The sequence below is a fragment of the Rutidosis leptorrhynchoides genome, chromosome 5 (assembly GCF_046630445.1).
Source record: "Rutidosis leptorrhynchoides isolate AG116_Rl617_1_P2 chromosome 5, CSIRO_AGI_Rlap_v1, whole genome shotgun sequence".
Taxonomy (NCBI): domain Eukaryota; kingdom Viridiplantae; phylum Streptophyta; class Magnoliopsida; order Asterales; family Asteraceae; genus Rutidosis; species Rutidosis leptorrhynchoides.
The window spans coordinates 72431066-72503154 of NC_092337.1; the positions used below are offsets into that span (position 1 = coordinate 72431066).

Below are 72089 nucleotides of genomic sequence, written 5' to 3' on the forward strand. Positions count from 1 at the left end.
TCTTGTGTAAAAATGTATCGTATTTAATAGTATTTTCCTGCTAAATTTAATAGTATTTCGTATACCCCGCTGCAAACATCAAAACATGATTCACAAGTATGACTTTTACAACCATGAACTTACAAACTTTAAAACAATAAAGGTAGAATCATAAACTAGTAAGTTTATGTTCTTGAGTGTTCTTGTAAATACAAGATAAAAGAAGAATGAAACTAGTAAGTTTAATCCTTGGAATCATGTAAGTAAGTAACAACAACAATTAACAACTACTAGTAAGTGAACCAACAAGAACAAGTATCAAAATAACAAGCAAAGAATGATGATGAGGGGTGTTCTTGGTCACGGTTTGGATGAAGAACAAAGAGAGAAAAAAAAGTCTCATAATACTTACAAGTATGTAGAGGAAGGAGAGAAAAGTTTAGAGGAAATTGTAAGTAAGTCTGTGTGTGTAATTGAAAGAGTTTAAGTGAGTATGTAAGCAAATTTGAAACAAAAGAAAACACCTTCCAAGGCCAAGTAGGCCACGGCCTGCAGCAAGAAGAAGAGGGAGGGCAAAGTTCAATGGTTACAAGCATGTTAAAGTTTAAAAGATTGGTTATTAGGTGGCCATGCATGAGAATTATATGGTAACTAGATTCCTTATGAAAATAACTAACTAGTTAGACCATAAATGATACTTACAAGTGTATAAAATGGGCTAGTTAATCCAACAAGGTGTAGGGTGGGCTCTTTAAGTCCATGTACAAATATAAAGCCCAAGTTCCAATAATTAATAAATAAGTCCAATTAAAGTCTAAGTAATTAACTAGTCACCATAGTTAATTAAAATGATTAATAAAATCAATCATGAATGTAAATAATACTTGAAAATATTATTCGTGTAAGTTTCGCGTGTCACAAAGACGTTTCGGGCATTTAAAAGTCAAGTACGGGCAATCATGGTAACAAGTAAATGTAATAACATACATTTGTTTAATCACAAGTATTAATAATAATAATTATTAATAAATAAACGTTGGAAAAATCCAGGGTCGTTACAGTAATCAAGGCAGATCTCTGCATTTAATTAGAGAGATCCTGATTTCCTTATTCGTCGAAGAATCAGATCTTATAGATTTCCAAAGATTTTCTTTTAAATTTCTTAAATTCCTACGTCAAAAGTTTAATCTCTATCTCAAACTTTTGGTAACAGCTTCACTCGTACGCTTCACATAATTGAATTGCTTTATCTATATTAGTCAATAATGATAAAACTCTATTTATCAACTCATATGCGTCATGAAAACATTTTTATTATTAGCCATGACCACCTCACTCAAATTTCGGGACGAAATTTCTTTAACGGGTAGGTACTGTGACGACCCGAAAATTTCTGACCAAATTTAAACTTGATCTTTATAAGTTCTGACACGATAAGCAAAGTCTGTAATGTTGAGTCTCGAATATTTTGGAACAGATTACATGAATGCATTTACCTTTGACTGTTCCCGATGATTCACGAACCATTGCTTGTAAATATGTGGATATATATAAATATGTGTATATATAAATATATATATAATATATATAATAACATGAACATTAATAAACTATTATATATATTTATTGTTATAAATAAATACGTAAAATAAAATACATTGTATTAAAAACTATTAATTTATATATAATATATGTATATTTCTTGTATATACATATATTGTTATATTTAATTTAATTATTTAGTATATATTTATTTGCGTAGTAAATATTGTTATTTAAAACTGTTTAAATATATACATAGTGTATATTAAATATAATTAATTTTGAGCTTAAATGGTAAATGTCTGTAACTTTCGGTTGACGTTCAATTATATTTAAAATAGGTCTAATATATATATATATATATATATATATATATATATATATATATATATATATATATATATATATATATATATATATATATATATATATATATATATATATATATATATATATGAAGTTTTAAAATAAAAGTTGGCCCAACATTTGATTAAAAAGATAATAGTTTTAATAGGAAATCTTTTAATACTAATTTCTCCTAAAATGTAATTTTAATCTTCCCCAAAAAAAAAATTTAAAGGCATTTATTATTACTAATAATTATAATTATCATTATTATTAAAAATATAAATACTCAACTTTAAGCGAACTTTATTATATTATTTACTTTTAATATAATAATTATAATTCTAATTATTATATTATTAATATTCAAATATGGATTCTTTTTACGAAATTAATTACGTTACATATGTATGCGAAATACATGTCTCTATATATTTGTAAAAACAACGACAAGTTTCTTAGTCAAACGAGTCATTAAAATAAATGACTTTAGCATTTACATTCACTTAATACCTAAAACATGTCATTAAATTGTTTCGTTTAAATAAACTCATTTTCACGGATCATTTCACTAGTATATATATATATATATATATATATATATATATATATATATATATATATATATATATATATATATATATATATATATATATATATTCTTGTACTGTTTAGTTGGAAACGATACCTATTATGAAATAGGCCCAATAAAATTAATAGCTGGTCCATTATCCACAATCCATATCTAAGGACACTCTAAATACACAGCGCAATGAATATAAAGTTATGAACAAAAAATATAAAATTTTGTTGTTACGCACTATAAAAGCTTCGACTCGTTACTTTTAACTTTTCACTGAACTAACAATGTTAAGTAGAGTAAGTCAATAACTTAATTTGTGACTAATGAATCATTCTAACAATCTAACAATGCATAGGTTTTCACGGGTGTTCATTTTTAACTACCCGAATTGGTTCACACTAAAACGACTTGTGAAAGCTATATTAAAGTATCAAATACTTATTTAAGTTTATATATACTAGTTTGGATCCGTGATTAATTGAGTTTCAAATAAGCAGTTAAATTATTAAATAAACATATACGGATACTTATTTAAGTTTATATATATTAGTTTGGTGTAATTGTGCAAATACATCGACATTGGGCCCGGCAAATACATCGACATTGGGCCCGAGCACATCCAGTTCAATTCAATGTGTGTAAAAACAGTTATCCAATTCAATGGGCTCAAATGTGAGACAAATATGGGATTATCACCAAAATTCCCAAATATTTTTTACCTCTTGCACCAGAGCTCAAAAAAAAAAAATTTGACAAAACGCCCTCGCAAGGCGCAAGGTACCTTGCGTAAACCATGGCGCAAGGACGCAAGCCTTCTTGCGTCCTTGCGTCCTTGCGCCTTTATCTTATCATGATAGGATTTTCAGGATAAGATTTCATTAGATTTTCTAGATTTTCATGGATAGAATTTCGATCCTATATAAAGAATGTCCCTGGAACTTGTAATTTATCATTTCCTAACAACTCATTCCAAAAGAATTTCAGTGATTATTGGCTACACAAGGTACTTTTTCAAGCATTTTTTTCACTAAATAAGTATTTATGAATTGTGTTAATGAAGATAAATTTGTTGTTCATATATGTTGTGGGGCTTCTTTTGAGTACATTAACAACATTCCCATGTATTTACCCCTAGATTGTTTTAGAATTCGGCTAAAACTACCTGTTGCACCTGTAAAACCAATGAATCAGAGAATATTATTAAAAAATGTTCTTAAAAAAATACAAATGCCACCCAATTCACCTGCTTCAATGAGATACATTTATAATAACCATGTTTTTGATATTACGGATGATTATGAAGACTTTCAAGAGTTCTTACAATATGCAATTGTAAATGCTCCGATTGATATTTATGTTGTTGAGAAAGTACGAATGAATCTACCACAACGAAACCCAGAAACACACGTACCACAACGAAACTACGAAACACACCAACCACAACGAAACCCAGAAACACTCCAACCACAACCAAACCCAGAAACACACTCAACACAAGTCACTGAACCAAACCTTCATAATTTAGAAGCGGGAGAGCCTGAAATGCCACCTCCAAACACTGAAGAGTTTGATATGTTTAACTATGGTGTTGAAAACGTATGTAAAATTAAAGAAGGAGACCACCCGTTTGAGATATCTGTTGTCGCATCTAGTGATTCGGATGGAGAAAAAGACGGAGACGAAGACGAAGAAGATCAATATGAAGAAGAAAAGCAAGATTTATTCTGGAATATGCCACCTCTATTGAGTCAGCAAGAGCAAGAGCCTGAATTTACGACACAAACACCAACCACGTATAGGGTATCAGATTTAATTAAAGTTCGTCAAACTTTTTTGAACAAGGTCGAGTTCATAAACACTCTATTTACAAAATGTCTTGAAGAAAACTTCCAAATTAAGCCTGTAAAGACGGACAAATCTCGATACACCGCTAATTGTGTGTTGCCAAATTGTGAATGGAAAATTAGTGCTTACAAAATACGGAACACTGAAAACTTTATGGTAAAGAAATTGCATGACGTACACACATGCTCACGCACACTAATTATGGGAAACAATAAACATGCTACCAAAAAGGTGTTGGGTAGTATGCTTGTGGATTCTTTCAAGTCTGCAAACCGGGAATACAAAGCAAATGATATACGTGCGGATATAGGACAACGGTTCGGTGTCAGCATATCTTACAATCAAGCATGGAGGGCCAAATGTCATACACTATAGATGCTTCGTGACAGTGCTGAGGACTCGTTCCTCTTGCTTCCCCTTTACCTATATAACATTAGGATCCACAACCCGGGAAGCGTAAGTAATTTGGTCACCGACAAAGAAGATAGATTTTTGATGTGTTACTATTCCCTTGGCGTAGTTGTAAGTATCGATAATCTCTCTCATTTTTAACTTATAATTAACCTTATTATAATTGAACACTTTTGACCTGCTAAAATCTATGTAGGTTCGATCATTTGTTCAACATTGTCGTCCAGTAATCATCGTCGATGGTGCGCATTTGAAGGTAGGGTACTTGGGGACAAATTTAGTTGCCGTTGCGATGGATGGCAATAATGGAATTCTGCCATTGGCCTATGGAATTGGTGGCGGCGAGACAAACGAGGTTTGGTCATGGTTCTTAGGCAACCTAAGAGATCATTTAATGAGTTGTGGTATGAGTGATCGTATTTCAGAGCTTACTTTTATTTCTGATCGTGCTGCTTCAATTGCACATGGTGTTTCAACTGTGTTTCCTGAAGCCTTTCACTGTTTTTGCGCACGTCATTTTTTTGGAAGCATCAAGACTAAATCTAACAAATTCAAATATTTTGAATGGCATTATTGGAAAATGGTGAAAGCTTACCGTGGGTCGGATTTTGAGGATCATCTTAGTGTATTTCGAAGAAGATTGAGAGAGTCTTACAATTATTTAGAACAAGTTGGTTTCCACAAATGGTCCAGAAGTAGAGCTGAACATGTTAGGTATTCATACCTTACTAGCAACAGTGTAGAGTCTGTTAACGCACTATCCAAACATGATCGAAAACTACCTGTTTGCATGTTTTTTGAGTTTTTTCGCGCTTCAGTACAAGATTGGTATTTCAAACATCGCAACCAGTCGGTTAGTCTTACTTCAACGGTTACCACATATGCTGAACGTAAACTAGGCAAGAGGACGAGAAAATCTAGAAGATGGCAAGCAATTTCATCGACAAACAATCTAATAGAAGTGCGAGATGGCAGAAAAAATGGAATGGTTAATCTCGACGATAAAGTATGTTCATGTGGGCAGTGGCAGTTATCGAGGATACCTTGCGGTCATATTATTGCAGCAGCACGACTTTTCGGCGTGGAGGATGTTACTCAATTTGTATCACACTGGTTCACAACTCAAACTTATATAAATACGTATTTGGAACACATCCTTCCTTTGCCCCATCGGTCAGAATGGTCGTATCCGTCGCCCGGCGTTTTACAAATTGTAAACCCTCCCATTAAGGAGAAAAGAGCCCCTGGATGCCCTAAAAGTACAAAACGTATTCCGTCGAAGGGTGAAGATACTGAAAAAACCGTAAGAACTTGCACTCGTTGCAAAGAACCAAGTCATGGTAGGGATACGTGCACAGCTTCTTATGACCGAACAGGTGAATCAAATTCTAAAAGGGTAGTAAAAACATCGGACTCAAAATCGAAGAAGGGTAAGGAGAAGGCCACAGATGCTGAAGCTTTTAAGGCATATCAGTCACAGTTTTATGCAACGTGCAATTTAGGGAGCGATAATTAGTAACACTATCGCATTTGTTGTAATGTCAGTTTTATTTTTAACTTATTGTTGGATTTCGTTATTGTAATGTATTGTTGTATTTCCCTTGTATTCTAGGTACCTACTGTGTTATTTTATGTAATAAATGTAATTTGTTTTACAACACACGCAAGGAAGCAAATCACTTGCTTGCGTACTCAAGGCTTTGCTTGCGTACGCAAGGCTTTGCTTGCGTACGCAAGGCTTTGCTTGCGTACGCAAGGCTTTGCTTGCGTACGCAAGATAGACGAAAGTATACACACGCAAGGACACAAGGTCATGCTTGCGTACAAAAAACAGCCAAAAATATGTACACGCAAGGAAGCAAATCTAAGCTTGCATACGCAAGCATAAGCTTGCGTCCTTGCGTGTATGTCAAATACAACTGTTGCAAAACTGAATTTACCAGCAACCTATTTACACCATATTTGCATACAAGACCTGCTACCTATTAGCTACAATGTATCAATCAACCTGAATCTCTACTGGTGGAGTTGGTGGCGGCGGTTCTTGTGTATCAAAACGTGCACGAAAAAACGTCCTTGCCATTCTGTTTCTATACTGCTCTGCAGCCTTTTTAGCATCTCAAATGTTGTCAACCTCCTCCCTTCCATAAATAATCCTCTCCATATGTATGCACACCCAAACCCCACAATCACCATGACCACCAGTCTGAATTGGCACAACGGGACCAGGTTCAATCATCAACTCCACACTCTCTTTATTTTCATAGTATCCGACAATTTGGGAGTCTTGTGAAATGTCCCGTTCTTATTGATTAAAAACGTTCCATATTAATTGATTTCGTTGCGAGGTTTTGACCTCTATATGAGACGTTTTTCAAAGACTGCATTCATTTTAAAACAAACCATAACCTTTATTTCATCAATAAAGGTTTAAAAAGCTTTACGTAGATTATCAAATAATGATAATCTAAAATATCCTGTTTACACACGACCATTACATAATGGTTTACAATACAAATATGTTACAACAAAATAAGTTTCTTGAATGCAGTTTTTACACAATATCATACAAGCATGGACTCCAAATCTCGTCCTTATTTAAGTATGCGACAGCGGAAGCTCTTAATAATCACCTGAGAATAAACATGCTTAAAACGTCAACAAAAATGTTGGTGAGTTATAGGTTTAACCTATATATATCAAATCATAATAATAGACCACAAGGTTTCATATTTCAATACACATCCCATACATAGAGATAAAAATCATTCATATGGTGAACACCTGGTAACCGACATTAACAAGATGCATATATATAAGAATATCCCCATCATTCCGGGACACCCTTCGGATATGATATAAATTTCGAAGTACTAAAGCATCCGGTACTTTGGATGGGGTTTGTTAGGCCCAATAGATCTATCTTTAGGATTCGCGTCAATTAGGGTGTCTGTTCCCTAATTCTTAGATTACCAGACTTAATAAAAAGGGGCATATTCGATTTCGATAATTCAACCATAGAATGTAGTTTCACGTACTTGTGTCTATTTTGTAAATCATTTATAAAACCTGCATGTATTCTCATCCCAAAAATATTAGATTTTAAAAGTGGGACTATAACTCACTTTCACAGATTTTTACTTCGTCGGGAAGTAAGACTTGGCCACTGGTTGATTCACGAACCTATAACAATATATACATATATATCAAAGTATGTTCAAAATATATTTACAACACTTTTAATATATTTTGATGTTTTAAGTTTATTAAGTCAGCTGTCCTCGTTAGTAACCTACAACTAGTTGTCCACAGTTAGATGTACAGAAATAAATCGATAAATATTATCTTGAATCAATCCACGACCCAGTGTATACGTATCTCAGTATTGATCACAACTCAAACTATATATATTTTGGAATCAACCTCAACCCTGTATAGCTAACTCCAACATTCACATATAGAGTGTCTATGGTTGTTCCGAAATATATATAGATGTGTCGACATGATAGGTCGAAACATTGTATACGTGTCTATGGTATCTCAAGATTACATAATATACAATACAAGTTGATTAAGTTATGGTTGGAATAGATTTGTTACCAATTTTCACGTAGCTAAAATGAGAAAAATTATTCAATCTTGTTTTACCCATAACTTCTTCATTTTAAATCCGTTTTGAGTGAATCAAATTGCTATGGTTTCATATTGAACTATATTTTATGAATCTAAACAGAAAAAGTATAGGTTTATAGTCGGAAAAATAAGTTACAAGTCATTTTTTAAAGGTAGTCATTTCAGTCGAAAGAACGACGTCTAGATGACCATTTTAGAAAACATACTTCCACTTTGAGTTTAACCATAATTTTTGGATATAGTTTCATGTTCATAATAAAAATCATTTTCTCAGAATAACAACTTTTAAATCAAAGTTTATCATAGTTTTTAATTAACTAACCCAAAACAGCCCGCGGTGTTACTACGACGGCGTAAATTCGGTTTTACTGTGTTTTTCGTGTTTCCAGGTTTTAAATCATTAAGTTAGCATATCATATAGATATAGAACATGTGTTTAGTTGATTTTAAAAGTCAAGTTAGAAGGATTAACTTTTGTTTGCGAACAAGTTTAGAATTAACTAAACTATGTTCTAGTGATTACAAGTTTAAACCTTCGAATAAGATAGCTTTATATGTATGAATCGAATGATGTTATGAACATCATTACTACCTTAAGTTCCTTGGATAAACCTACTGGAAAAGAGAAAAATGGATCTAGCTTCAATGGATCCTTGGATGGCTCGAAGTTCTTGAAGCAGAATCATGACACGAAAACAAGTTCAAGTAAGATCATCACTTGAAATAAGATTGTTATAGTTATAGAAATTGAACCAAAGTTTGAATATAATTATTACCTTGTATTAGAATGATAACCTACTATAAGAAATAAAGATTTCTTGAGGTTGGATGATCACCTTACAAGATTGGAAGTGAGCTAGCAAACTTGAAAGTATTCTTGATTTTATGTAACTAGAACTTGTAGAATATATGAAGAACACTTAGAACTTGAAGATAGAACTTGAGAGAGATCAATTAGATGAAGAAAATTGAAGAATGAAAGTGTTTGTAGGTGTTTTTGGTCGTTGGTGTATGGATTAGATATAAAGGATATGTAATTTTGTTTTCATGTAAATAAGTCATGAATGATTACTCATATTTTTGTAATTTTATGAGATATTTCATGCTAGTTGCCAAATGATGGTTCCCACATATGTTAGGTGACTCACATGGGCTTCTAAGAGCTGATCATTGGAGTGTATATACCAATAGTACATACATCTAAAAGCTGTGTATTGTACGAGTACGAATACGGGTGCATACGAGTAGAATTGTTGATGAAACTGAACGAGGATGTAATTGTAAGAATTTTTGTTAAGTAGAAGTATTTTGATAAGTGTATTGAAGTCTTTCAAAAGTGTATAAATACATATTAAAACACTACATGTATATACATTTTAACTGAGTCGTTAAGTCATCGTTAGTCGTTACATGTAAGTGTTGTTTTGAAACCTTTAGGTTAACGTTCTTGTTAAATGTTGTTAACCCAATGTTTATAATATCAAATGAGATTTTAAATTATTATATTATCATGATATTATCATGTATGAATATCTCTTAATATGATATATATACATTAAATGTCTTTACAACGATATTCGTTACATATATGTCTCGTTTAAAAATCATTAAGTTAGTAGTCTTGTTTTTTTTTACATATATAGTTCATTGTTAATATACTTAATGATATGTTTACTTATCATAGTATCATGTTAACTATATATATATCCATATATATGTCATCATATAGTTTTTACAAGTTTTAACGTTCGTGAATCACCGGTCAACTTGGGTGGTCAATTGTCTATATGAAACATATTTCAATTAATCAAGTCTTAACAAATTTGATTGCTTAACATGTTGGAAACATTTAATCATGTAAATATCAATCTCAATTAATATATATAAACATGGAAAAGTTCGGGTCACTACAGTACCTACCCGTTAAATAAATTTCGTCCCGAAATTTTAAGCTGTTGAAGGTGTTGACGAATCTTCTGGAAATAGATGCGGGTATTTCTTCTTCATCTGATCTTCACGCTCCCAGGTGAACTCGGGTCCTCTACGAGCATTCTATCGAACCTTAACAATTGGTATCTTGTTTTGCTTAAGTCTTTTAACCTCACGATCCATTATTTCGACGGGTTCTTAGATGAATTGAAGTTTTTCGTTGATTTGGATTTCATCTAACGGAATAGTGAGATCTTCTTTAGCAAAACATTTCTTCAAATTCGAGACGTGGAAAGTGTTATGTACAGCCACGAGTTGTTGAGGTAACTCAAGTCGGTAAGCTACTGGTCCGACACGATCAATAATCTTGAATGGTCCAATATACCTTGGATTTAATTTCCCTCGTTTACCAAATCGAACAACGCCTTTCCAAGGTGCAACTTTAAGCATGACCATCTCTCCAATTTCAAATTCTATATCTTTTCTGTTAATGTCAGCGTAGCTCTTTTGTCGACTTTGGGCGGTTTTCAACCGTTGTTGAATTTGAATGATCTTCTCGGTAGTTTCTTGTATAATCTCCGGACCCGTAATCTGTCTATCCCCCACTTCACTCCAACAAATCGGAGACCTGCACTTTCTACCATAAAGTTCTTCAAACGGCACCATCTCAATGCTTGAATGGTAGCTGTTGTTGTAGGAAAATTCTGCTAACGGTAGATGTCGATCCCAACTGTTTCCGAAATCAATAACACATGCTCGTAGCATGTCTTCAAGCGTTTGTATCGTCCTTTCGCTCTGCCCATCAGTTTGTGGATGATAGGCAGTACTCATGTCTAGACGAGTTCCTAATGCATGCTGTAATGTCTGCCAGAATCTTGAAATGAATCTGCCATCCCTATCAGAGATAATAGAGATTGGTATTCCATGTCTGGAGACGACTTCCTTCAAATACAGTCGTGCTAACTTCTCCATCTTGTCATCTTCTCTTATTGGCAGGAAATGTGCTGATTTGGTGAGACGATCAACTATTACCCAAATAGTATCAAAACCACTTACAGTCCTTGGCAATTTAGTAATGAAATCCATGGTAATGTTTTCCCATTTCCATTCCGGGATTTCGGGTTGTTGAAGTAGACCTGATGGTTTCTGATGCTCAGCTTTGACCTTAGAACACGTCAAACATTCTCCTACGTATTTAGCAACATCGGCTTTCATACCCGGCCACCAAAAATATTTCTTGAGATCCTTGTACATCTTCCCCGTTCCAGGATGTATTGAGTATCTGGTTTTATGAGCTTCTCTAAGTACCATTTCTCTCATATCTCCAAATTTTGGTACCCAAATCCTTTCAGCCCTATACCGGGTTCCGTCTTCCCGAATATTAAGATGCTTCTCCGATCCTTTGGGTATTTCATCCTTTAAATTTCCCTCTTTTAAAACTCCTTGTTGCGCCTCCTTTATTTGAGTAGTAAGGTTATTATGAATCATTATATTTATAGATTTTACTCGAATGGGTTCTCTGTCCTTCCTGCTCAAGGCATCGGCTACCACATTTGCCTTCCCCGGGTGGTAACGAATCTCAAAGTCGTAATCATTCAATAATTCAATCCACCTACGCTGCCTCATATTCAGTTGTTTCTGATTAAATATGTGTTGAAGACTTTTGTGGTCGGTATATATAATACTTTTGACCCCATATAAGTAGTGCCTCCAAGTCTTTAATGCAAAAACAACCGCGCCTAATTCCAAATCATGCGTTGTATAATTTTGTTCGTGAATCTTCAATTGTCTAGACGCATAAGCAATCACCTTCGTTCGTTTCATTAATACACAACCGAGACCTTGCTTTGATGCGTCACAATAAATCACAAAATCATCATTCCCTTCAGGCAATGACAATATAGGTGCCGTAGTTAGCTTTTTCTTCAATAACTGAAACGCTTTCTCTTGTTCATCATTCCATTCAAATTTCTTCCCTTTATGCGTTAATGCAGTCAAGGGTTTTGCTATTCTGGAAAAGTCTTGGATGAACCTTCTGTAGTAACCAGCTAGTCCTAAAAACTGGCGTATGTGTTTCGGAGTTTTCGGGGTTTCCCACTTTTCAACAGTTTCTATCTTTGCCGGATCCACCTTAATACCTTCTTTGTTCACTATGTGACCGAGGAATTGAACTTCTTCCAACCAAAATGCACACTTTGAAAACTTAGCGTACAATTCTTCCTTCCTCAATACTTCTAACACCTTTCTCAAATGTTCACCGTGTTCTTGGTCATTCTTTGAGTAAATAAGTATGTCATCAATGAAAACAATGACAAACTTGTCAAGGTATGGTCCACACACTTGATTCATAAGGTCCATGAACACAGCTGGTGCATTAGTTAAACCAAACGGCATGACCATAAACTCGTAATGACCGTAACGTGTTCTGAAAGCAGTCTTTGGAATATCATCTTCTTTCACCCGCATTTGATGATACCCGGAATGTAAGTCAATCTTTGAATAAACAGACGAGCCTTGTAGTTGATCAAATAAGTCGTCGATTCTCGGTAGTGGGTAGCGGTTCTTGATGGTAAGTTTGTTCAACTCTCGGTAGTCGATACACAACCTGAATGTACCATCTTTCTTCTTGACAAACAAAACAGGAGCTCCCCACGGTGAAGTGCTTGGTCGAATGAAACCACGCTCTAAAAGTTCTTGTAATTGGCTTTGCAGTTCTTTCATCTCACTGGGTGCGAGTCTGTCAGGAGCACGAGCTATTGGTGCAGCTCCTGGTACAAGATCTATTTGAAATTCAACGGATCGATGTGGGGGTAATCCCGGTAATTCTTTCAGAAATACATCGGGAAATTCTTTTGCAATGGGAACATCATTGATGCTCTTTTCTTCAGTTTGTACTTTCTCGACGTGTGCTAGAACAGCATAGCAACCTTTTCTTATTAGTTTTTGTGCCTTCAAATTACTAATAAGATGTAGCTTCGTGTTGCCCTTTTCTCCGTACACCATTAAGGGTTTTCCTTTTTCTCGTATAATGCGAATTGCATTTTTGTAACAAACGATCTCTGCTTTCACTTCTTTCAACCAGTTCATACCGATTATCACATCAAAACTCCCTAACTCTACTGGTATCAAATCAATCTTAAATGTTTCACTAACCAGTTTAATTTCTCGATTCCGACATATATTATCTGCTGAAATTAATTTACCATTTGCTAATTCGAGTAAAAATTTACTATCCAAAGGCGTCAATGGACAACTTAATTTAGCACAAAAATCTCTACTCATATAGCTTCTATCCGCACCCGAATCAAATAAAACATAAGCAGATTTATTGTCAATAAGAAACGTACCCGTAACAAGCTCCGGGTCTTCCTGTGCCTCTGCCGCATTAATATTGAAAACTCTTCCGCGGCCTTGTCCATTCGTGTTCTCCTGGTTCGGGCAATTTCTAATAATGTGGCCCGGTTTTCCACATTTATAACAAACTACATTGGCATAACTTGCTCCGACACTACTTGCTCCGCCATTACTCGTTCTGACACCATTTGTTCCTTTCGTTCTATTAACCCCTGGTCCGTAGACCTCACACTTCGCTGCGCTATGACCATTTCTTTTACACTTGTTGCAAAATTTGGTGCAGAACCCCGAGTGATACTTTTCACACCTTTGGCATAGCTGCTTCTGATTGTTGTTGTTGTTGCGGTTATTATTGTTGTTGGGATGATTGTTGTAGTTGCTGTTGTTGTTGTTGTTGTTGTTGTTGTTGTTGGACCGTTTGTTGTAGTTGCGATTGATGTTGTGATTGTTGGGATAATTGTTGCGATTATTGTTGTAATTGCTGTTGTTGTTGTATTGGTGATTCTTATCACCGTTTTCCTCCCACTTTCTTTTGACTTGCTTCACATTGGCCTCTTCAGTAGTCTATTCTTTAATTCTTTCTTCAATCTGGTTCACTAGTTTGTGAGCCATTCTACATGCCTGTTGTATGGAGGCGGGCTCGTGTGAACTTATATCTTCTTGGATTCTTTCCGGTAATCCTTTCACAAACGCGTCGATCTTCTCTTCCTCATCTTCGAATGCTCCCGGACACAATAGGCACAATTCTGTGAATCGTCTTTCATACGTGGTAATATCAAATCCTTGGGTTCGTAACCCTCTAAGTTCTGTCTTGAGCTTATTGACCTCGGTTCTGGGACGGTACTTCTCGTTCATTAAGTGCTTGAATGCTGACCACGGTAGTGCGTACACATCGTCTTGTCCCACTTGCTCTAGATAGGTATTCCACCATGTTAACGCAGAACCTGTGAAGGTATGCGTAGCGTACTTCACTTTGTCCTCTTCAGTACACTTACTTATGGCAAACACCGATTCGACCTTCTCGGTCCACCGTTTCAATCCGATCGGTCCTTTGGTTCAATCAAATTCCAAAGGTTTGCAGGCAGTAAATTCTTTGTAGGTGCATCCTACACGATTTCCTGTACTGCTAGATCCAAGGTTATTGTTGGTATGTAGCGCAGCCTGTACTGCGGCTATGTTTGAAGCTAGAAAAGTACGGAATTCCTCTTCATTCATATTCACGGTGTGTCGAGTAGTCGGTGCCATTTCCTTCAAAATAGTCAAATGGAACAAGTTAATCATACAGAATATTAAGAGTAGTTAATAGTATTTCGTAGCATAATATGAACTCATTTATAAAAGCTTTTTCTTCATATTAGCGTTTTATAAGTTTAAATTCGGGTAGTACCTACCCATTAAGTTCATACTTAGTAGCTAATATACAATTCAACTACTACAATTCTATATGAAAAACTGATTATAATAATATTTCGCGTTCAAACTTTTACACAATATTTTACAAACTTACAATACCGCTTATTTTACATATAGCATGAAATATAGCACACAATAAATTTGATACAAGATGGTTGTGAAGATAATTCTAGCTAGTACACAAGTCGTTCAGCAAAGGCAATAAAGACACGTAATTCATACGTCCAGAAACAAGTCATGCATTCTGGTTTTACTAGGATTACTTCCCATCCTTGGTCTTGTGGAACATAACCGTTATGGCCGTTGATAAGACAGCGTGTTGTAACGTCGTCAAAGGGACGAGGGTTACGTAATGTCCAACAGTCCCGTAACAAAGTAAAAACCTCATTTCTTACCCCAATTACCGACTCCGTCACTTGTGGGAACGTTTTGTTTAATAGTTGTAGCCCGATGTTCTTGTTCTCACTTTGGTGAGAAGCGAACATTACTAATCCGTAAGCATAACATGCTTCTTTATGTTGCATGTTAGCCGCTTTTTCTAAATCACGAAGTCCAATATTCGGATATATTGAGTCAAAATAATTTCTTAACCCATTGCGTAAAATAGCATTTGGGTTCCCCGCAATATATGCGTCAAAGTAAACACATCGTAACTTATGGATTTCCCAATGTGATATCCCCCATCTTTCGAAAGAAAGCCTTTTATAAACCAAGGCATTCTTGGAACGTTCTTCGAATGTCTTACAAACTGATCTCGCCTTAAATAGTTGTGCCGAAGAATTCTGACCGACTCTAGACAAGATTTCATCAATCATGTCTCCGGGTAAGTCTCTTAAAATATTGGGTTGTCTATCCATTTTGTGTTTTTATACTGTAAAATAGACAAGAGTTAGATTCATAAAAAAAATACTTATTAATACAAGCAATTTTTACATATATCATAAAGCATAAGCACACTATATTACATATATTACACCACACGAATACAACTATCTTATTCCGACTCGCTTGTTTCTTCTTCTTCGGTTTTGGTTCGTTTTGCCAAGTTTCTAGGGATATATGATGTTCCCCTAATACGAGCCATCGTTTTCCACATTGGTTTAGAAAAACCTGGTGGTTTAGAGGTTCCCGGGTCATTGTTACAACTTAAGGACTTCGGGGGTTGACGATACATATAAAGTTCATCGGAGTTGGAATTAGATTTCTCTATTTTTATGCCCTTTCCCTTATTATTTTCTTTTGCCTTTTTAAATTCAGTTGGGGTAATTTCTATAACATCATCGGAATTCTCGTCGGAATCCGATTCATCGGAGAATTGGTAATCCTCCCAATATTTTGCTTCCTTGGCGGAAACACCATTGACCATAATTAACCTTGGTCGGTTGGTTGAGGATTTTCTTTTACTTAACCGTTTTATTATTTCCCCCACCGGTTCTATTTCTTCATCCGGTTCTGATTCTTCTTCCGGTTCCGATTCTTCTTCCGGTTCCGACTCTTCTTCCGGTTCCTCTTCGGGAACTTGTGAATCAGTTCACGAATCATTCCAATTTACATTTGACTCTTCATTATTATTAGGTGAGTCAATGGGACTTGTTCTAGAGGTAGACATCTATCACATAATATCAAATGCGTTAAGAGATTAATATATCACATAATATTTACATGTTAAAAATATATAGTTTCCAACAAAATTTGTTAAGCAATCATTTTTCAAGTAAACACGGTCGAAGTCCAGACTCACTAATGCATCCTAACAAACTCGATAAGACACACTAATGCAAAATTCTGGTTCTCTAAGACCAACGCTCGGATACCAACTGAAATGTCCCGTTCTTATTGATTAAAAACGTTCCATATTAATTGATTTCGTTGCGAGGTTTTGACCTCTATATGAGACGTTTTTCAAAGACTGCATTCATTTTAAAACAAACCATAACCTTTATTTCATCAATAAAGGTTTAAAAAGCTTTACGTAGATTATCAAATAATGATAATCTAAAATATCCTGTTTACACACGACCATTACATAATGGTTTACAATACAAATATGTTACAACAAAATAAGTTTCTTGAATGCAGTTTTTACACAATATCATACAAGCATGGACTCCAAATCTCGTCCTTATTTAAGTATACGACAGCGAAAGCTCTTAATAATCACCTGAGAATAAACATGCTTAAAACGTCAACAAAAATGTTGGTGAGTTATAGGTTTAACCTATATATATCAAATCATAATAATAGACCACAAGGTTTCATATTTCAATACACATCCCATACATAGAGATAAAAATCATTCATATGGTGAACACCTGGTAACCGACATTAACAAGATGCATATATATAAGAATATCCCCATTATTCCGGGACACCCTTCGGATATGATATAAATTTCGAAGTACTAAAGCATCCGGTACTTTGGATGGGGTTTGTTAGGCCCAATAGATCAATCTTTAGGATTCGCGTCAATTAGGGTGTCTGTTCCCTAATTCTTAGATTACCAGACTTAATAAAAAGGGGCATATTCGATTTCGATAATTCAACCATAGAATGTAGTTTCACGTACTTGTGTCTATTTTGTAAATCATTTATAAAACCTGCATGTATTCTCATCCCAAAAATATTAGATTTTAAAAGTGAGACTATAACTCACTTTCACAAATTTTTACTTCGTCGGGAAGTAAGACTTGGCCACTTGTTGATTCACGAACCTATAACAATATATACATATATATCAAAGTATGTTCAAAATATATTTACAACACTTTTAATATATTTTGATGTTTTAAGTTTATTAAGTCAGCTGTCCTCGTTAGTAACCTACAACTAGTTGTCCACAGTTAGATGTACAGAAATAAATCGATAAATATTATCTTGAATCAATCCACGACCCAGTGTATACGTATCTCAGTATTGATCACAACTCAAACTATATATATTTTGGAATCAACCTCAACCCTGTATAGCTAACTCCAACATTCACATATAGAGTGTCTATGGTTGTTCCGAAATATATATAGATGTGTCGACATGATAGGTCGAAACATTGTATACGTGTCTATGGTATCTCAAGATTACATAATATACAATACAAGTTGATTAAGTTATGGTTGGAATAGATTTGTTACCAATTTTCACGTAGCTAAAATGAGAAAAATTATTCAATCTTGTTTTACCCATAACTTCTTCATTTTAAATCCGTTTTGAGTGAATAAAATTGCTATGGTTTCATATTGAACTATATTTTATGAATCTAAACAGAAAAAGTATAGGTTTATAGTCGGAAAAATAAGTTACAAGTCGTTTTTGTAAAGGTAGTCATTTCAGTCGAAAGAACGACGTCTAGATGACCATTTTAGAAAACATACTTCCACTTTGAGTTTAACCATAATTTTTGGATATAGTTTCATGTTCATAATAAAAATCATTTTCTCAGAATAATAACTTTTAAATCAAAGTTTATCATAGTTTTTAATTAACTAACCCAAAACAGCCCGCGGTGTTACTACGACGGCGTAAATCCGGTTTTACGGTGTTTTTCGTGTTTCCAGGTTTTAAATCATTAAGTTAGCATATCATATAGATATAGAACATGTGTTTAGTTGATTTTAATAGTCAAGTTAGAAGGATTAACTTTTGTTTGCGAACAAGTTTAGAATTAACTAAACTATGTTCTAGTGATTACAAGTTTAAACCTTCGAATAAGATAGCTTTATATGTATGAATCGAATGATGTTATGAACATCATTACTACCTTAAGTTCCTTGGATAAACCTACTGGAAAAGAGAAAAATGGATCTAGCTTCAATGGATCCTTGGATGGCTCGAAGTTCTTGAAGCAGAATCATGACACGAAAACAAGTTCGAGTAAGATCATCACTTGAAATATGATTGTTATAGTTATAGAAATTGAACCAAAGTTTGAATATGATTATTACCTTGTATTAGAATGATAACCTACTGTAAGAAACAAAGATTTCTTGAGGTTGGATGATCACCTTACAAGATTGGAAGTGAGCTAGCAAACTTGAAAGTATTCTTGATTTTATGTAACTAGAACTTGTAGAATATATGAAGAACACTTAGAACTTGAAGATAGAACTTGAGAGAGATCAACTAGATGAAGAAAATTGAAGAATGAAAGTGTTTGTAGGTGTTTTTGGTCGTTGGTGTATGGATTAGATATAAAGGATATGTAATTTTGTTTTCATGTAAATAAGTCATGAATGATTACTCATATTTTTGTAATTTTATGAGATATTTCATGCTAGTTGCCAAATGATGGTTCCCACATGTGTTAGGTGACTCACATGGGCTGCTAAGAGCTGATCATTGGAGTGTATATACCAATAGTACATACATCTAAAAGCTGTGTATTGTACGAGTACGAATACGGGTGCATACGAGTAGAATTGTTGATGAAACTGAACGAGGATGTAATTGTAAGCATTTTTGTTAAGTAGAAGTATTTTGATAAGTGTATTGAAGTCTTTCAAAAGTGTATAAATACATATTAAAACACTACATGTATATACATTTTAACTGAGTCGTTAAGTCATCGTTAGTCGTTACATGTAAGTGTTGTTTTGAAACCTTTAGGTTAACGTTCTTGTTAAATGTTGTTAACCCAATGTTTATAATATCAAATGAGATTTTAAATTATTATATTATCATGATATTATCATGTATGAATATCTCTTAATATGATATATATATACATTAAATGTCTTTACAACAATAATCGTTACATATATGTCTCGTTTAAAAATCATTAAGTTAGTAGTCTTGTTTTTTTTTACATATATAGTTCATTGTTAATATACTTAATGATATGTTTACTTATCATAGTATCATGTTAACTATATATATATCCATATATATGTCATCATATAGTTTTTACAAGTTTTAACGTTCGTGAATCACCGGTCAACTTGGGTGGTCAATTGTCTATATGAAACATATTTCAATTAATCAAGTCTTAACAAGTTTGATTACTTAACATGTTGGAAACATTTAATCATGTAAATATCAATCTCAATTAATATATATAAACATGGAAAAGTTCGGGTCACTACATCTTGCGTCTTGTTAAAATAGTCAATCGCCTTCAAGTACAATAGCAAGTTGTCACCCAAAATCTTGAAAACTGCGTCAAGTTTTTTTTCACTGACACATCCGGGTAAACTGTCGTACACAAAAACCTTCATTTCTTCCAACTTCAACTGAAGCAGCAGGAAATGCTCTTCGTCATAAAAATGTATTGGGATCAAGACCTGTAGAGGCAGAAAGGTTAAAACAAAATAACAGACGCAAGGACGCAAGATAAACCTTGCGAAGACACAAAACATACGCAAGGGCGCAAGATCAACCTTGCGACAACGGGACGCAGGGACGCAAGGACGCAAGATAAACCTTGCGTAGCCAAAACACACGCAAGGAGCAAGGTTGACCTTGCGACATCGACACGCAAGGGCGCAAGGGAGAACTTGCGTCCAGTAACCAAGACGCAAGGTAACAAGAATGTCCTTACGTCTGCTCCAGAACAACAAATGCTGTAAAAAATTTTGTGTTTACCTGATCACAGTCAGCCCAAGATGGATATAGGTCAACACTGCCGTCTCCAAGTCCAATTAAGTACATGTAATCTGGAGGATTTTGGCCAATAATTCCCTCTCCATCTATTGTAGATTCCTCCTGTGTGCACACCTCCTTCTGAGTATTGTCAAAATAAGTGTTGAACCTCTCAAACATGTTCAGGAATCCCAGTGGCATAATAGTCCATCTAGAACTAGCCTTAAGCACCTCAGCTGGAAACTCAGGAGTGGCATAAACTTGACTGGCTCGAGGGAGAAATCTCTGACGATATCTCAACAGAAATGTAGCCCAGCCGTCAATGTGCTATAAATATAACAAGTTAACATATACAGTGTAACCTTAGTATAATTTATAAATAAATTGTATAAAATTAACAAAAGAATAACAAAATAACAAACTTACCAAGTTATCCAAATAACCAGAATGCCCTAATGCCAGTAATCGAAGCCAAAACTCTTGATTTATAAAAATGAATTGCTCATTTTGAAAGATGAACATGCAACGCGTCTCTTGCTTGCTCTCAATCATTGTCTTTGGATCTTTTGCTGGACGTGCACGCTTTCTACCATCTCTCCAGGAATTAGGTGGCGGTAGTTGGAGAGTTCCTTGATCATTTATAAACCTGTCAATCATCCCCCAAATTTCTTCCTCAGTAGCCCAGTCTTGTTCCTTTCTTTTTCTCTTAGTCACTTTAACAGGCTGCTTATCAACACTAACCTACAATAATTATGGGAAACAAGGTTAATATAAATTAATTCAAACAGACGCAAGGACGCAAACATAATCTTGCGTGTGTAGAATACACCACACGCAAGGACGCAAGAACAACCTTGCGCCTAAAAGACAACAGACGCAAGGACGCAAATGATTGTTTGCGCCAGCAAAACTCACCTCTGCTGCTGCATCTGTGTCCATGGGTACCACATCCTCATTAATTTGTTGTTGACCTTGATCTTCTTCAGTCCCTAACTTTACAGCATTCATGCTTTCCACCTTCTCAATCACATCTTTTGACAACTGAGTAAAATACGAATGCTAACTTAGTAAACAAACATACGCAAAGACGCAAGGACAACCTTGTGACAAGCCCACGCAAGGACGCAAGTAAAACCTTGCGTGCCTAGAAGCCAAGACGCAAGAACACTCTTGCGACACGTAAGGACGCAAGGCATGTCTTGCGTCCGAGACAGTAACAGAAAACAACATTAAATAGCCATTGTTTATTGCAATAATCTAACATACAACTTTTTTAATTTGCTGGGCTGTACCTTCTCAATAGGTTTTCTGTACCCAGGTGTTGTGAATGGGGACCTTAATACACCAGTTGGCTTTCTTTCTCTGATTCCACGTCGAATGTGCATTGGAGACGGCCTTTCAGTCTCATTATCAGACAAAGATCGATTGAAACACATATCATCATCCTAAACACAATAAATAACATAAGTAATAAATAAATCAATAAATCAATTCAATTAATACCAAAATAATAATAAATAAATCAACATAAATCAATTCAATTCAATGTACCTGATATTGTTGTTGTTGTTGTTGTTGCGATAAAAGTTCTTCTTGTTGCATAACAAGTTTTTTGCAATCAATTAACTCTTTCTCTTGTTTGTCCACCCGCTTTGTCAACAACTCTAACATACGATGTAAATTGTGTACATCATGAAGGCCCTCTGTATGAACATCTTCTGTTGAATGCTTGTGGTGTGTCTGCTCAGACCCATCAACAACTGGATCATCTGTATCAACTTCATCATCCTGGACCTCAACCTCGATCTCATCTTCTGGTACCTTTCCTCCTCTAAAGTACACGTCACTCTGAATCCACCATTGACAACTCTGCTCTGTTTCAGTTGGCTGCAGACCACGAAAAGGTCTCTTTTTCTTGGGACACTCATCCTATAATTAATTATTAGTTATTTAATTATCAAATAAGAATATTAGCAGAAAGCAATACGCAAAGACGCAAATAAAAGCTTGCGTCCGTGTACGCAAGGACGCAAACAACTCTTGCGTTGAAGAACAAAAACACACGCAAGGACGCAAGGTCCACCTTGCGTCTACATAAAAATACACGCAAGGACGCAAGGTATACCTTGCGCCCATACCAGAACCTGTCTGTAAACAGATAACAGATAAACTATGAACAATTTAGGATAGGCTAGCATTTTAAAAATGTAACTAACCTGAATATGTAGGAGTTTAAGGTATTCAGACATTCCAAATGACTCGGCAGATGAACGCTTCCAAAAAAGAGCCCTCGGTACTCCATTCTTGTCAGTCTTTTTTGCAAACGGTTTAATGGTACGACGGTAAGACTCGAGAATCCAAATCTACAAATAAAAAACAATTACTTTAATTTATGTTACATCTTAAATATTAACATTAAATAACAAATATTCAACCATTTATCTTGAAAGCCCACATAAATCCCGCCAAAGTGTACGCCTTTCCACTTTCTAATTGGCTTTCACGAATAACAAAGCCTTCACTAACCGCTTCGTAAGTTGGCTCCCAAATACGAGACCCCCATGGGTACTGATTAACACGCGATAACTCTTCGACTAGCCATAAAAACTTTTTATTCACAACATGGATCCCTTGTTTACCCATAAAACCTCTCTCTACAATCAAGATAATTGCTAATCGCACCACATCATCGTCACTAATACGGCTGTGATCAGATTTTAAAAGCATCTTTTCAACATCACTAATCAAAACATTTTGAGAATCTTTAAAACCCTTAAATAAATGTCGTCTAATAGGTGCGGTCTGGACGTCATAATTCTTCGGGATGTAATGTGCCATGTCCGTCCGGCTACTAAACAAAAAACTCGTCACAAGATAAAATTCACGGCGACCAAATCTAATCGAAAAATTGTTCTGAAAATGAAACCATATATCCTCATGCTCATCGGGGTACTTAACATTATCCAGTCTTTCCGGCCGCACACTCTTCCGTTGAAGCATGCAATGTACAAGCCCGGGATCATTACCAAAGTATTCAAGATCTAACCATGGACCAAAACACGTTTCTTTAAACTTTTTAATTTGATTCTCAGTCATGACCTTCTTCACATCCCCTATAACGGTCAACTTATTCTTCATCGTTAACTTTCCTTCCACAAATCCCTGCATAAGTAACTTTATAATCAGCAGAAGTACAAGGACGCAAGGACGCAAGAAAAAACTTGCGTCCGTTTAATAGAACAACGCAAGGACGCAAAGACATGTTTCTGGAGTCACGCAAGGACGCAAATATAACCTTGCGTCCTTAACGATGCGTACGCAAGCACGCAAACTAGGTCTTGCGTCTGATTAATTTCCATAATTTTACGAGCAGTTTATGTATGTTTCACTCGACAATATAACCTAAAATACAGTTGCATGTCATAAAACAACGATTGTACTTCATTAAACACAAATACACCTCGAAGAGACATTTCATCGAGCAGTTGGTGTGCACATTTATACAATTCGCATCGAACCCAAAATAAACCGATAAAACACACATAAATAACAAAGTAATCACTAACCTGGGTGCTCGCCATCGTAGAGACGTTGATTCCTTGATTATTAGCTTGATTACCTCGTGAAAACCCGATTTACTTTGCGTGAAAACCCTAATACTTCGTGTAAACGCTTGTAGGCTAGAATAAGAGGTCACGGTGGTGGCAAGAGGGGTTAGGTGGTGGTGGAGATGATGAAGGAGGAGAATCTGGTAGTAGTAATGGAAGCGATGAACAGGGTTTGCGTTTGTGCTTGCGTTTTTGCGAATCGCCTGTGTTACTGTTTATTTGCGTGTTTGCGAAGTCGGATGAAAGTGTATAGTGACGGGTTTAAACATGTCATTTAACCGTGATTTTTTTAGAAGAATACGCAAGGACGCAAGGTCGCAAGGTACCTTGCGCCTTGCGAGGGCATTTTGTCAATTTTTTTTTTGTTGGGCTCTGGTGCAAGGAGTAAAAAATATTTGGACATTTTGGTGATAATCCCGACAAATATTATATACTCCGTACAACAGAGTTGTTTTTACCCAACATAAAAGTTTTGTAGAATTAGTGCGTATATTTTTTATTATTATTATTTTAACTAAAAAAACATTAAAAACAAAGTATTTTCATCCGAAAATAAAAAAGACAAACAAATATACAATTAAAACAGACGCGGTGCAAAGCTCGAAACCATATCACTATCACTATCCAATATCTTGTAGTCAAGGTTGCAAAAATCGAAAAAATCGGCCGAGTTCTCGCCGAGAAATCATTTTGGAGTTGCTGCCGAGTTCTCGTTTTGAAATCGCTAAAAAATCGGTCAACGACCAGTGTAGTCGGTCAACGACCGATAAATGAAGTTTTTCGGCCAAAAATCGGTTAAATCTTGGTCAAATCAGTCAAATCTCGGTCAAATCGGCCAAATCTCTGTCAAATCTCGATCAAATATCGGGTATCATAAAGATTATCCCAAAAGTCAACGAAAGTCAACCTCCGAGAACTTCCCGATTTCTCCCCGAGTTCTCCGAGAACTCCCAGAAATGGTCCCGCCGAGAACTCCCCGAGTTCCGATTTCTTCAACATTGCTTGTAGTACACTTTAACATTTAGCATGTGACATGAACACTCATATCACACGCAAAGCTCCAAAGAGGTACATGCTTTTGTTCTGGATAATAAACTAATTAATTTGCCTTTCTTAATAACACGGATAAATAATGTATATATAAATAAATAAATTACCTTTTTAATTCAGAGTGAAGGACACGTTTGTCATTTAAAAGTTTTACGAGTATATAATTTTTTAAGAATGTCAGTCAATCAATTTGTGTAATGTTTTATTTTGCATGGTGAAGCGATTTGTGATCACTGTCGACATAAATCGATCATGTATTATTTGTTAGTGTAGTAACTAGTAAGGTACCTCCTAGTACCTTGTGTCTAAAGTGACTCCAATATATATATTCTTGTATTCGTCTCGGAATGTGAATGCTGAAATATTATCATCAGAGTTATACTCCGTAAAACAAATACAATATGAACAATTAAAAACGTTTAATACTTGAATACTTTAATGCTAATATAAAACCATAAAGTGGTACGCAGACGTGTGATAATTTTGAGTTTCCCAAAAAAGTAGAAAGTGAAGTAAGAAATTCGAATCCATTGAATTGAACATCAAAAATTCTTCATTGAAACGACCCGTCCATAATACTATAAACGAGGTACGTTATTCATTGGTCACATAGCGAGGTATTTGACCTCTATATGATACGTTTTAGAAAATATTGCATTCGTTTCATAAAAAACACACCATTATTATACATAATGCATGTTTTAAACAAATGGGCGATTATTTAAGGAATAATCCTCATATTACATTTGTTTCCAAATACTACACACGTGACATAACAGTTGAATATAATACATGACAAAAGTTTTATTGAATGCAACACTTCATTTAAACAAAAGCATGAGACTCCATGCACAGCTTGCTCAGATAATGCAACAGCGGAAGACTTTCTTAAGGACCTGAGAATAAACATGCTTAAACAGTCAACACAAAGGTTTGTGAGATATAGGTTTTAAGGCCAGCATAAGATATAATAATAGACCACAAGATTTCATGTTATAAACGTTTCAGCAAAGATATTTTATATGTTGTTGAGCGCCCAGTAACTATACTTAACAGATGTTTTCCGTGCATATTCCCTTTTCAAAGTTATCTCTACACCGTACCAAGTGTAGTAAAACGAAGTACTAAACACCCGTTATGAACTAGTGCTAACTAGCCCGAGTGGGGTTGTCAAACCCAATAGATCTATCAATAGGATTCGCGCTTACATGTTAACCACATGTAACAAATAGTTACCAGACTATTATGGATATATACAAAGGTACAACTCGACGTAGAATATATATTTAAGTACTTGTGTCTATTTTGAAAAACAAAAGATGCATGTATTCTCATCCCAAAATATTTGTAGAGTTTAAAAATGGGACTATATACTCACTGTCGTAAAAGTATAGTTTTAACAAGTTTTCAACTTATTAAAATATAGCCGACGTCCTTGGATTCACAAACCTATAATAATAATAACGATTCAGATAATAATACATATGAACAAAATTAATATAACAAGTTCATATAATACATATATAATAATTTTTAACATTTTATGTTAGTAGTCCATTGTTAGTAGTCCAAAATAGTCCAAAAAGTCCAACAGTCCAATAATGGTATATATATATATATATATATATATATATATATATATATATATATATATATATATATATATATAATCTTAGAATTACCCCACGGCGTATTGTGTACGTATTGTCTTGCATCAATCCAGAGACGTGTTGACTTAGGATTTATCAAAACGTATTGTGCACGTATTGTCATGGAACGTACCAAGATTATCATATATATACAATCTCAGAATTAATCAAGATTATAATATTTTGTTATACTAATGATAACATGTCCAAATATATATAGGATATAAGAAAAGTTAGCAAGGATATGGTTAATATAGTTTTTATAAGATAAATTTCGTCCATACAACGTTAATTTTAGCAGATTTTGTTTTGCTCGCCAAAAATTCATTACAACTCCGTTTAAAGTGAATCAAATTGCTATGGATTCCTTAAGAAGTTAATTTTTCAAAACCAAATCTAAAAGTTCAGTCCATATATTAATTTGTATAGTTTTACCCTCTTTTTGTGCCGGTGGACAGATTTGGAAGAATCCCGGCATCCACCCAATATATGATTTTTGATAAAATACTTCCACTTTGTCTAAAATCATGAAAAATTTACTGAAAGTATTATTTACATATATTAACATATTTCCAAAGTCTTAGCTTCGAACTCGAAGTCTAAGATAGGTTTTTAATTCCCAACTCAAAACAGTCCGCTTTTACCGAATGGAGACTAGTTGATGTATGTTAAGTTTTTAAGGTGTTCTTCATATGTACAAGTTATAAGTTATTATAATAGTTTAATATAACATCATAATATGTATAAATAAGTGTTGTTAGGGTTAGATTAGATTAGTTTTCAAACAAGTTTAGAATCATCCAAACTATGTTCTAGTTGTTATTAACTATGATCTTTTATATGGATAGCTATAATCATATGAATTGAACAAGAGTTTTGGTAAGGCTAATACCTTGATTTAAAAAAGGAAAGTAGCTGAATATGAAGAGGATTCCTAGAGCTTGAAAGACTCCTTGAAAGGGTGCTTAAAGATAACCAAACTTGGAAGCAAAACTTAAATCAAAGGAGGTGTTCTTGATTACTACTTCTATGATGTTTATGGATTGTTTTTGTAACTATTTTTTGTTGTAGATAATGAAGGCTTATTAGAACTTGAAGAGAGGATATTAGAGAGTGTTTTTAGATAGAAAGAATAAGAGAATACTTAGAAGAGAATTGAAAGTAGAATGGATGTAAATGTGTGTAAAAAAACCATGTAAGGTCTTTATATACTAGTTGTATTTTGTTGTTTTATGACAAATATCTAGGATAAGTTAAATACCATGAGGTCGTGCATGACATAATAAGATTGATGATGTCATGCATGACATAATACATCAATCATGCAAATTACTATTGGTATATACGAATAGTAAATACTTTATGTTGTCTTTTTTTGACTAATATCTAGTATAAGTTAAATTGATGATGTCATGCATGACATAATAAGATTGATGATGTCATGCATGACATAATACTCCACTAATACAGATTTTTATTAGTATATATCAATAGTAAATACTTCTAGAAGCTTCGTATAATATGTTTATATATACTGTATGAATACGAGTAGGATTCTTGAGAAAAATGAACGGAAATACGAGTATAGCTATCCTTTATATGTTTTTGTATATTATTAAGTGTATTTAATACTTTTAAGGTTGTATTTATACTCATAATACATTGTATGTAAATACATTTTAACATAAGTTAATTACGTCGTTTAAATAGTAACATATATATTGTTCGAAAACTCTTTAAATTAGTAGTATGAAAATATATATATAATACTTTGTTAATATACTTAATGAGATATTTAATTATCATATTTTCAAGTTAAATATATATATATATATATATATATATATATATATATATATATATATATATATATATATATATATATATATATATATATATATATACACACACATATATAATTAATACAAATTATGACGTTCGTGAATCGTAGGAATAAAAGGGTAATTGATTATATGAACACATTTCAAAATTTTGAGATTTTCACATTACAGACTTTGCTTATCGTGTCGGAAACATTAAATCATTTAAAGATAAAGTTTAAATTTGGTCGGAAATTTTCGGGTCGTCACATTCATTGTCACGGAAGTTCACCATACATGATCTCTTCGGATAGTTTGCAAGGCAAAATGTCGCTTCGAGACGAGTCTGCTCGCAAAACAAGCCAAAAACTTCCATAAAAAACAAAATTACTTAATATAATTACACATATGCGAACGCTTCAAATAAAATATTAAGTAGTATTAAATATTACTCGTAAAACATTTGATATATTTGAACTTACTAATAAACTAAACTCAGTTGCCATCGAAGCTTGGCTTGAGTTGTATGAGAGTGAGATCCAACTTGGGGTATTGCTAACCCAGGTTTGATTCTGTAACGACCCGGATTTTTCCGCTAATATATTGAAGATTAATATTTACATAATTAATGTTTCCAACATGTTAAGCAATCAAACTCATTAAGAATTGGTTATTTGCAATGAATTTTATACAAACGTTTGGCCACCCAGTCTGTCTGACGATTCACGAACGTCATAAATTGAAATAATTATATAATGATGTATATATGGATATATATATACTTATGATTTGTTAAAATGATATTTAAGTATCTCATTATATATAATAACAATTGGTTATATACATAAAATGAGATTACTAACTTAAAGACTTCAAGACTATATACATATATATAACGATGAACGTTGTAATAACTTCTAAATTAAAATGTATGTATATGTATTGTATTAATATGTATTAATACACTTTTGAAAGACTTAATAATATATATCAATATATTTATACTCAATAAAGATAGTTATACTCATTTTCTCATTCAATTTTATCAAGAATCCTATTCGTATCCATACGGTATTTATACCTGTATCATACCCAGCTTCTATACGTATTTACTATGGGTATATACATACCAAATCATTGATCTTAGCAGCCCTCAATCAGTTGTGAGACATGTATAAACATGATGTAGACTTGTGGGAACCATGGCTTGGAAACTAGTATGACTAAATGCATAAAATTACAAACCATGGAGCATGTTGTTGCCCCCATTTTGATGCCAACATGTAGGATAAATAACCTTACATTTCATTTCAATTAACAACATCATTTTACTCTCTAAACACATACTCAAACACTCTCTCAAACCTCCATTCAATTCAGCAAGTATTGGTCTCATAATCCAAGTTATAATCATCATAACAAAGCTTGATCAAGAACACTTCAAGAATTCCAAGCCATCAAGGGTATCTTTGAACTCAATATATTCTCCTTATTTCTCCAGCAACTTTACTCATTTGATTTGAGGTAATAACCTTATTCATAATCTTATTCGATTCATATTCATATAGCTATCTTATTTTGAGTTATAACTAATAACAACAAGAACATAGTTTAGATTATTTCTAAACTTGTTTGTAAATAAACTTAATCCTTCTAACTTGACTTTTAAAGCACTTCAACACATGTATTATGATAGTATGTCAAGCTAACATAAGGATATAAAACTTGTAAACACGAAGAACACCTTAAAATCGAATATATGCCGTCTTAGTCGAACGGGGGCTGTTTTGGGTTTAATTTTAAAAACCTATCTTAAACTTTGAATTAAAAGATTTCCTTTAGTGAAAAATCTTATTTTAGGTGGATATGAAATATATCCAAAATCCATGGTTAAACTCTAAGTGGAAGTATGTTTTTCAAAAGGGTCATCAAGATGTCGTTCTTACGACGGATATGACTATCTTCTTTTATTTGACACCTAAGCTGTATTTTTGACTATAAACCTATACATTTTATGTTAAGATTAATAATGTTGATTTCGATACGAAACCATGGCAACTCGAATCAATCAAAACGGATTTGTAACGAAGAAATTATGGGTAAAACAAAATTGGATATTTTTCTTAATTTTTAGCTACGGACATGATTTATAAAAATGGATGCTAACCTTATCCTAGCTAACTTACCTTGTATCCTTCATGTATTTATACATGTCTTGTTCCCGAACTTATGGAAATACAATTTATAATAGTCGTGATTAAGTTCTACGACAATATATTATAGTCTTAATAAAGATTGTAAGGCACCATATATATATATATATATATATATGACTTGATCACCGTGGATTCGTATACAAAGTTTTGATATATCATTTTGACTTTTTCTATATATATTATTGGAACGAACTATTAGACACCATTGACAGTAATCTCGAGTTAGCTGTGGGTCGAAGTGGATTCCAAAATATTATATACTTTGAGTTGTGATCGAGCCTGAGACATGTATACAATGTGTCGCGGATTGCTTCAGACAATATACATATTATGTGTCTTATTATATTAAGACAATATATTATAGTGTTAGTGAATTCTAACACAATATACGCATTTATATTTATATATATATTTATACTGTTGGACTATTGGACTATTGGACTATTGGACTACGAATGTTGGACTACTAATAATGGACAATTAAAATTATCACAAGTATCATAAGTATGGAATATTAATTATATATATATATATATATATATATCTTGACACAAGAATATTATTATTAGGTTCGCGAATTTGTCAAAGGCCAAGTCTTACCACCATCTATTCGGAAATCATCACAAGTGAGTTATAGTCCCATTTTTACTATCTAAATTATTTTGGGATGAGAATACATGCAAAATTTATAAATGTTTTACAAAATAAGCACAAGTTCATGGAACTATATTCTACGATTGTTTTGTTATACCGGATATCTGTACTTATTATTATTATGCTTGGTAACCTAAGAATTAGTGAAAAACACTAATTGACGCGAATCCTAAAGGTAGATCACCACCCCCATTTTCGAATAGTGGAAATGCTTTAGTACTTCGAAGGGTTCTTGTCATACATTTGAATAGTGGAATGTATGATTCCAGATATCTTAAGCGCTCTATGTTAAGGTCGGTTACCAGGCGACTCATCGTATGAATGATTTTTGCAGTTGTAATGATCCTGCGCATTTAATTAAATGAAATCTTGTGGCTTATTAAATGTTATGATTATTATATAAAAATTAAACATATGACTCACCAACATTTTTGTTGACATTTTAAGCATGTTTATTCTCAGGTGAATATTAAAAACGCTTCCGCTGTCGTATGCCAACCCAATGTCAAGATTTGGAGTCGGCATAATTATTTATATTGTTTAAACTTGCATTCGGAGTATTTGTTGTAATATATTTGATCATATTGTAATGGGTTGTGTAAAAACTTATTTATTTGAGGAGAGTGTCTTTGATAGACAATCTAAATTATGTCATTAAGACCTTTATTCAATAATAAAGGTTATAGTTTTTTTTAAAAACGAATGCAAGATTTGAAAAACGTCAAATATAGAGGTCAAAACCTCGCAAAGAAACCAATTAATATGAAACGTTTATAATTAATATGAACGGGGCATTTCAGTTTCTCACTCCAAGTAGGGAGTTTCCAACTTTTAATGGTACTGTCAACATCAATGCAATTTGGGAAGGTTTCTGGGGGGTTTCACAACCTTCGATGGAATCCCAACATCGTCGTGAATTGGTTTCTCCCTAACGCGTGTGTGGGTGACAAATGAAAGCATTCGATGTCGATATCATCGTTAAAAAAAAGTAAACTAAACTCGGTTATATTGCGATATAAAAACGCAAAATCAAAATCATCAAGATCATTGAAACATCGTCATACGAATCTTCGTGCTACATGAACCGAAAAATACATCAAAAATAATTCGCCGAGATGCAATTGATGACAAAGGTGTGTGACAGTCAAAAGAGCCGGAAGACGCCCCAAAAAATCGGTACAAACCCCAAAAAAAATTAAATCATCGATTGGAGTGGTTACAAACTCGGTGTAAAATTTCAATTATTATCACATACAAGATTATAAAAGCTGTTGGGAAGTTATCCCATCCGGCCATGGGACAAAACAATTGTATGTATATAAGTCTAAAGGAAAGTCCTTCTATCACCAATTGGTTTTAGAAAAGGATGGACTCTTGAGCTTATATGTTGGACATGTTGTTGGGCTATACGATTTATCAATTCTGTCATGGTATCAGAGCTTAGGTAATGGTTTTACAAAGCGAGTCCGAGTCAGGCCCCCATATGTGTGTCGTCGTCGCTACAAAGAGATCGAGTTAGGCCTCTATCGTGCCACCATCTCTACAACCGTTCCACGCCTCGATGTGAGGGGGCGTGTTGGGAAGTTATCCCACATCGGCCATGGGACAAAATAAATGTATGCATACAAGTCTAAGGGGAAGTCCCTCTATCACCAATTAGTTTTAGAAAATGATGGACTCTTTGACTTATATTGTGGCACATGTTGTCGGACTATCGATTTATTAATTCTATCAAAAGCCATATGGTAGTTTTAAAAATGCAAATCTTAAAAGAGAGGGTAATCTTGTAATATTTATTGATTAATGAAAAACAATCTATTACTTTAATTTTTTTAAAAAGTTATTTTATATTTAAATAGTCCATCTATCTATAGATTCTATTATATTCCTAAAATGATGACATCATAAATAAGCTTTTTCTCTTTACAAAAGAAAATTAAAAAATAAAAAGAAAATAATTTAGACCATGTTGATGATGTCATAAGTAATATTATTTTAATTTAAAAACATTAATCTCAAATTTAAAATATAAACTCAGGTTCTTTACGCCCTAAATTTTTCACTATGAAAACCTAAATTACCGAATAAATCACGATGCTATCCATTCTATTGAAAGTTTGATTTTTTTTTTCTCCAGGAAGGCCATACTAAAGCACGTCTCTTTTGTAATTGGACATCAGGTAAGTAATATCTAGAATCTGAATCATCTTCTTTATATCACCTTCTCACCTAGCTTTATCCACAGGTAAATAATCATCGTCAACAGGTAAACAAAACATTATGTAATACCTATCATTATGGAAAGATGTTATTTTTTCCGATTATAACTTGATTTTGGGTGTGAGGATTTTATACAGTTTCACTTTCATCGTTAAGGAAATGAGATTTTTTCTTCCAATGTAAGGTATAACTATCTTCTCATTCGTGGTTTTGATTTGTAACTTCTTAAGTGTTTACGATTGTCTTTTGTTATTGGTGGTACTATATGATAATTTTAATTTTACCAAGAAAATGATTTGTAATGCTTATCATGTGTTTGATGAAATGCCTCAATGAATTTGTTTTAATTTTACTGATATGGGTTCTCAATAGGAGACTAATTTTATGCATCATATTCTACAGGAAGTGAAGTGACCTATTGAATGATACAATTAAAGTGAGTGTATGGTTTTGTATGAAAATATTAGGTGTTTGTTTGTTGGAGGCTTGATTGATGAAAGGACTTTGCTAGAGTTTTGATTTAAAATAAATTTTGAAGCTAGCCAATAGCTGTTAGGGGTTTTGTCTAATCTAATATGATGAGATCGTGACTGTCTTTGGTTTATATGTCAATTTCTATTTGAAGTTATTAGAGTCATTTTTAGTTTTTTTGTGTGCTTAATTTGGTTTCTTAGCTGTTTTAGTTTTGTTTTCCCTATAATATTTTTATAATTTGTTTACCATTACAAATATCTTCTTTAATGAGTTTGATTTTTTTATCCTTAATATGGTGATCAATGTTATGTTAATTGATAGAAAGTAGTGTCTTAAACTGCAAATTTTGGATTTTATTAGAGCATTTCCAATGGTTAGTTAATTGAATGCCAATTCATTGTTATTCCATTGTCAATCCATTGGTACCATTAGGAATGCTTAGCCAATCCATTGCCAATCCATTTATGTCTTCCATTTAGTGAATCTTAAGCATTTTGCATCACATATGAAATTGTTGTAAACACTTGTACAATTTGCTTTTAGATTTGTACCATAATTTAATTTATTTATTTTTTAGTGGTTGAAGAAGGATGTGATGGTTGGGAGTGATATGTGATGAATTAGTGATATGAAAGATATGAAAAAGAAACAGTAATGTGGCGCTGATGTGGCAATGTGTTAATATGAAGAAGGGTGTCATAAATAGGAATGCTCTTACCTCTTTAACAATTATATGGTTGAAGCAGGAAGCCATGGTAGGCCTTAAAGGTCGCAAGCTATGACTAATGGATTTTGAGAAAAGCATCAAAAGGTTGTCATACAAAAAATCAAATTCAAGATCAGGTAATGTATATTACAAATTGTGCCAAAATTATGGTGTTGTATGGATAAAATCAGTTAACCATGAATGCGTATGTTGGGTTTATTTTTGGCTTCACTTATCCGCACTTTCAAGTATCATCAATATATAATTGTCCCACATTTAACTTTCAAGTATCTTCAGACTGTTGGTTGAATGTTGGTTAATGGACTAACCGACAAAGTTAATTATGATGTTTAACCAAAGAATATGTTTTGATGATGACACATACATACGCATAAGTGTATGATCGACATCTTAACATAAAACACGCAAGTTCACTAATCCATATTTGATCTTGCAAATGACCAAGTCAAACAAAACTTAAAGAATGAAAATAAAGATCATTAAAATACACGGTCAAAGTACGGTCGACCGTACACTTAGCCGTAGAAGCCCAGACTGAATCTGCAACGCAGTTTTGTGAAAACAAGTTGCACTGCTGCCACCACGGTCAACCGTAGTGCGACCGCAGAATCTTCTGTCATCATTTTTGATCAAATTTAGTTTGACCATTTTTCGACATCTATAATTCATGAAACCTTTTTCAACACGCTTAGAATAGATGTCCTTTCCATACTCAATTGAGTCTTGGTCATAAAAACACTAATCTTGGTTAATTACGCTTAATTACATCTTAATGACAAATTAACCATAATTAGACATAACACATAAGTGTTAATCAATAACTTATGATCTTAAAATTTGTCTAGACACTCTTAGGATGATCACCAAGTACCAACACACATATGCTAATGTCACTAGAACACTAATTACAATTAAAGATTACTTAGTGACAAATTAAGGCTAAATGAAGAACAATGCTTTTAGGTAAAAACTTGTAATCCTAAAATACACTTCTATACATTTAGGATGGTCACCAAGTCTCAACTAGAGATTGCTCTTCCCTTGTGCATGTGTTGGACATTAATGTGTGCTTACACATTAATCATGCAATATGTTATATTGCAAGTAAGCTTGCTAAAGCTTAAACCATAGTGTTGTGCAAATATCTATATGATTAATTTTAGAATAACTATCTCTTGCTATGTGTGAGTATTACTTGCTACTTGCTAATATGTTTAATACTCATCAATTTGCCAACTTGGTTACTATGCTTGCTATGTGTTTACTAGTTAGAATACTAGGATTCAAGTAACTAGTTTACTCTAATAAATTAAGTGTAAAATGGTTCACAAAGGAATAATGGTCAATTGTTTATTTGGTCTTGTCTAAAGTAACACATTGTGTTTACTTGACCAAGTATGACTTAACATTGATGTTTTTACATACTTAATGTTTATCTTAGAAAGACATCATTCAATTAATCTCTACTTAATCTTAAAATGAACATGACTTGTGATTAATTGAAACTAGGAAGTTAATGACATGTTGACTAGTCTTTAGGATTGAACCAAATGCATTAATGTGGCTAACTAAGTCTTGACCAAACTGAGATTACCCAAAATATCAATCAAGACACTTCTCTAAGTTTATTGGGTTTACCACTTTTGGAGTGTTATGTCATTTTCACTCAATAAGACCAAATCTCACACACTTAATGCATATAGTACTTGTATAGGATGTTGAATTTCTTTTGCAGGTGCTAGATGGAGTAAAGGTTCCAAAATGTGATGTTCAAATCTGAGTCAAACGGCTATACAACAGATACATATTTTTGAACTGGAGCACATGCGGTCGAACCACGCCACCACGGTCGACCGTGCTGGTAACCGTGTAACAACGGCTAGTTTTTTAATCTCACTATAAAAGGCAAGCATTGAAAAGCATTTCAAGCTCACTCTCTTACATACTTCAAAGGCTTATTTCAAGAGATCACAAGTGATTTAATTAATACTCAAATGTGATCAAGAAAGAGAAGATTATATGATCTTATAGATATTGAATTTGGTTGTTGTAAACTTACTAATCAAAATTAATTATCTTGTGAGTTTACTTAGTGTAATGTATGTCCTAGTATTGTCTTAGGATCATCATTGCAAAGTGTATAAGTCTTGTAACTTCAATTAGTAGAAACATAGGCTAGCTTAGTGATCTACTTCCTTAAAGGGACTTAGGAAGTTGATTAATCTCATCTGGAGATTAATACTTGTCCAAGGTGAAGACAAGTTGATCTAGGTTGGAGTTGGTCTTTCAAAGGGATAGAAAGATTAGATTTGTTGTCTACCAAAGAAGTTGAAGACTTGTAAATCGGATCTCCACCGGGTTTGGAGAAAAGTGATTAGTGAAGCAAGAAATCCCGATTAGTGTAATCGGGGAGTGGATTAAGGTGGATTAGTTAACATCCACCCGAACCACTATAAATCCTTGTGTCTATGTTCTTTTCATTACTTTACTTATCATTTTGAACATACACATTACACACATCAAGTTTGAGTTGAATTGGTTGATCATAGTTAATCGAATTTGGTGATACAATCGAAAAATTGTTAAAAACGTATTAAGTAACTATTCCCCCCCCCCCCCCCCCCCTTCTCTCTCTCTTTCCTTCTAGTTACACAGACTACTTCTGATTACATAAATTATATCACACTAATACAATAACCATTTTTATTTCCATCTTTACACTTCACTGGAAACATTATAGTCATTTGTAATGCATGTTAGTAAGTTATATATTAATTTGGCGTAGATAAGTTTTGTATTGTTTATACATAGTATCTAGTAGCATATTAACCAACATGTTTTTTGCAGTAACTTCTCAAGTATTGCAAAATGATAGTTATGTCCTTATTTGAACAAATCCATACTTTAGCAAATATGTAAGATGTATCATTATATGCAAAATTAATATTTGTAAGATGTAGCCAAGGCAATGCAACTGCTTAAGTAATATTTAATGATGTTTTTGGGTCACAATGCATCTTACGTCACATTTTGTGAATTTGTTTAGTACCCGCGAAGCCTTTTATTTATTTGTTTTCCTACCTATGGAATCCTTTCAAATTTGCTTTTTTAACTATAGTTTTCTAAATATGTTTCTTTAAATATGGCATTGTAAGGCAATCTGGACCCATATAATGTTTTTATTTAGTTATTATATTATCAATAACATTTTGTACTTTGAGACGGCATTGCTCTCAAGTGGGAATAAAAGTAACACAGTTGCTTGACTCAGTTACAGGTTGCAATTTAAGATGGCTAAATTTAAACCATCTTCACAGTTACAGGTTGCAATTTTCTATGTGTATATGTGTAATTCTAATTGTCATTCTTGCTTAGATTGTTTATGATAGATTGACAGATAGATGCAGGAGTTTTGAGTTGATTACAATGGTAAGTGCTCATGAAACAAATGAACCTACTGGCATGTTTAATGGATTTGTAAGTTTTTCTTTTTCTTGAAAGTTTCTTATGCAGACTGGTAATAAATCTTTTTATTGTTCTTTATTTTTTTCAATTGATCTTCGGTATCATTTCAAGCTACTAAATTCTACTCATTTATATTTTGCTCGAATTAGGAATGGGTCAACCCTATTTTGTAAAGATAGTTAAGTTATAAGTCTTCGCTAAAGTGAAACTGAAACAAACTGTATTAAATTAACGGTTACAAGTAATCATATTTACACTTTTAGTAGAAAAAAAATTATGGAATATCATGAGTCAGGTATGCCAAAATCTTAGTGGATTTATTATTATTCTTAAGCAAGTTAGCTTTTCTCTTATCACTATTACTTTTATATTATGCGGAGTATAAGTAACATATGTTTTTAAATCACTAATTGCATTCTTTGACATTGGGTATTGTTGTTGTTATGTTACTAATGGGCATTCCCACTAATGGATTTATGTTTTGTACATGAGAATGAATAGGTTGTTAATACTTCGCTCTTTTATGTGAAGGGTGATTCAGATTTTTTATTTGGTATGTTTACTTGGTGTTTGTTGCAGGTTATGATGGTGGTTTTGTTGGTACAAGATGAGAAGATGATGAAGATATGTATGTTCAGTTCAATCTATATAAAATGTTAAGGTATTGTTCACTTCAATCTACTGTATATAATTACAAACAATATAAATAATTAGGAACAATGGGATACAGAAACACATGGAGTAATACTACTACAATAAGAAGCTCCACATTAGACATGCATACCTTTCAAATATTGCATACTGAACTTAACATATGATTTTTAACAATGTCATTTAAAATATTTAAAATGTTTTAATAATATTCATAACAATTTAGTCACTTAGGTTTTTACATAGTGACTTTATTTATTGATAGAGTTATAACTTTTTTTTTTTTTTTTTTTTTTTTATCATATATACTAATTTTACACATTCAAGTTAAATATGTCCAGATTGATGTGAAGTTGTAAAAATGAATTGTGGGCTGAAGTGTTATCAAATGGATCAAAATGAAAGCATAGCAGCTTAGGCTCCAGGTTGAATCTGAATGGGTGTCAGAATGGGTCAAACAAATGATGCAGGGCACTACAATTAATTACACTATGTGGAGCTCGAAAAATGAATATTAGTAGCTGCTGTTTGGAGCTACTTCTTTGAGCATCATGTATTGACATGTGATTTTGTTTTAAATTGTACATAGATAGATAATAGAGGTGCATGAGTGTTATGTTATTAATGTGATCGTGTTTTTTATTTTATTTATATCAATTCGATAGTTGTAGATATTTTGATTTAGTATAACAAGCAGATGGTCAGCCGCGCGCTGCTGCGGCGGCCGACCAAATAAACATTATGTGCAAAAGCATCTCAGATAATTAACGATTATATTTAGACTGTATTGTTCATGGGCGGGAGATGAAGTGGTAGATTAGACCACGTATTTTGAACACGCAATTGTCATAAATCCCAGTAACAAACAGTTCCGTGTAAAGTATAATGAAAGGTTAGGCTAGTAATGAAAATCAAATAATAAAGAAGGTTAGTCTAGCTCAAAAGTAAGGTAGTTGTAAAATTTTACTCATGGTTTCAATCCATTCACAATAATAGCATATCAATAACACCTTAGATTTAGTTTACTCATGGTTTCAACCCATTCATAATATCAATTATACTAACTAATCATGCTGACATTAAGTTGGTGCAACTTTAACTGATTAAAGTCAACGTCATGCAGTTCATATTAAACAGCTAAATGCTATAAAATTCAGAATATCGAGTTTAGCTAGCTATTGTAAACTAAAAACATACATCGCCATTAACCGGTCTTGACAATTTACACAATGAATTAAATTAAAAATGCAACAAAAATGTTACAATCTAATATATAAGGATATAAAAACTTTACCACTTGTTGAGAAATTAGCATCAACAGATGATCGGCCATATCTACACAAAGGATATGCAACCGTAGATGGAAGAACAACAGCAGTTCGAACGTCATATATTTGAAATAGACAAATCATCTTACTCGATACCATTATCTATCAGTTGGGTATTTCATATTTCAGGGGGCGAAACAGTTGGAAATACAGTAGCGACACCAAATGTATCAAACGCGCCACCAGGCTTAGTACCACTACCAGGCTTAGTACCACTACAGTTACCCTTTTTCTATATCTCTCTATACGACATAATATTAACTTAGATGTAAACCTACAGCATACACTATGGGAAAAAGAATTACAATAGGGAAAAAGAATGAAAACAATTAGAAAACACAAACATGGAAAACATAGTCAGAAATATAGAAAATTCACTCCTAAGGAATCGTAAGCAATATAATACATCTATAAATGCGATGAACAAAAATGCAGAAAAAATAATCTACAAACCTGTATAATACCTCTTTTAAAGCTGTTTGCGATAAAACAAAAACAATCAACATAAAGAGAAACAAACAACAAACGCGTTTTATCTGCTTTATTGTATATGTCGTTTTATATGGCTTATTGACCCATAAATCATGCCAAAAAGTGACTATTAACAGCACGCCGAACAGGTGGTTCATTTGTTGATCTATCGAGTGAACGCTGATTGCTTGAACATGTGGTCAACTTGCATTTGTAGCAGTAGTCTTTTTGACGATATTTTGGGCTGATCTGTGACTGATACTGTTGAATCCTTGGGTTATTCAAACTGTGGCGGTGTTTAGAATATGAATCTTTTTTCCCCATTCTGCAAAGAGACAACATACATCATTTTAATATCAAAGAACTCCACAAAACAAATATCCACCTTAAATATAACTATCAATATCAAAAGAACGGACATATAATTGAAAATACACACATCAAAATTTGTAATGAATTCGATGAGAAACATACAACAGATGCAGAATTCAAAGAACACCATTTTTTAAACGCCGGAAAACAAAACCGTCAACATCAGTTATTTCACAAAACGAATACATAGAATGGTAACTGAATTATTAAAAAATAAAATTTTGAATAACCATAACGAAAAGCTATTATGTGTATAAACAAAACAGATGATGTACCAAACTTTAAAAAACAAAATACACTTGTTATATGTATACTGATCATGCAACAATAAATCACGAAACAACAATATGGCATGGAGTCTATAAAACAGAGATCGCAAAGTAAACATCAACAAAAAATGAACCAAAAAAGCACATACAGTCTACTAAACATAGATCTATGAACATCACAAACCAACTATATTAACAAATAAACGACACGAAACAAATGCAATTGAAAATCAAATGCAGTAAATTAGAAGGCGAGGAAACAACAACCTGAACAAATGCATATGACAATCAAACCGGCACTGCTACTTGGCTGAGCTGATGTATCACCATTATTATTTACGTTATCTTTGCCTATTTATTATAAATGTCCTACTACTTAATACTATCGTTCGACAACAACTAATATAAACCACAAATACTATCGTTCGACAACAACTAATATAAACCACAAAGATGACATACAAATGTGAAACAATGAAAGCAACACACCAAGCGTATAAGAAAATAGAAATCGGAAATAGCAAACATGAGTTTAACTGAACTGTTTGTAACAATAACTATTAACTATATGCATTACCGTCATCAATAGTAAATAGGCAAACGCAGATTTCAGGTACAAATGAAGCTTTGAATCAAACCTGAAAAAAAAAAAAAACCGAATTGGGTAATAACTACATGTACTTACAAAAATGTAAGGAATACCAAATAATAGCAGTTATAGTATACTACAACAGCGTTATGAACAACTCATTAAGGTGATTACCAATTTAGCATGTTCAACCTTCAAAAAATGAAAAATAAAGAGGATTGTTACCATCTATAGTTAGGGTTTTTTATAATGATGATCCCTTCACCACCATCGATTTCAGATCTCCTGCGACTTCTTAAAAAATGACGATGAAGATGGTGATTTTGGATCTGGATATGGCCGGCGTTCTTCACCAAAATCAATTAGAGAGTGACCGTAATCGTTCGATGAAATCAACCGATTAAAGCTGTTAAACAATGAAATCAACCGGTTAAAATCGAAAACCTCATAAACCCCAAAAAAAACACCAACAAAATCGAAGACCCTAGCCTGAAATCGTGATGAAATAAATCGAATGAAACCTAAGTTCAAAGTCGAAAATAATCCTGAAAGATGGAAGACGATGGAACTGACCTATTAAATTGGTGGTTTCTCCGGCGCCGATGGCGGCGACGGTGAGGAAATTGTGACGCCGTTGTTGCTGGCGGAGAGGGTGGAGTTGGTGGTTACGCCGGAAACGATGGTGGCGAAGTTGATGTCTAGAACAAAATGGGATGTAGGTGAAGAGTCTGGAAAATATTTAGCAAGCTAGATGACTAAAATGAAGAAAGTGATAGGAAGAATCTGGAAGCTTGTGAATAAATATCCATGAGTGTGAAAAGACAAAATTAGCCTTTAACCATTAAAATATTAGAGTGAATTCTATCGAATATATTTATTTATATTTATAATGAGCTTTCCTTTCTTAAATGTCAACGTTTGATAATAACATGTAGCTATAAACTCTAATTCAAATTTAAATGATACTAAGACTTTTATAATTAATTTTTTAATATTATTTTTAGTAAACCCGTGAATTGTTATTAAACTAGTAACTATGTTAATCAACTAAAAGACCTATTTCTTTAATCTATCCAAACATAGTAAAATTTACATAAATAACAACATAAAGGGTTTTAGTCATTTTATATGAATGATGGAATGATGGACTAGTATCAAGTAAACTGCCAATTTATTCGTCTAAAATCAAAAACCTTATAAGAAAACGAGTATTTTATTAATTTTAGATTGTTTTCATTCTAGCTAAAAACTTCTTCCAGTTTGACATATGCATTCATTCATATATTAATATTAATATTAATATTAATATTAATATTATGTATATATGTATATATATCTATCTTCTATAATTTCTATTATAATAATCCTATAATGATGATGTTATTATTAGAATAATTTCTTTGTTAAGAAAAAATCAAAAATAAAAAGAAAAAAATCTAGACCACCTAGATAATGTCATTAATCTTAAGTATTTATTATTAACAAAAATTGTACTTATAGTAACCAATTATTTAATAACTTAAATAATGATGTCATTATTATTTTATATATTAATTACTTAATTAAAAATTAGAAAAAAAAAAAGCAACATAAAAACAAATAGTATTTTTAAAACATGATCTTTCTGTTGAAGTATTTTTGATCGAAATATTAAGGTTATGTTTTTATTCTAATTCATCTTTAAATCATTCCTAATTAAAGATATGTAATATATTATACGGAGTGTATATATATTAGATATAAGTAAATAAACCCCGAGGATTTTCTTGGTGTGTGAGGCGTAAAAGATGAGCAGAAACACAAGGTCAAGTTTTAGTATTATTTTTTTTCGTTTGATAAAGATAAGATATACAGAGTATTTGTTTTCGTACAAAATATAAAAAAGGTACTGTAGTAAGTTTTACTTCGATTTTCAAAGTTACAAACAATATTGGATATTGTTTTCGGGTTATATACGGACTAGCATTCGATTAGTGTTAACTTCATTTATTCTGACCAAGTTAAGTACATCAATATGTTTGTAAAAACAACAAGTTTCTTATCGGAATCCATGGTTCCACGGGTCATTAAACTAAATGACTTTAACATTTACATTTACTTAATACCTAAAATATATCATTGAACTGTTTCGTTTAAACAAACCTGTGATACCACGGGTCATTTCACTAGTAATACATATTACTATATATACTACTCAATCCATTAAAATTAATATCTCAGTTTGACAGTTCCAAAATCAATATCTCAGTTTAACTTGTGAAGTTTTTCTTGTTCAATTTCGACTTCAAATATCTTTGTTTGTACTACATAATAGTTGATGAAAATTATACCAATAAAAATAGGTTTAAAACATAATCTATTCATGTAAGTCTCATAGATTATTATATAACACAAATAAAATTATAAAATTATTTAAAGTTAAAAAAATTTAAAGACTTTTAAAAATTACTGTAAATGAAAGAGTTATTTTAAAACGGATGGAGTAATTGTGGTTGTTTTGGTGTTGTTTGATGGAAGTAAAAATGTCCTTTTGTGGCTTGTATTGGTTGGTTGATAATTGAAATTACTTCGAACGCCTTTTTTAAAATTTTTAATTGAAGTGCTTTTTTATGGTAATTGTTGTTTTCGCTTTACGAACTCGTCGTTTTATTTTTTCAAGGTTATGTAAGTTTTAATTGTAATTGTTGTTTTGACTTCACAATTTTTCGTTAAAATTTTCTCAATAAGGTGTTTTGATTTTTATTTTTCTAAATTTAAATTTTTTATGTATTTTTTTATTTTAACTTTTTTCTTCTATGTATTAATCTTTATCATTTATTTAAGACAGTTATTTTGAAATTTCATTTAGAACAATTAATTTGAGACATTTATAAAAGAAAACCTAGACAATAAAATGGGAAAGGAAGAATACAATTATATATGTATAATATTTAAAAACTAGATTTAAGAGCCCGTGTGTTGCACGACAGCTCTATAAAATAGTATTCGAAAATGTTTGTATTGGTACCAAATAGGTGTATGATACAATTACAATGAATCTAAAATGTCATACATGGTTTCAACTAATAATATAACGTATTAATATGAAAGTGTAAAAAATTCTAGTCATCTCCAAAATACACAAATTGGTGCTTACACGCGTCTTTTCACAATGTAATGATGTGGTAACATCACTGCATCTCACATTAACATCTCTTGAAGTACTTGTTGTACCACTGTTGTTGACACCCATACCAAGTAATTCATGCGATGAAGCAAAACGAATACGACGGACAACATTACCGACATAGGGAGAATTGGTTTCTGTAGCCTTCCTTTGTCTTGTATTGGTCGACAATATATATATTTTCTGCTAGATAGGTTCGAACCTGTGACCTCTTGTAAGGAAATCAGTTGTATATTCATTGTAAAACTAAAAAATCTCCATTTCTCATGGAGAAGTTATAATAGTGTTGTCCAGAATTTGTTACCGTTATGAATATTTCTTGCGTTGCCTTTGACACATCCATTGGAAAGAAGTTTATGCATTTTATTAATGCTCGAATGTTAAAAAAATGTCAAGGCACTTGACACTCTTCAAATTGACTTATGAAATTATCAATAAAGGAAAATTACCATGGTTGGGTTGTTGGTAATGTATTCAGCGAAATGGGTAGGTAACCCTGGAGCGACACAGTTCACATGAGTATGTAGGGCTAACTCGGTTGCAAGAGCCTAAACACATAATATAAAAAGAAATATTAGTAAGATGGTATTGGAATTTTATAAGAAGAATACTCAAAGATATACATTGATACCTTTGTAAGACCAAGAAGAGCGATTTTAGTGACACCGTAAATCGCCAAGCCTGCTGGCGGTTGAAAAGCGTTGATCGAGAAAATTAAAACAATCGATGAACCTTTCGTCAAGTGAGATACCCTGCCCTAGTTGCTTACAAAAAATAAAAATAAATAAATACCTGAAGAAGCAATATATACGTTTTAACATTAATTTCCTATAGCTTGTCGAGGGATGTTTCTTTATTTTGAAGAATGGCATCAACAGAAGAATTACAGCAGAGCATTCGATACTACTACATCAATTTTCCCATATCAGGAAAAAGAGAAATTCGAATAAACAAAGCTACATAATCAACATGATCAAGCGAAATTTAATAGGTTCACATACACACATACTGATCAGTTCATCTTAGGCATTTGATTTATTCTTTTAGCAGGGCCCTAAAGTTGTTCTTATTGAACCAAGATCTTTGACTCGGATGATTAAGTTTCGAGTTTGACAAGAATGCTTGTATGCCCAGAAAAATGAGTTGAATCTTGATATCAGTAGAGATTCTTGTGATAGACCAATTGATGACTTATTCAAGCAACATTCTTTTTAATAAAATCGACTCGGGTAATTTATGATGAATAGCCAAACTAATCAACTTAAACATGTTAAACATTGAATAACATTAACTAAATTCTGATAAACTGGCAACTGCTAAGAAACTTCAAGACAAAACCCATACCCAGAAGTAATTCTAAATCACGAAAACTAATTGCGCAATGCAAACCTGTCTGCTTAAGATGTTAAACCAACATCATTTTCTTGCTGAAATTTATTAGTCAAATCCTTAAGCTTAAATTGCATTTGAAGAACAAATTTTGCATTTTTTAAACATAAACATGTCTCAACTTGCTTTTCAATATGACCAGTCAAGCACTATTTAAGCATTTTCTAATTATTTGCACTTCACAAACACTGATCTAAAATTGAAACATACAAATAAAAAAACTTGGTTACCTGTATAATCTTGTTAATAAGATTCCCTCTTTGTTATGCATTAGAAATATAACATACCAAACCCATTACTTCAATTCCTTGCTCCTTAAGCTATTTAACTGCCTCATCAACATTTCTCTATCCTAATTAAGAAAACATTTTCATCTTTAAAGTCAACTCAATTTTCCCAGTTCACCAAAAAAATAACCACATGTCTTCTAAATGAAATTACAACAGAAACACCTTCCACACCAAGGCTTTGAGCAATAGTATAACCTATACTTTGTGTTGATGTTGTAATTATTGCAACTTTACCTTCAAATCTTCTTCCAATTTTTTAATTTTCCATTATTATTGTTCTTGTTATTGATCAATAAATCTTACCGATTAGAGATTGATCGAGTGGATTTTTTTCTAGGGATTTTTGGAAGACTTTAGGTAAATGGTTAAATGAAAGACTTAAGGTATGTACCTTCTATAAGGCAAATACTTGAAGTTTGATGTGTAACTCCTCGTGATGATGTAAGTTGATGCTGCCTTATCCGAAACTGCAGACATTGACAAATTTCATTTTTAAATGCTGCAAGAAATATGTTTTGTGAACTATAGATCAACACTAATTTTAATTAAGTACTCATTTTAACTTGGACCAAGTGGTGTTGAAATTTAAAAAGAGTTTACCTCGAAAGCAAAAAGAATACAAAATTTGTTCCTGACACAAAGAACATATGAATCGATGAAAAATGGAATCTGGAACATGTATCAAAATCTTTCTAAGTCTTACTATTTGGGACTACCAATCATTTGACTCATGAACGGTTAACACACTGCATATAAATCAAAATGCTCGAGTCTACATTGGGATGGTTTTGATCATCTTACGCGTAATTTTTATAAATTTTCAAACATACTTCACGCATACTTGCATTCAGCCGATCCATCAAATTCAAACAATATGTGTCACTATCCTGCACAAGATATTATCGAATTATTACAATAATATATAATCAAAAATTAATCGATTTCATAACTTCATCTATAATATGGTTGAAATTAACCGATTACAAAACTCCAAATCATCCTTAATGGTTAAATTATAAACGTAAACTATCTATTGAAATCGATACCTGGTACTTTCCGCTGAGAGACTTCGTCAAAATTATCCCAAAAATTCAACGATTTGTAAACCCATCATTACATATTTGAAATCGATGGAAGTCGTGCGGCTATTTTAGGTTATGTTATTTTGAAAATATGAAACCCTATTAGAAGATGAGAATTGCAGAAGATTGATTTACATAAACCCTAATCAGAAAACACAAATGCTATATGCTATTAAATTCATGAAACAGCCGATGAAGGTATTAGAGTGTTAGGGTTGGAGAAGAGGATGTAAGTGTTTAATTGAAAGATCGTGTATGTTATGTGAATTCCCTAATTAAATTGTGGTAGTGAATAATGGCCTAATGGGTGTAAAGCCACGCGTAATTTTTTGTAATTAATTAGTATTAATCATGATTAATTCTATAATTTACACATCAGCAAAGTAATTAGTGTAGTCTTAAGCTGGTGACACGTTGGATTTATTTTCGTGATTTATATGATGTATAAATAAATAAATAAATAAATAGATATGGAATATTTATGGGAGTCAGGGGCGGATCCAGGATTTCAGAGGGTTGGTGTCACTAAATAATAACGAAATATATTAACTACGGAGTATAAAATTTTAATTGACAAACTATGATTAGATATAAACAAAAAAAGTCAAGTTACTTTTTAACACAAATGTCTCATATAATATTTCTTTTATTGGAACAATTGATGATTGCTTCATCTATAACACCAAGAAGTACTTCTTTTTATGGTATCAAAACAAAATTCATTAAGAAATTTATTGTTTATACGACTAGTAAGAGCAAAAAATTAAGTGATCTAAGTAATTAATTAAACGGGTAAAAAATATCAAATATATCGTTATAAAAAAAATTTAAGTATCCTAATAGATGGTTAGTTAAAAATCTACATATGTCTATACCTAAATTTAAAAATAACTTCTATAAATATGGAAACTTAGAACTGCAAAATACTTCTACTACTTCAATACTTATACTATCCACCGAAGTTGTTCTTGACTTATTTGTAGGGCTTTAAGTTGCTTAAGTAATAAAATTGAAGGGTTTAAATAGGCAAGGTAATAAAATTGAATGCTTTAAATGTTTGTTTCTATAATAACGAAGGATAACAAAGCATAATTTTCATAAAAATCAAACAAAAGTAGATATGGGTCGTCTGGGTCATCTTCTTCACCACATAGGGACCCCATATCACAGTCTTAAATATTCATTCAAGTTAATATCCAAATATTTTTCAATGGTTGACGGGCTAAATGCTTGTTGTAATGATGAGTTGAGTGGGGTCACAGGACACCCCTACTTTACATGTAGCTCCGCCCCTGATGGGAGTGTTAGAGTTTTGAGGAAAGTCGTCATATATAATTCATAAATTATATGGAAATTGTTTTATAATGGATTATTAACGACTCTTTTTCAATTACTAAAATTTTGCTTATGTGGTAATTTAATAGGGAGATATTATAGGAGAGGATAGATCCAGTGAGATTTTCATAATATATTTACCAAATAAAAATATTAATTATTATTTAATTTAAGTAATTAAGAAAATGACACAAAAAATTATTTCATTCAGCTTAGTTAATAGAATGACACGTAGGATTGTTTATTCAAGATTAATTGAGAAAATGACACGTAGGATAAATAGCACGCGCTTTATAATAATGTATAGATATTTTTTTATATTCAAAAAATATGTTTTAAAATAAATTATTTAAAACACGCACATAAAACTTTTGTAACAAGATAATTGACAATATTCTTTATTAAAAGATCACCATATACGAAAAAAACTACGTCGCATTATTTTAAACAAATCTATCTATAATCTATAACATCTTATAAATCGTGAAGGTTTTGCTGACGTGTCAACCCTACAGTAAATCTTAATCTTAGCTGCTGACGTGTTAATTCCTCTACTAACACTAATTAACACTTTATAATTCCACGCTATCACAAACATTAAATTCCCAAAACCTTATTACACCCAAATTTCCGTCGCCTCTCTTCTTCTACGACGATGTTGCATCTCATCACATACAAACCCTAAATGTCAATTGAAACACTTAGAAAATAATCCAACACATCCTTAAACTCAATTGATTAATACAAATTAATCACATATAATTCCACGCGTCAGTGTCTCTGTGAATTGAAGGATTATATTCGCAGGCCGTGGAAATCAGTTTTAGGGTTTCAAAAAATCCGAACAAATCAGGTTCTTCAAAAAGTCCCCACGCATCCAATCTATAATCTGTAACATCTATGGAGATCTATAGTCTACCGTGTACTTCTCTGGATCTAAAGTACGATACAATGATCGATCCTTGAAGAAATCAGCGCAAAATTTTGTCAGGTAATTTTGTCATAAATTTATTGCATCAGTTTGTAATTTATTTCATTCAATCTGTCGGATTCAGGGAGTTTGGGGATTCATACATCATCGTTATATATCAGGTGAACCAACCAACTAAGAATATGTTAAATTATTGATTTTATTCAGTGATTATAGTTTACTATTTAACAATTTCTAATTGTTTCATTGTAGGCTTTGATTAATTTTTTTTATCAAATAAACCTAATATTTTTTATTAGGCTTTAGATCGTTTCAGACTCTTCAACAATTATGTCAAATTACATATGAATTATAATTTTTCTACTAAAACTATTTTTAGTTGATTGTTGCGCATTTTATTGATTTGAAGTTTTGATTATATTTTGGACACTCTGCCCATTTTACTATATCTGATGGAACTTTAGATTTTAGTATTGTTTTATTTTATGGATTGACACATCGTGTGCGGATTGGCGTCTAATTTTTTGTTTCTTTGATTGTGCGATTGTTTTTGCAGTTAACTTTCAATTTCTGCTTCGCATAATCATTTGTGTTGCCTCCAGGTAATGGAAGGTTTTGACGTTTTGGTGTCTTTACTGATTGCCTTTTATGTTGCTCACCTGAATTACTATATCTACTTTTTGATGCGTCTAAACATATGTTGCTATCAGTTTTTTGAATATTAGAAGTGTTACATTCGTATATGTTTTTGTTTTCAGGTAGAGTTTAATTTAAGTGTGAACTGAAGAGTTGCATAATTTTAAGGTCACTACAATTACAAATCGCCATTCACACACTCTTGACGATAATTTAACTCTGTTGCCACTTCAATTCGTTTTGTTTGGATCCCGCAAATTTTCGTCTTTTGTGTCTGGCTTCTCTGCGTTGCAACACATGCCATTGACGTTGAGAGGGCACATCTTCAAATCCCCAAGGATCTACCTACAATTTAGGATGATGCAAGTTTATGTGACTTTCTTTGTGGTTTGTTACATTTGAAATATTTCGCCCCAAATTTCTATTTTAGTAAAATTCTGCATAAACCATTTTTACCATGGCTTTCATTACGTCAATATTGCATTAGGTTAAATGTATAGCTGACTGATGTAGAATTGTATATGAATATGTAAATATTGCATCTCCATTTATATTTATGGTTCAGCCTGACTCAACCTAGTGGGTATGGACCGCCCATTTTATCACCTCTAATGCTCAAAAACCCAAATCATAGATATGATATTTTTGTTTCCATTAACATAACTAATGATCCTTTCCATATTGTATTCATCTATCTTTACAGTTGCAGGAATTGTAGAAAATCAACTGCAATATTAAACAGTTACACTCCGTAGGCTTTCAGTTACATAGGTAAAATTTGATTGATGATGCATTAAGCTTTTATATTCTGTATATATATATATATGGCATTGGACTGATATCGAGTGATATTTTAATGGTAACGCTGGTGGCTGTTATTTTTGTCTGCATCTACTCTTGATTCATCCTAGAGGCTGATGCTGCTGCTAACGATGATGTTTGGTGTTTTTGTCTGCATCGCTTCCGTTCTCTGTTTCGTCGTTACTTTCATAACGCGAGTGCTCACTGATATTGTATTTAAACTGGTATACATGATTTCTTTTAAATTTATCTGTATATGTATATTTTTTTCATCTCAATTGGGTTTTAAATATACTATGCTACGACGTTTCTTTGAATGGGTATATGGTTATAAAAGTTAGTTACAATCATATTACTCGATTGGTATCATCACCTTTACATATGAGTCATCACATATGAATTTTATTTTCAATTCATATTTATGTGTGACTACATATTAAACCAAATCACATGTAATTATAACTTATGATCACATTTAGTTTTGATAAAATATGACTGCTTGTGGTGATCTTTTTGTTGTTTGTTTTCATTTTATTTTAGGTTAAACGACGCTTGCACGTAGAAAAACGAACACAAAAGTCCATTGGAAGTCAAAATGTTTACAAAATGCTTAGTTACTCTTAAAGATGCACTTACTACTATGATGTTTAGTTTTACATAAATAAGTATTGTTTCTTGGAATCTGAATGTTTATCATTGCAAATTTATAGGCGTCACAAATTGGGTGCTAAGTGAGTGTTATTTTCCATAACATCAAAGGTTCTGGGCAAGTTAAAACCAGAAACACTTTTTGTCTTTTGAAATATTTAAAAATATTAAGTGCCAAATGTGATTACAAGAGTTATCATATGCATAATCCATAAAATGATTTAGTACGTTTCATATATTAGAAATACACTTTGGGCGACACTTAACTATTTGGCCCATTGACTAATCTATAACTAAAATGGGTCGAAATTGACACACTAAGAAATACACAGGTTACTATTAAAATGACTCCTGGTGTGCCGAGTAAGAACACTTAAGATCGTGATTGTGTTCATTTTTCTATCCGATATCTTCTAAATTACTATTTTTGCATGTTTGAACAGTGACCCTGAAGTTGCTCAAGTCTCCATATGTGCAAATTAAACTCCAAACAATTATTTTAAATTTAATGTTTATTAGTTTTTGTAGGTTATGAAACAAATAGGTCGATTTGTGTTTGATTGGGTTGTAACGTTTGAATTCCACTACATATAAGGTAAAAATATTCATATGCATCAACTCTTTCTTATTGTATTCTTATTGATTGATTCAATTATTACTTGAATAAAATTTATATCTGATCGTAATATTCATTTTGTAAGGTTTAAAATGGCAACCAAAAGTAGATAACGGAAGGAGGTTTAGATTTTGTTACGTCGTGTCAGCCTTCATTGTCTATAATCGATTCTACTTCTGTTTAAATGACATTGACTTTTTGTTTATTTGAGGTTTCTTAGTTAACGGTCAGTCCCTTAACCTACAATTTATATTGTATTTATGTTTGGAGACTTGATACAATATGCATTATGGTACGTGTTTTTAGATAGTTGCAATAGTTCCGACGCTGTATATAGTTGTAATAGTTTCGGCGCTGTATAATATTCTTTGTTTGTTGATAGGGTTCTTATTATAGCATTCAAATTTATATGTATGAGAGTAATGAAATGACATGCATCTTTCATTTGAAGGCGTTCAAATGAAGCACATGTAGCTTATAGATAATGTTACCATTTTGTAAAAATGGTTAGATCTACAACATTGTAAAAAGATTTTCAATTTTAATTGTGCAACTGAACTACACACATTATTGAGCCTCCCTAAACATCTTAAAAATGGTTAGATCTACAACGCCTTTAACAGTAAATACAAAAGACGGAAAAAATGGGGAAGCTCGCACCTAAAAACAACCAACTATACAAAACTATCTATAAATGTGCCTCCCTAAACATCTTGAAAAAAAGCTTACAAACAAACCAAACAAAGACCGAAAATTACAAGAAGATACAAGTAACGAAATCATCTGAAACACAATATGAGCCACAACAATTAACCTTGAGGACATGCCTTTATCAATTTGCCATTGACTGTCTCTTTTAAAAAGTTCTTCCCTTTTCATTTTTCGGATGTTTAAAGTAAGCAATCTTTGTTACTCAAAATTCACTTGCATTAGCCATTTTGATACGTTACTACTTATTACTTCTTGAAATTTATTACCTTATTTACTTTCTCATAATTAAAGATTTGAACCAAGTTGATAACAAGCAGGATGGTGCTGATTATGAAGATTGTTGAAAACATCCAAGGCGAAGTGGAAGGAGGTTATATTGATAGTGATTTGGATAGTGTGGATTATGAACTTGCTGAAACGGGTAACTATCATACCATATTGTTATTGTCGTTTGGTAGTATCATAGCATATAAATGTCAAAATTTGGTAGTATGGTTACGTTATATGTTTGTATCCTAAGTATTAATGTTGCTATGAGTAACCTTGACCTTCAATTTCTCATCCATTGTGTCACAACTTGCTTAGGAAATGTTGAGTTTGTGAACTACAAAATTGTCATTAAATGGGTCATCACTATACTAATATTTTCAATACTTTCAGTAGATATATTATCAATAATGAAGGGTTTCGTCATTGTAATTTTATCATATATAGCTGATCGGTATCAATAATAACGTTCTCGAATACTAATTTTTTGAGCTGCCGTGCAACGCACGGGCTCATAAATCTAGTATCTAATATAACATAAATAATTAAATATGGACTTTTAAAAAATCACACTAGATCAATACCACAATAATCTCACTGCATTAACATACGAACTCTCTTCACTCTTTAATATCAATACTAATATTAGATACTGAAATTAAAATTAATATTAATATTAATATTAATATTAATATTAATATTAATATTAATATTAATATTAATATTAATATTAATATTAATATTAATATTAATATTAATATTAATATTAATATTAATATTAATATTAATACTATTATTTTACAGATATATTAATAGTTAATAAATATTTCAGAAAAATAATAGCTAAACAGCTAGCTCACAGTTATCACCTGTTTACAAAATATTGATTACATCAAAATGCAATTTTAAATTCTAATAAATTAACATGACTAGTCAATTAACATCGACTGTATTGGAGTAATAGTTAATAACCAAGTGGTGGATTAACAAACTTGCAAGTGAACAATATTGATTAGGTTATTCACCATCCTTTTTACTACATTCACAAAAAGTTATTCATTAACATTTTGTACTCTACAATATGTTAATACACAATTATAGTATAGTAGAGAGATGTAACAAATTATGATGGATATATGAATGCCCTCAAGTCAAAGCCCAAACGATAGAAATGGATAATAAGAACCACTGACTGGAAAATGTGTTATTGATTTTATTAATTAGACTCGTAACACATGATATATTAGATGACTAAGAAATATACGGAGTAAAAGCTAAGTTCTCATGTTAACGTCACTTCAGTAAAAGGCCACATGTAGTGGTTCGCCACCCACCCTTGTTAACATTGTTAACCTCTCACAATCATTGTTAGCAAATTGTTAAAGGGATTTTCAGCCACTCCTGCAATGAGGGTGTGAAGGAAAAAAAGGGACCTACTATTTTTTTTATTTGTACCTTGTGTTTAATTGTTTGTACATTTTATATTTTATAAGTATATTTGTGGGTATATTTAGTTTGAGATGGAGTGTGAGGGTTTAGTGAAAGAAATGTTAAAGTGTTTGTGCTGATGTGGCAGGAAAAATATATGTAAAAGAACTGAACGATTGCAAGTGGCAGAAAAATAGAACTTTTTAAAACTACCAAATAAAGATTTAACGTTGCGCCGCAATCAAATAGAACTTTTTAAAACTCACTTTTTATTTTAATATGGATTTGTTATATGTCAAGTTGTATGGCCGACAATATTAATAAAGTAAAGATTGGTAATCAACAAATTTGGTGAATCACAAATTCATTCACGGATATTACTGTTCTACACAGTGAATTATTGTACTATAAATATGTGATCGATTGTAATCAGTGGATACACCAATTCACTTCAATAAGATTTATTACTCTCTCCTTTCTCTTTAATATCAAGTAGTCCATAGCCAAGAGTCAGACCACTAAAGGTAGTTATAAACTCTAAAATTATAACACGTTATCAGCACGAAGTGCTCATATAATCAAGGTTTATCTAAGCAAGCAAGTCACTAATCAAGGTAAGAAATTCTTTAACGATATCTTCTATTATTTATTAGTAAGATAAATATTATTATCATCATAAGTAAAATTATATTTCTGCAATCTAACTCTTATTAACTCCACTAACATTTATATTTATGTTATTTAAGTTATATATGGTCGGTTATACCGCCTGAATTATATTTGTGTAATCTAACTCTTATTAACTCCACTAACATTTATATTTATGTTATTTAAGTTATATATGGTCGGTTATACCGCCTGAATTATATTTCTGTAATCTAACTCTTATTAACTTCACTAACATTTATATTTATGTTATCTAACATTTATGATTACTTATGCAATTAATCATTATTTATTTCATGCATACTAATGTTTATTCTTAAATTTATTATTTATGCATAATATGTTTATTATCTTAATCATCGTATTTATACTAAATGTATTTATATTAAATGTATTTATAGTAATCGTATTTATACTTATAAAATTCTTTTATTAAAATTATTATTAATACAACAAGTAAATAACAATCGTTAACGTCAACTAATGACGTTACAACGGTCATATATACATAACGGTTGTTAACGTCAGCTGACGACGTTACAACGACTATATTTTTCAAATATAAAATAAACATCTCCGTTTTCACATTTTCACAAATCAATCTTCATTTTCTCAGATTACCACTCTCAAAAAGTTTTTGTAAAGATGATTCGCACAAGGATGATTTTTCCTATTGTATTGGTCATACTAACTATCATCATTTTTGCTAATATACCACTGGGTGAACCTATATTCTATCCCACTTTTATGGTTTTATTATTTGTAATCATACCATTATTCTGTTGTTTGCTACTTATGAATTTAAAATGATTCTAATTTCATGTTGTTAGAAATTGATTATGATTATGATTTATGTTGTTCATCTTTCTGAAAATAGAAAATGTCAAACTTATCAAAGCTTGAATTTGATGCCCTAGACGTATCAGGAACAAACTACACATCATGGGTCATGGACGTAGAAATAAATCTTGGATCATTGGGTATTCTAGAAACTTTAAAAGAAAACAATACTTGTTCTGATCAAGATAAATTAAAATCAACTGCTTTTATTCGCAAATATATTGATATCACCTTAAAACATATGTATCTCACTATCAAAGATCCACATGTTTTATGGGAAAGTATCAAGAGTAGATTCGATAATAAAAAGGAAATGTTACTCCCATCTGCGAGGGAAGAATGGAGAAATCTAAGGTTCCAAGACTTTAAAAAGGTAAGTGAATACAGCTCGGCCATGTTCAAGATCCGTTCAAAGCTTCAATTCTGTGGCCAAGAAATAAGTGATGCTGATATGATGGAGAAAACTTTCTCCACAATGCATTCTGCAAACATAACTATACAAGAAAATTTGAGATTACAGAATTACAAAATTTTTTACAAACTTCAAACTTATCTCTTAGTTGCAGAAATGAATAAAGAATTACTGATGAAGAATCAAGAATCTCGTCCTACGGGTGCGCTAGCATTCCCTGAAGCTAATGCTATTAATAATAATAATAATAATAATAATAATAATAATAATAAAAGAAATGCACCTGGACGAGGACGTGGGTGAGGTCGTGGTCATATTGGCCAAAACCATCATCATGGAAATTACCATAACAATAATAAAAATCATAACTATGTTCGAAATCACCCTTATGGTAATGGTCGTCGTGGTGGTCGTGGTCGTAATGGTTACAGTGGTCGTGGTCGTGGACAAGGAAATAATAATCCACAAAATTATAAATTTCAACCACCATACAATCCCACAAATCATAATGTTGAAGGAAGCTCTTCAAAGAATGTTGAAGATTCTTGTTATCGATGTGGTAAAATTAGCCATTGGTTTAAAAACTGTCGAACAAATCAATATTCTGTTAATCAATATCAAGAATCCCTAAAGAGAAAAGGAAAAGAGGCAAACCTTGTGGATGACCTTGATACAAAAATCACTGAGCCAACAAGTAACTACTTTAATGAATAAATTTCCTATTATATGTCCATATCAAATAAATGGATGTAGATTTACGATCTATACCATATCTACTTTACTATATGTTTCCTTATTATGTACTTTCGTTTATAACATATTTTGAATGTAATATATTGATGAATTATGTACTCATTATTTGTTTCTCATATTTTGAAGTATATGATGTACACTACTGGAGTGCAAAATCAGTCAAATGGTGGGGATCTTTGTATTGCAGACAGTGGTACCACACACACTATACTCAAATCTAAAAAATATTTCACTAATTTTAAAGCAACAGAAGGAACGGTACATACTATATCAGGTCCTGTGGATTTAATAAAAGGAATGGAAAAGGCAAAATTCATGTTACCAAATGGTACAAATTTTTTGATAAAAAATGCCTTATTTTCTCCGATGTCAAGGAGAAATTTGTTAAGCTTCTCTGACATACACCAAAATGGATATGATTATCAGTCAGTGACTACATAAAATGATAAATATTTAAGTATCACTGACAAGAAGCATGTGATTGAAAAACTACCAAGGATTAGTTTTGGTTTACATTATACATATATAAATGTACAAGAAGCACACATGGTAGTTAATGAAAAGGCATGTGATCCTGTAATGATCAATCTGTGGCATGAAATATTAGGCCACCCAGGATCAACAATGATGAAAAGAATAATTCAAAATACACATGGACATCCATTGACGGATCAAAAAATCCCTCATAATGCACTTATCCCATGTACATCATGCTCACTTGGAAAATTGATAATAAGACCATCACCTCTTAAGGTTGAAAAACAATCAAGAATTCAAGGTGATATATGTGGACCAATTCATCCACCATGTGGACCATTTAGATATTTCATGGTCATAATAGACGCATCTAGTAGATGGTCTCATGTTTGTCTATTATCAAGTCGAAACGTGGCATTTGCAAAATTTCTTGCTCAAATTATTAAATTAAGAGCACATTTCCATGATTATACTATTAAAGGGTGAGACTGGATAATGCTGGTGAGTTTACATCTCAAGCATTTAATGATTTTTGCATGTCTATTGGGATTGTTGTTGAACATCCTGTTGCCCATGTGCATACACAAAATGGGTTAGCTGAATCACTAATTAAACGATTGCAGTTAATAGCTAGACCATTGATAATGAGAACAAAACTCCCAGTATCTGTATGGGGTCATGCAATTTTGCATGCTGCATCATTGATTCGTATTAGACCAAGTGCAAGTCATATATATTCTCCCTTGCAACTTGCTTTTGGCTATCAACCAAATATTTCTCACCTTAGAACATTTGGTTATGTTCCTATCGCACCACCACAACGCACTAAAATGGGTCCTTAAAGAAGGATGAGAATATATGTTGGATACGAAACATCTTCAATCATAAGATATATTGAACCCATGACGGGTGATGTTTTTACAGCACGTTTTGCTGATTGTCACTTTAATGAAACATTGTTCCCTAGATTAGGGGGATAAATAAAAAATAAAGAAAATGATGTTTCATGGTGTGAACCTCAATTAATGTATCTTGATCCTCGCACAAAAGAATGAGAGACCGAAGTTCAAAAAATAATGCATATGCAAGAACTTGCGAATAAATTGCCTGATGCATTTACAGATACAAAAAGAGTGACTAAATCATATATACCAGCAGCAAATGCTCCAGCTCGAATTGAAATTCCAAAAGCTGGTAATAATGTCACTCTTGAGTCTTTGCCACGTCAGAAACGTGGGAGACCAATTGGTTCCAAAGATAAAAATCCTAGAAAAAGAAAATCAGCTAATAATGAGGTAAAAGAAAGTGTTCAAGAAGAACCACAAATCAATACTCCTTCTGTAGAGGAGATTGATGATGTCAATACGGAATTTTCAATCAATTATGCACATTCAAAAATCATATGGAACCGAAATGAAATGAAAAATCTTGATGAGATATTTTCATATAATGTTGCATATGACATCATGAATGATGATGATGATCCAGAACCAAAATCTGTCATGGAATGTCAAAATAGACATGATTGAGATCATTGAAAAGGAGCAATACGTGCTGAATTTGAATCGCTCAATAAAAGAAAAGTTTTCGGATCTATCATTATCACACCTAATGATGTGAAACCTTTGGGATATAGATGGGTTTTTGTGCGAAAAAGAAATGAGAAAAATGAAGTTACAAGGTATAAAGCTAGACTTGTAGCTCAAGGTTTTTCTCAAAGACCAGGAATTGATTATGAGGAAACTTATTCTCGTGTTATGGATGCAATTACTTTTAGATACTTAATCAGCCTGACAGTTTCTAAAAATTTAGAAATGTATCTTATGGATGTTGTGACTGCTTATCTATATGGATCACTTGATAGTGATATATATATATATATATGAAGATACCTGAAGGATTTAAGTAATCAGAAGCAACCAATGCAAAACCCAAGGAAATGTACTCAATCAAGTTACAAAGGTCTTTATATGGGTTGAAAAAATCGGGCCGCATGTGGTATAAACGATTAAGTGATTACTTGATAAGCAAAGGGTATCCCAATAATCTTAATTTGCCCATGTGTATTCATTAAGAAAACAACATCCAGATATGTGATCATAGCCGTTTATGACGATGATCTTAACATCATAGGTACAAATAAAGAGATCCATGAAGCCATTCAACTTCTAAAGAAAGAATTTGAAATGAAAGATCTCGGAAAAACCAAGTATTGCCTTGGTTTGCAGATTGAGCATATGCCTAATGGTTTACTTGTACATCAAACAACTTATACGGAAAAGATTTTAAAATGTTTCAATATGGACAAGGCAAAACCATTAAGTACTCCTATGGTTGTTAGATCACTTAATGTTGACACTGATCCATTTCGTCCCTGTGAAGATCATGAAGATATTCTTGGACCTAAAGTACCATATCTTAGTGCAACTGGAGCTCTTATGTATCTTACAAATTGTACAAGACCTGACATTTCTTTTGCAGTTAATTTGTTGGTAAGGTTCAGCTCAGCTCCTACCAAAAGACACTGGAATGGAATCAAACACATATTTTGATACCTTCGAGGAACTGCTGATTTGGGATTATTTTATTCTAACGATTCAAAACAAGATTTAGTTGGTTATGCAGATGCAGGTTATTTATCCGATCCACATAAAGCTAAATCTCAAACTGGATATGTATTCTTAAATGGAGGTACCGCAATTTCATGGTGTTCTCAAAAACAAACACTTGTTGCAACATCATCAAATCATGCCGAAGTAATTGCATTACATGAAGCTACTCGGGAATGTTTTTGGTTGAGATCAATGACACAACTCATTACTGATTCTTGTGAACTAGAACGCGATAAAATTTCAACAACTATCTATGAAGATAATGCAGCTTGCATAGCACAGATGAAAGAAGGGTATATCAAAAGTGACCGAACGAAACACATACCTCCTAGATTCTTCTCATACACTCAAGATCTCATCAAAGACAACCAGATTGAAATGAGATATGTTCAATCCAGCAAAAACTCTGCCGATCTTTTCATCAAAGCACTCTCAACTGTTATTTTCATAACGCATGTTCACAATATTGGCATGAGGCATGTTCAAAAGATGTGACGACTCAGCGATGTCTAATTGAGGTGGAGTCAACTCTATGCTGCACTCTTTTTTCCCTAGCTAAAGTTTTTTTCCACTGGGTTTTCTTTAGCGAGGTTTTTAATGAGGCAGTAGCTTGTAGTTGATCTTAATAAAACAAAATTGTCGTCCAAGGGGGAGTGTTATATGTCAAGTTGTATGGCCGACAATATTGATAAAGTAAAGATTGGTAATAAACAAATTTGGTGAATCACAAATTCATTCACGGATATTACTGTTCTACACAGTGAATTATTGTACTATAAATATGCAATCGATTGTAATAAGTGGATACACCAATTCACTTCAATAAGATTTATTATTCTCTCCTTTCTCTTTAATATCAAGTAGTCCATAGCCAAGAGTCAGACCACTAAAGGTAGTTATAAATGAGACGACCCGTCCTAATCCATAAGGACGAATACAATAACACATGGTTACATCGCGAGGTACTTGACCTCTATATGATACATTTTACAAACATTGCATTCGTTTTTAAAAGACAAACTTTCATTTCATCGAAAGTTGACGGCATGCATACCATTTCATAATATATCCAACTATATTTGACTTAATAATAATCTTGATGAACTCAACGACTCGAATGCAACGTCTTTTGAAATACACCATGAATGACTCCAAGTAATATCCTTAAAATGAGCTAATGCACAGCGGAAGATTTCTTTAATACCTGAGAATAAACATGCTTTCAAGTGTCAACCAAAAGGTTGGTGAGTTCATTAGTTTAACATAAATAATTATTTCCATCATTTTAATAGACCACAAGAATTTCATTTCCATTTCTCATAAATATACGTCCCATGCATAGTAACAAAAATTATTCATATGGATTGAACACCTGGTAACCGACTTTAACAAGATGTATATAAGAATATCCCCTGTCATTCCGGGAAATCCTTCGGACATGATATAAAACAACATCGAAGTACTAAAGCATCCGCTACAACGGATGGGGTACGTTAGGCCCAATAGATCTATCTTTAGGATTCGCGTCAATTAGTAGACTGGTTTACTAATTCTTAGGTTACCAAGTAAAAGGGGCATATTCGGCTTTGATCATTCAACAATATAATGTAGTTTCAATTACTTGTGTCTATTTCGTAAAACATTTATAAAAAATTGCGCATGTATTCTCAGCCCAAAAATATAAAGGGTAAAAAGGCAAATGAAACTCACCTAATATATTTTGTAGTAAAAATACATATGACTATATTGAACAATGCAGGGTTGGCCTCGGATTCACGAACCTATACCATTTGTATATATATTGAAACATATAATCGTAACTGAACAATTTATTTATTATATCTTAATTTATATATTATATATATTTAATTTGTGTATATATTCAAAATGATTAATATTATTATAGTTATATATAGGTATATCTGTTTAGTGTTATAGTAAAAATGTCTAAATTATTATATATGAGTATTTCTAAAATAATTTGTTAATATAGTTAATATATACTTATAATAATATTTTTAAAACTTTTATTTTTATCTTCATAATACTTTCAATAATAATGATATTATTATTACTAATGATCATAATACTTTTTGTTTTAAAATGATAACTTTAAATAAATGGTTAGTGCTGATAATAAGTTTTAATAATAATAATAGCACTGTTAATAAATATAATAATAATAATAATGTTAAGATATTACTTATAACAGTGATAATAATGATATTACAAATTTTAAATGTGTTACTATACTAATAGAAATGGTACTAATATCAATATTAATGAAAAACAATACTTTATTATTTTCATAATAATACTAGTTTTAACAAAAACGACAGATTTAAGGATAATATTACTTTTAGTAATAATGGTATTAATAATAATACCATTACAGATAATAATAATAACTATAAAAATTTTACTACAATGATAATAGTGATAATAATAATAATGATACAATAATAATAAATACTATTAATAATAATATTAATAATGATAGTACTAGTAGTTTTATATGACAATACTAGTAATAATAATATTATAAGTTATATTAACGATAATAATAATCATATAACTAATAATGATAACTAGCATAATAACAACAATTAATAATAATTCAAATAATAATAATAACAATAAATAATAATAATAATCAAATTAAAAGTTTAGAACTACCTCCAATATTAGGAATAAAAAGAAATGTCTCAGCCGGGTCTAGAACCCGAGACCTCTCGTTCAACACAACCATACCCAACCGTCTGCTCTGTATTGTTTTTCTGTTTTATTTCGCTTACCATATCTATTTAACCCTTATTCCTAATCTTCTTCTTCCTCATAACTTAATTCGATCAGAGACATACCACAATAACAATAATAATGAATTCTATGGTTGTGCTTAAGACTCGAAAACAATTAAATAACAATAATATGTGTTCCTGATTAACAAAAAAATAAATAAAATAAAAAATAAAATAAAAAGGAAGAACAGCTACTGCTTCGACGCTGAATAATAATAAAAAAAAAAATTTGATTTTCGCAATTTATAATGTTATAGCTAAAGGTTGTAACATGAAATAGTTTGTAAATCATTCATATAAACTTATGGATCAATCAATTGAACCTAAAACTTAAAAACGGACTTGAATTCGATCATAGAAAATTTGTTGACTTTTTAAATTTAAAACTTGACTCTTTAAATTCGAGTTCGATTTAGCGAATTAAAACCTGAAAATTTGAAGAAATAATCACGATGTGATTTAGAACACTTCTGCATTTACACTTTTCTTCAATTTGTTTTGAATCAAATTAGAGGTTAAATGGGTTTTTAGTTTAAGAAAAAAAAATTCGATTTAATTCTTTTACATTCTGTTTGCTCTATTCTTTTTCGAATAGCAGGACAAGCAAAAGGTCTGTGTGAGTAATTGAATGATCAAAGTTTTATCAAATTTGTTTTGTAATGAAAAGGATGTCGACAGAGAGGATTCACGGGTAGAGAAGAAACAAAAAAAAAATGATAGAGAAATAATTTGTCTGGTACGCGGTGTATATATCTATATCTATTTTTTATAATTGATATTAATATTTAATAATTACCTTAATAATAATAATACTATTAATAATTAATAATAATATCAAATCCAATAATACTAAAAACAATAAAAATAATGGTAAAAATTATAGAATACAATGATAATAATACTTTTAAATAAAGATGATAGTTTTTAGTAATAATAATAATAACTTAAATTATAATTTTATTACTAATTATAATGATATAACAAATTTGATGTATCAATTCTATATATAATATCAAATAATAATATATTAATATTAACATTAATATTAATACTAATATTAATAATGAAAGTAAATATGATACTATTAATATAACATTATATTTTAACTTGTAATTAAATATATTAATGTTGTAGTTTATTAATCACGTGATATTTAATAATTACATATAATATATTACCTTTACATTTTATTACTTATGTATTACTTATTCTATATACTAACATATTTTGGATATTTAACATTTATATATTTTATATATATTACAACATACATATTATATTAATTGTGTATAGAATTCCTATATCTATTTATATATTTATTCTAATAACATCTTAATTATTCTATTTATTACTTTACATTTTTAATTCTTATTGGTTAAAGTATACTTTATTAATTTAAAATATATACACTTATCTTTCTCATGTATATATATATATATATATATATATATATATATATATATATATATATATATATATATGTATATATATATATATATATATATATATATATATATATATATATATATTACACAATTGTTCGTGAATCGTCAGTAATAGTCACAGGTCAAATGTAAACATAAACACAGTTCAAAGTTTTTGAGATTTCAATATTGCAGACTTTGCTTGTCGTGTCGAAATCATATAAAGATTATGTTTAAATTTGGTCGGAAATTTTTGGGTCATCACAATAAACTCTAAAATTATAACAGGATTATATTAATTATTATTATTATTATGGTTCTCATAGTTTTCTTTGTCATAGTGATAGTCCTTTTCTATGATCGTTCAAAATTACATTAAATTCTCTCATACCAAATATGTTTGACAATTTTTTTTTTCTTTTTGAAAAGCAAACATTTTTATTAAACCAATAAAATGTGTTACAATGTGTCTATACAATACACATACACATTCGCACCGAACAGGAAACTATACAATACAAGAAGATGCTAAGATTGCATCTACAAATCGCAAAACAAAAACTAAATAAGAAAAGCCGAAGGATACCAACTATGCCAATCGATGTTTTCCTTTTGTGTCTCTTCGCAACCCATTCAAAGCTCTTAACTTGAATCTCATTTAACGCCACGGGAGTGTTCCAACACTTATTTTTGAACACCATTTGATTTCTATTTTTCCACACAAGATAACAACACGACCAAATGACAAAGCGGACAATCAATCCCTCGTTTATCTAATTCCGTACGCATCGGTAGTCGTTTCTTTCTAGCTTTCCAAATGAATACCTTAACCTTTTTTTGGAACCAAAATATTTTTAAGAGTTTCTTTAGTGTTTGCCCCCGAATAAAGAGTTTTTGAGTCTATCAAACCATTAAGCTTTTTTGTTCTGAAAATACCATTATTCAACGATCTATGCAACCCGGATCCATTTTAAGTTCGCTTATCTTCTCGCTGATGTCGACATGTTCTTTACACACTCGACCCACCAAGGACCTGGACCAGTCCCAAATTGCCGTCGCCTTAGTTTTTTTTTTTTTTTTTTTTTTGAACAGCAGAAGAAGAAATTTTATTAAACGACTAGCAAGATACTAGCAAAAATTACAAGGTTTACAAAGCGTTTAAAGGGTTTTGCAACCAAGTCATCCAGTTTACTCGGCTCTTATGAAATCAAGAATACATCCATTCAAAAGCGTTGACAACTATGCTATCAAAAACATGAGCTTTTTTGAACGTTGCATCTTTGAAGATATGACTGTTACGAAGGCACCAAATGTTCCAAGAAACTGAGGTAACAATGACTCTGAGGATGGTGCGCTGATTGGCGGTAATTAGTACCATCCCGGTTTACTCGATCCTTAACTAGCGCGTTCAAGTTTGAAAATATTGTGAATATGTTCAATACTCAATTATGTATTGATGTATACATCAAAAAATAATGTTCTTGGCCAAGCCTCACCTTATATCCTGACAGATAGTCGTTGAGCAAGTTATAAACTGATGTCTTGATGAACTTGTCCATAGTTTATATCTATCACACTTGTATTTGGGAAGTACTCAAATTTCACAAATTGTGTTAGGAAATGTTTGTAAAAATAATAATAAATTAAATTAAATAAATAAGTATTTATGATAATGGTGAGTTCTTTAAAAAGAAAAAATAAATTAAATTAAATTACCTAATATATTAGCATGAGCATCATCATAATTCCAACGAAAATAAGAAAAAAAATATATTGTATATATTATTTTTTTCGAAAAGCAAGATATATTATAACAAGTGAGCCAAGCAAAATCGCCCAGCCCACTAACACGAAGCTGTCACCAGACAAAAACCTGGAGTATAGCAAAGCCAAGTACTTTCAAACGTTGCAGAGAGAGCAACTGAATAGAGCACACACGAAAAGATTAAAGCGCGAATCAATTTACACAATATACAAGAGGTAACCATTGTAGCCAATCAATCTTCTTGTCCTTGATTCGATTAGAGATTCATTCAAAGGATCTTAACTGAATTTCCATCAAAGCCGTCGGTCCACTCCAACATTGATCCGAGAATACTTTGTTGTTCCGGTTCTTCCACATTAGATAAGCACATGTCCACTCGAGAGCTTGCCAAATAGCTTTTCCCGACGGCGAGAGGTTTTGATTACATGAACCACGAAACGCTTCATTGATACTCAAATTAGTCATCTGTCCTAAGTCCCACCACTTAAATATTTTCTAGCATAAATCCCGGCCACGAGTGTCGACAAGACAACAAGGCATGTTCAATTGATTCAATATTATCGCCACATAAAGGGCATCTAACTGAATCAAGGTCAATACCTCTTTTGTCGATTTCGAGAGTAAAGTCTACTCGTCTAGTCATCCAATATCCCCCCAAATGTAAATCTATCCATAAAAAACATTTGATAAACATTAATTTACTCTAAACCTTTAAAAGTATATAAATATTCCGTGTTCAAATGTACAATGATAAATGTAGTGATAAATTTTCATTTGTCATATTGACATTCAATGCCAGAGTGTCGTCGTTTACAATATTCGATCAACTTTATTTTTAGTCTTCAAGAATGAGACCTTATCGCATTCTTCACTTTTCTGTTCAATCCAATGTTACTTTTTTTTTTTTTGTAAGCGAGAAAACTCTCTTATGAACGAGTACATTGACTCTCCAATAAAAGGTAAAATCTCGGATAATCAAGCACTTGAGCGCGAGACCTGGTACCGGGTGAATTGCGCATTATGTGCACCTTCTAGTTAAGATAAAATGCATCATTTTTCATACTTTATAAACACTATTTTATCCTCAAAAACTCGATACATCTTTAAGTCAGAATGTCAAATAATCCATATAACGTGACGAATCAAAAAAGTTAATACCGGTCTGCAATGTTTGGACACGTAGAATTGCTTGTAGTTCAATGTTACGGAGTAGAATTTTTATATCCGAATGCTCCAACAACAAAAACACTCAAAGTAGCGATTCTTTTTGGTATCAACGAATACAAAATACCCACAAGTAGAAATTACATTTAAAATGACGTTATTGCCCTTAGATGTTCTCCGAGCAAGTGTCATGTTCCTATCTTTGTAGGTTTTAAATGAAGCGCCACACATAAGTCAAATATCAATGAAATTTTCATTATTATATTTGAAAAAGACGTGAGACGGGGCCGAAAAGTTAGCGACCTCAAAACGTCGCAACGGAAAAAAGGGGTCGAAACGGGGTCGAAACGGATGTTGACTAACGTTGACTTATATATATATATATATATATATATATATATATATATATATATATATAAGTTGACCCTTTTTTCCGTCTTTGACCCTTTTTTCCGTCTTTGACCGTTTTTTTCCGTCTTTTACCGTTTTTTAGCGTTGTTGACCGTTTTTTAAGCGTTGACCGTCTTTTTGCCGTTTCAAGGCCCGTTGCAACGATACTAAGACAAATCCCTTGCGGCGTCCGTTGCGGCGCCCGTTTCGGTCGTCTTTTACAACACTGATTATATTACATAAAAAAAATATACTATAGCTAGTTTACATATAATACCTTCACCGAAAGAGTCTAACTTGCAACTTGCAATCTTAGATGCAATCTAACAATAATCTATTTTTTTAACAATTTTTAGATACACGATACACTAAATACAGGAGTACTATAAGACTGAATATTTTACAGGAAATTAATTAATGATAACTACATCGTTAATTATAAAAAAATCATTTTAATATTTAAAGAAGTTAGGGTTGATTTTGATAATTTTGTTTACAAGACATAATCGCGTCGATTTATTGGCGTCTTTACTGTCGTTTCGAGCCTAAATAGAACTTGATGCAGCTTTAAAACTCATGAAAATTTGATTCAAACATTTTCATGACGTCTCACACTTTTTTTACCTATTTATTGGCTGGAAGTTCATTCGAAAGCAATCTCTCTATCAATGGAACATTGAGAGAGAGAATTTTCTATACTCTTTCAGTGTTTCACTCTAGAAGGAGAAATGACTTCTCTTTATTCTAGGATATGGGAAGAATTATCTACATTTCACCTCTCCCATTCCTCACACATGTGAGATTGAGTTTTGTTGTTGTTATGGTTATCGTCGTTGGTAAGACAATTTTGTTTATGCCCGTGATCCACCTTCAAAAAAGAACGTACTTTCAAAAGGAATAATATGTTTACCATTTTACTCTTACTTATACAAAAGTTATAGAACTCTAAGAGTAAACTGGACAATTAACTGCTCCATCAAACAATGGATAATTGTACTTGTCCGGAATCTTTTAGCAATATCTTTTGGGACATTTAAATTGATATGAACATAATCATAATCATAATCATAATCATAATCATAATCATAAAGAGTATAATTTATTATCATTATCATTATCATTATCATTACTATTAGTATTACATTTCGTTTTTATGAATATATATGGGATGGATAACACATTGGGGAAGAGTTCAACCTAGTAAATGTGTATGGCCTCCATGATGATCGTGATAAGCAAAAATTGTGAAATTTTTTTTTATCATCCTTTATGATAATGAAACCGAATGATGCTTGGATAATTGGGGGAGACTTCAATGAAGTTCGTGTTGCGGAAGAAAGGCTAAATAGCAATTTTATCGAAAGTAGAGCCAAACGATTTAATGAATTTATTGAGATATCCAAGCTTATTGATATCCCTCTTGGTGGCCGTCTTTTCACAAGCGTTAGTGACGATGGACTTAAATTTAGTAAGCTCGATCGCTTCTTAGTTAATGATCATTTTCACAACTTGTGGTGTTGCCTATCGGTTGTTGCTCTAGATCGCAAGCATTCGGATCATTGCCCTATTGTTATTAAAGATGACACCAAAAATTTTGGGCCGAAACCTATCAAAGTATTCGATGAGTGGCTAAACATAGAAGGAATGGATCAAATAATCAAAGATACTTGCAAGCAAGATGGGGGTGGTGGTAATGGAAAATATTGTCATCTTAGAAACAAGCTTAAAAAAACAAAGATGGCCATGAAGAATAAAAGTGCACAAGTTTTTGGTGGAATTGATGGTGAAATTGAATTACTTAAAATTCTCGCTGCTAACTTTGAACTAAAGTGTGATGACCCGGAAATTTCTGACCAAATTTAAACTTTATCTTTAAATGATTTAATGTTTTCGACACGATAAGCAAAGTCTGTAATGTTGAGTCTCAAAGTTTTGGAACTATATTCATGTAATCAATTATTCTTTGACTGTTCTCGAAGATTCAAGAACAATATATATATATATATATATATATATATATATATATATATATATATATATATATATATATATATATATATATATATATATATATATATATATATATAAGATTTCAAGTTATTTAGTAAACGATAGTAACATTCGATTATTGATTCGATTGATATTTAGATAAGTTAACTAAAACGTTTAAGATGAACCAGTAAAACACTAATTTGCTACGGTATTTTCGAATTGCTACAGTACCCGAAAAGCTACAGTGTTTTCGAAAATCACTATTTGCTACAGTAAAACACTATTTCAAAATGAAAATGTATATGTATATGCTACGAGACGATGATTTATAGAAGTAAATGACCAAAACACTCGAAAGTTTAAGATACACTTTGAGTGATATAGTTTATTGATAATTTAAGACTATATTTTAATAAAGGTACGAGTCACGAAACGTAAAGAGCCAGTTTTCTCAGCGTACGAATGGACATTCGAAAAACGGGAACCGGGACATAAGTCGAGTGACGACGTACGACTTATCGGAATAAAAATTACAAGTCCACTACGCACGGGAATAAAATATAATATATAATTAATTAATTTAAATTATATATATTATATATATTATTATTAAATTATGTCGACAAACAAAAAGTTAAAACAATGTGAGCTGGATCAGAGGGCCATGCGATCGCATGGCCTTGATGCCCAAAAACCATGCGATCGCATGGTGGGCTGGGACAAGTCAGATAGTATAAAACGCGAAGCCAGTGATCGAATTCAATTCATATCTATCTCTCTGCTTTCCATATTTATAATTAAATTTATATTATTATTATTATTATTATTATTATTATTATTATTATTATTATTATTATTATTATTATTATTATTATTATTATTAAGATTAATATTATTATTAATCTTATTATTATTAATATTATTAATTAGTATTAAACATAAAATATTACGACGAGGTTATAAGCGTGTCACTTTCAAAATGGTTTTCAAGCGGGATAGAGCTAAGGAAATTATGGGTTATTGCCAAGGAGGTTATGGGTAATGTTCAGGGGTATATTTGTGAATCAAACCTAGTGTTTATCATCTCTGTTGCATCTACGTACTTTCCTACAATATTGAATCACAATATTGATACGTGAGCATTCATATCTTATCTTTTATATATTAATTGTGTATCCATGTCTAGTGCTCAAGTATATATATTTATGCATGCTTGTATGCTAAATATCGTCGTTAAACAGTTTATAATGAATCACGAATACATATATTACTGGTAAAAGGTATATGATATACATGTTTTTGGAAAGCTGGAAAAAAATCAATGACTT

General features: G+C 32.0%; 1 long non-coding RNA gene and 1 pseudogene across 1 annotated transcript; both read right to left on the reverse strand.

Annotated features, from left to right (window-relative positions):
* Nucleotides 1–40831: 40831 nt before the first annotated feature.
* Nucleotides 40832–42923, reverse strand: LOC139847799 (uncharacterized). Its single transcript, XR_011759689.1, has 4 exons — nt 42742–42923; nt 42394–42574; nt 42157–42217; nt 40832–41263 (listed from the first exon to the last, which is right to left on the reverse strand). It is a non-coding gene; the product is annotated as an uncharacterized lncRNA (long non-coding RNA).
* Nucleotides 42924–43207: 284 nt separating this feature from the next.
* On the reverse strand, nt 43208–47281 carry LOC139848748 (tropinone reductase-like 3; annotated as a pseudogene).
* Between the last annotated feature and the right edge of the window lie 24808 nt (nt 47282–72089).